Consider the following 54,736-nt stretch of genomic DNA (forward strand, 5'->3'; position numbering starts at 1 on the left):
CGCGACGCGGGGCTGCGGTCTCCTCCGGCTGTGGCCAGCACCCGGAGGAGCCCGCGCACGTAGGACTCCGCCAGTGTTCGGTCGGGACAGGAGGCGCCCGGGGCTGGGGGCGTGGCCAGCAGCGGGGAGGGCCGGGCCGCCGCGTGGGGGCGTGGCCACAGGCTTGGGGGCGGGGCTAGATCTCAGGGGCGGGGTCTCAGGTGTGCCGGACCGCCGCTTCCATTCGCCCTGGGCCGCGGGCGGGGGCTTGGGCCGTACCAGCTCCCGGCGGGGGAGGGCGGCCAGGAACAGCCTACCGTCGGAGGCCCAGACACCACAAGTTCCTCCAGACACTGGTCTTCCTTGGCGGCGGTCCGGCATTGAACAGTGTTTCCAAAGTCTCGGGGCCCTCGGCTGCGGCGAGCGGCGCCATCCGCCACCTCAGGCTCTTCTTCCCCTCCCTTGTCCCAGTGGTTCCCGCCAACGGGCGGGGCGGGGCGGGAGAGCCCCGGAAGCCGGCTCCGTGCACTTCCGGGTCGGGGAGCGCGCGGCGGCGGTGGCGGCGGCGGCGGCCTAGTCGAGGGTGTCGCTCGGGCGGCGGCGGTGAGCGCCCGGGCGCAGCCGGAGGGGCACGAGGTTCTCGGGTACGTGCGGGGCCCGCGGCGGTCCCGGGGTCCCTGCCGCGACCCGGCCGCGTGGGCCGTCCTCGAACGCCGCGCGCTTTGTCTGAGGCCTGCCCCGCGGTGCGAGGCCTGCGCCGCGCTGGCCCCGGGCGGGCGGCGGGGAGCTCGGCGCGGGCGGGCGGGCGCGGGGCAGGGAGGCCTCGCGCCGAGCCTGGGCGGCTCCTCGGCCTGCGGGCGGGTTTCCGGGTGGCCCGCCTCAGGTCTCCAGTCGCGGGGAGCGCACCCCGCCCCGTCCGGCGCACCCCCTCCTCCCCCCCGCCAACTCCGCGTTATCGCTCTCCCCTCTGAGCGAGGTGTGACCCTTTGCCAACTCGTTTCCAGCTCCCGGTCGTCACTGCTTTCGTCGGCAGCCCGAGTGGTTCGCGGGATGATTTCCTGTTAACTCTCGTAGTCTTCACAACAAACCCCGGGAGTAGGGGTCGTCCTTCCTCTTCTACAAGTGAGCCGAGCTGAGCCCCGGAGAGGTTAAGTAACTTGCCAACCGGGCGCACAGCTGCTGAGCGCGCAGCCAGAGCGCCGAGTTAACGCAGCCCGGGACTCTGGGGCGGTGCTGTCTTTAGTGGCGCTCATGTTACCCCGTTGTCAGTTCAGGAGACTGCATACCGTTCTGGCGTCTGCCTGGCGCGCCGCCTTCTAGCCAGTGGTCATACGGGTAGAACGTGAGGCTCAGGTGAGGTTTGACTTGGCACTTAGCACACCCTCCTTGTCCCAGGACCACCGGCAGGCTTCGTGTTTATGGGAGAACGTGGAGTCCGAATAACAGTAGCTGCCGTCTTCCAGTGCATTCTCTGCACCCGGCCAAGTGGCAAGGCTCTGACGGGGCAAGCTTGGCTTTAGTCCTCTCTGCAGCCCCCCAGCACGGACCCTCCGTGGCCATCTCAGCCCTGCAAAGACCTCAGGGGGCTCTAGCTTTTTCACTTCCGTTGCAGTCTGCAGTTCCCAGGTCTCCTGTCCTCTGTGGCAGACGGCGAATGGAGAATGACAGCCCTGGCCCGGTGTGCACTGTTGGACCTGGCAGCCTTGCCCAGGGCCTGGCGACGGGCACTCTTGCTTCCGGTCTTGGCATAGGTGCCAGTTACCACCGAAGCTCTTGCTGCCTTAGTGACGGTTGGAATTGTAGGTGCTTTGGGTTCCTGCATTTGAAAAGAGAGAGAGATATTTTTTCTGGCTCAATTATTCCCCCTGGATGCCCTGAGTCTAGAGTTTGAGCAGGGGAACCCCAGAGCACCACCAGCACTGCCGAGGGCGGCCAGCAGCCGGGAGGGGGCCGTGGGCCTTCCTGCCAGACAGCTTCCCGGCCTGTTATCTGGAACACAGGGGCAGAGGTAGGGACGGTGCATCTGGGCAGGTATGTCTGGGCTGGGGCTGCTGGTGGGCCATTAGGTCCTAAGCTGGGGTCCCCATGAACGAAGAGTTCTGATTGCAGTTCTGACAGGGAAAGGGCTGTAGGGATCTCTAGTTGTGGTCTCTGCCTTGGTATTTGCACAGGTGTTTGCTCTGGAACGTAATTTCAGAGGCCACCTGGGTTTTTTTTCCCCCAGTGTCCTAACTGTCGCGTGACGGAACAGGAAGGGACTATGTTCAGCCTCCTAATCGACCCTTTCCCTGCCCAGCAGTGGTGGAGGAGTACAAGGCCATGGGACTGAACCCCACAGGGACAGGGACTCAGGGATTCGACCCCATTCCTGGGCTGGCATTTCTGGCAAGTCCCCGGGTACCAAACCCCATTATGGCCTTGTTGACCTCTTCAGGCAGCCCTCGGAGGCAGGCCTCGCCACTGCCTGTTCTAGGTGGACCTGGGTCGCAGCGCACCAGAGAAGCTAGGGGTTGTTTTTCCTTTTGAGCTGGTGCTTGTGTGACACGTCATCAGGGTAAGGATTTGCACCCGGAAAACTGCCCTCAGGTGTGCTGTGTTGTGTCTTCGGTGGCCTCAGGGGTTACATTTTCTGGTGTCTAAGGGTTCACTGGAAGGTCTATGTGCGATGGTACAGGCGACCCTTGAACAACACAGGGATTGGGGTACCCATCCCCATGCAGTCCAACTGCCACATACAACTTTTGACTCTGAAAACTTTATTGCCAATAGTCTGCTGCTGACTGGAAGCCTTACCGATGACAGAAACCACTGGGTGACACGTGTTTTGTGTATGTCGCAGGTCATGTTCTTATAAAGTAAGTTAGAGAAAAAAACGCTGCCAAGGAAATCCTGAGGAAGGAGAGCACATTTGTAGTATGGTACTGATCCAAAACAGTGTCACGTGTAAATGGCCCGGTGTACTTCAAACCCGCGTGGTCTGAGGGTGAGCTGTATTTACCCCTCTTGTGGGGCAAGAAAGTGTGCTGCACACAGCAGGGGCGGGGTAGGTACTGGAGCAGCTGTCCCAGGATGACTCTGTGGAATCCACGTGTGGGAACGCTCATGACAGTGGCCAGAGCGTTCTAGGCCCTCTTCCCTGAGCCCTGAAGCCATTGTGCCCACAGAAGTGTCATTCTCCTGGAAGGTCTGTGGCATGTCGTGCCCCATAGTCTGTGTGCCTCTAGCAGGAGTCACGGCCGGGACTTGCAGGACAGGCTGGGTCCCTGCTGTGTTGCTGAGTCACCAAGCACCGAGGGTGCAGACCAGACCCTTTGTTGGGTGGGACTGTGGCCATTTTCTTTCCGTTTTTTTTTTCTTTTAATTTTTTTCTTAACGTTTATTTGTTTTTGAGAGACCGAGACAGCAACAGAGCACAAGCAGAGGAGGGGCAGAGAGAGAGGGAGACACAGAATCCGAAGCAGGCTCCAGGCTTCGAGCTGTCGGCACACAGCCGGACGCGGGGCTCGAACTCACAAACCCTGAGATCATGACCTGAGCCGAAGTCGGACACTCAACCGACTGAGTATGGCTCATTTTCTTAACCTTAGAGCACTAAGTACGAGAAAGGTGGTAGCTTTAGGGGGTTAATAACTCCACAAAACCATCTCTTAGTGCATTATTTTCAGGTGGAAGCAATATAAGGCAGTTGACAGTTTCATCACGTCAACATGCCCTCACTGTTTTAGGAAATGTCATCCTAGAATCTGGGGCTTTGTTTGAAAAAATTTTTTTTGAGTTTATTTATTTTTGAGAGAGAGAGAGCATGAACAGAGGAGGAGCAGAGGGAGAGGGAGACACAGAATCCTAAGCAGGCTGCAGGCTGTCAGCACAGAGCCCGACACAGGTCTTGAACTCACAAACCACGAGATCACGACCTGAGCCAAAGTCGAATGCTTAACCGATTGAGCCACCCAGGCGCCCCTAGGATCTGGGGCTTTGTTAGGGAAGCTAGGTAGGCACTCTGGAATCTGAACCTGACCTTAGCCCCACCAGGAGATTGTTCTCTGGGAGCATCTGTACAAAGGTGGTGGTGATAGCCCCTCTCCTGGGTGCCATGGTGCGTGTGAAGCTCTTGGCGGGTGGCCCATGGCCCATGGGAGAGAAGCCTGCACGTGGGATCCGCAAACGAGAACCTTGCCTGGCGCTCGGGCATGCTGGCCTAACCCAGCTTCCTGCTTTGCCCCTCTGCCTTCTGGTCTTTTGTGCGACCCCTTTCCTCTGACCGTGGAGAGTGGCCTTGGCCCAAAGCACACTGTGCACGGAGAGGGTTTTCTTCATTACGTCTTAGTTAAGTGTGTCCTCCAAGAGTTATCTGGGAAACGAGGTGAGCGTGTTGTTGAGAAAGGAGCCCTTATCTGGGCTCCAAAGTTGGAGGCCTGGTGAAGGAGGCGGATTGTGTCTTCTGCGTTTGCAAGGTCGTTTGTCTACGTCTTCTGTGTCATCTTTGCAGTGGTCTTGCAGAGTAGGCAGGGCAGGTGTCCCCACTTGGAGATCAAGAGCCCGAGAGCAAGTGGCCATGGTGGCTGAGTGGTGGAGCCCGACCTCCGCACTCCGTGCTGCTCTTGGGCGGTTGCGTCTCGCCAGTGCCCTGTGGATGCTCTCGGGGTGAGGTCAGAGCAGCCCCGGCTGACCCGCAGCCTCCCAGCGGTGGTCTGGTGAGCCGAGGTTGGGCTGGCCAGCTGTGGCTGAGAGTGACATGGCAGGGGATGCAGGGAGGGGGTTTTGTTAGTCACCTAGGCCCTTCTGGCACCTCCCACCCCCCTGCATCAAAAACCCCGCTTTGCCTCAGCTTGTGATAAGCCATTTCATTCGTGCCCGGTGTCAGGATTCTTCAGGAGTGTTAAGGTGTCGTGGGTGCCTGACTGAAGAAAAATGTTGCCAGACTGAGCTAAATTAGGTCCGTTATAAATTGAGATTTGACTTTGAACATCACTCTGTAGATGGGAATCGTTACCTTTTTTTATACGTATGCACAGCTTTGTGGTTAGAATTGCTTTGTTTTTTGGTTTGAGAGAACCTTAAGCAGAACCTTCATGCCGGTCGTCCCACCACCCTGGGATCATGACCCGAGCAGAAATTGAAATCAAGGGTGGGACGCCCAGCCCACTGAGCCCCACCATGCACCCCTAGAGTTGTTGTGTTTGTTCTATATCTCACGGCTTGGCCTCGTGTCTTACAGATGAACACGTGTCACTGGAGTGACTGTTGGGCTTGCAGATGGGGGGAGTGTGGCATCCTGGGACAGTTAGGAATTACCTGACTCTGGTTAATTTCAGAGCCAAACGCCAATGTCTAGCGATGGATGACGACAGCCTGGACGAGCTTGTGGACCGAAGCCCAGGGCCAGATGGACGCTCGCGACTCAACCCTGCTGTCCTGGCCAGCAGCACTGGTGAGCAGGTCCCCCGCTTCTCCCACGGAGGTGGGCCAGCGGGTGTTGGAGCTGGCCTTGGTGGCTTGCACGTCTCCAGGTTGTTGGCTCTGGGAAAAGCTGGAGTTCCCTTTGGAGGGTTGTTTACTTGTGTTAATTTCAACTCTCAGTCTTTGTTAAAAAGTTACTCTGTGCTTTTAAGTTGGTTAGTGATACATTTTATTTGTGTCGGGGACAGATGCTAGTGGGGAAGAATGTGCTTTCCCTGCATCTGTCCCCTTCCAGCCCACCTTCCCCAGCCTCACCTGGGCAGCTACGCTTTGGTTGGTGCCTGGAGCGCCTCTGTGCAGCTCTGAGCCAGCCCTGGCCTTTTGCTGCCTTGATTGTGTGACACTTCCCCTGGGCTTGTGTCTTCATCTCTTTCGCCTTAGAAGACAGCGGTGACGGCAGCAGTGGCAGCTCTGAGGAGGACACGGGCAGTGAGCGCAGCTACAGCACCGATGGAGAGGACGATGGAGAGGACGAGGAGGGCGGTCTGGAGGACCAATCCGGTGAGAGCGCTGGCGTCCGAATGGCTTCCTGGTATTTCCTCTTGTGGGGGCAGGGACAGCAGTTCACCCAGCGTTGTTACTGGAGCCCGCTGAGGGCCGTAGAAATTACGAAGAGGCTCCTCGGCCGCTCGTCGGGCCTGGCAGTCCCCTAAGGCGAGCCCTCGCTTTGGTTGTCATCCTCTGTGTCAAGAGTTCAGTTTGACGACACAGCCTCACAGGCCTCTTCCCCGGTGACGGCAGGAGACTCAAATGTCTAAGAGGGCGGAGCATCACGAAGTGGGGTCTTTCCAGGACGAGCACACGGGGTGCACTTGGTGGCCCCAGCTCCCACACCCGCAGGTACAGGGCAGGGTTAGCTTAGCTGAGGTTCGCTGTGGCCCGGGGCCACCTGGCCAGGACTCTCAACAGGTCAGTGGTGTCGTCTATGGTTTGTTCTCGTTCTGACCAGAGCCCGAGAGAGCTGGCAAACACAGGAGATGACTTCATTGAGGAATTCACGGCGCGGGTTTCCTGGTTGGCATTTGTGCCCTTCAGCTGCTGCGCAGGGAACGTTGCTTCAGGCGACTCTGGTTAGGCTGACAGCGCCTCCTTCACTGTCCCTTCTAGCTGCCCTGGCTGTGCATGGCCTGCAAGGGCCCCAGGCCAGACTACCCTGTCCAAGACCAGCTGTGATCACCTTCCTCTGAGGGAGGGCACGTGTGGCCCTCTGCTGACAGGGTGCTGGACTTTGGAAGTTTGACTCATGGCTGCTTTCCTTCTGGCATAGTCATTAAGTCAGGAGAGGCATGGTCTTAAAGCAAATACCATGATCTGTGTATTTGACTCTGGCTCCCGTGGTTATCAGTGTTAGAATGTTCCAGAAAGGGAACCTTTCATGTTTGCGACAGTGCTCATGAGGGACCAGGACTGAAGTGGCATGAGCCAGGGTGAGTTTGCAACTTTGTGTGTGTTGGTGACCTATTCTTCCAGAGTTAGGTTTTTTTTTTTTTAAATGTTTGTTTATTTTTGAGACAGAGACAGAGCATGAACGGGGGAGGGTCAGAGAGACAGGGAGACACAGACTGTGAAGCAGGCTCCAGGCTCTGAGCTGTCAGCCCAGAGCCTGACGCGGGGCTCGAACTCACAAACCATGAGATCATGACCTGAGCTGAAGTCGGATGCTTAACCGACTGAGCCACCCAGGCGCCCCCCAGAGTTAGATTTTTTAATAAGTTTTATTTATTTCTGAAGAGAGCAGAGCGCTAGTGGGGGAGGGGCAGAGAGAGGGCAGAGCCCAGACGCAGGACTCAAACACACAAACTGGGAGAGAGATCATGACCTGAGCTGAAATCAAGAGTGATACACTCAATCGACTGGGCCACCCAGGCGCCCCAGAGTTAGGTGTTGAATCCTGGACACAGGGATGTGAGATCCTGCCCGAGTTTGCAGGTCACGACTACTGCTCTTCTGCATATCCCCCAAGATTGAGTTGGGGCGTCGGTCTCAGGCACAGACAGTCGGCGCTGGCAGGGCTGAAGCCAGAAGACATCCTCCCTCGAGCAAAGGTCTGAGGGCCTGTTGGATGCCAGAGAATCTGGGCAGGGCCCGAGGGAACGCAGGAGCCAGCTCGGCTGGGGTCCCTGCTGCTCCTGAGCTCACCACTTAGCAGCAGACACAGTGGCACAAAGCAGCAGTTCTAATAAGGGTAATACGTGTCAAGAGTGGGTGTGCAGGGGTGTCGTGGGAAGGGCGCTCTACGGCCCTGAAGAAGCAAGAGACTTCCAGAGAGACCCCGTCTAAGCTGTGATCTGAAGGACAGGAGAGAAGGAGATGCGGGACCAGAGCCTGCAGGTGGCGAGGAGCCCCAGGAAGGGAGGCCGCGGGGCCCTGGGCGTGGCTGGCGGGCCTGGAAGCGTAATCGTGTGCCCTTCGGTCTTTGAAGCGAAAGAGGTGCCGTGTGGGAAGTGTGGTCAGACCTTGAGAAGGGAGTTTCCTACAAGGGCACTTCCTGCACCCCTTTAGGCCCGGCCCTTCCCGGGGGTGCTTTTTTACTTGTTGCTTTTCTTGCTCTAGTGTTTGTTCCTGAAAACCGCTTGACTGCTGTCTGCTGAGTTTCCAATTTAAGTATTATCTGCTTAAGTCTTACCATAAAACCTGAGGACTTAGGGCTCTGATCTTTGTGCGTGTGGCCTCGCCCCCGCTCCGCAGGCTGCGCGCTCACGAGCGCCGCAGGGAGCTGTCGTGGACGAGGGAGTGTGAGTCGCGGTGGCCGGCTCCGGGCACGGCCCCGGGCCACTCCAGTCTCCTCCAGCGGGGACCATGCCCTTCTCCGGGACCCTGTGTTCCTCAGCACTCGGGTTTTCAGGCCCACTGCCCACTGCCAAGCCAGGCTGGCACCCTCATCTGCACTGTCCTCGGTTTGCCCCCCTCCACCCCCCCCACCCCCCCGCCTGGTGGGGAGCACCTCCAGCAGCCCCTTAGAAAGGGTGGGCAGAGGTAGATGAGTCGGGGCCTCACGCATCTGCACGAGTGTCCACCCTCATCAGTGCTGGTCAGTGTCCCTCAGAGACTTCGGAGGCATTGCTCTGTGAGCCGAGGTGCTGCACAAGGCCCAGGTGGCCCTCAGGTGGACAGTTCTTTGCCTTTCGGAATTCAGTAGGAAGAGCCTGGTCACCTGGCTTCAACCTGCTTCTGCTTCCTTGGCCCTTTCCAGCAAAGCAGGAAAGCGGAGCAAAGTCCCATGTTCACGCAGCTTTCTGCCTGGCCTTTTCCAAAATTTTGTACATGCCAATTTCATTAGTTTCTTTTCTTTTTTTTCCTTGACGTGTGACGAATCGTCACCAACCTGGCAGCTCAGGACAGGGCGTTCACTGTCTCCGTGTGTGCGGGGCCAGCTGTCCGGGTGTGGGTTGCTGGTCCTTCGCGCAGGTCTCACCAGCTGACATCAAGGGGTCACAGGGCCACGATTCCCATCTGAGGCTCAGGGTCCTCCGCCAGGGTCACTGCTTGTTGGCAGGATCCGGATCCTTGCGGGGGTAGGGCTGAGGTCCTGACTGCTGGCCGGCTGCCGGCCGGAGACTGTCCTCACCGCCTAGAGGCCTCCCTTCGTCCGCATGGCACGTCATGTCAGCCGCGGGAGCACATCCCCCGGCTTCTTTCTCTGCAACCATCTGGGGAGCACGGCTGTTAGAGGAGTCACCTGATTAGTTTGAGCCCCCAGGGATTGTTCCCTCTGCCATGCAGAGGGAATTGAGTCACTTGCTGTGTCCACACTTCAGTGGATTGGATGGGGAGGAGTGCTGGGGCTCGTGAGGACCCTGCCTGCCACACCTCTGGTGCAAGGTCTCATTCGGGTCTCATTTTAGTGGAATTTGGGAGGGAGAGAAAACTAAATGCACGTGTCAACTGCTGTGCTGAACTCAAAGTGTCTCCTTTTCTCCTGGTCAAGTCTCAGCCTTAGAACTTCTCAGAAACTGATCAGAACTGTTGCGGCCAAATTGCCTAGTTAGGAATCTATGTTCCCTACATCCCCCAAAGAAAGGAAAACGAGAGACCTATAAGGGAGGTGTCACTCGGAGACAGATGGCTTGTTAACATCGTGTTTTGAGAAGGGTTTTGGGGTCATGTGGCGCCGTCTGGAGGCTGCTGTGCCGAGCAGGGCCACCGCAGGGAACCCAGTTGTCAGACGGGGGTGGCCCCTGGGACCTGCCCTGATCGTGAGGGTTCTGATTCTGCCTCCAGGTGGGGGCTAGAGGAGCTGGTATGGCCACTCAGCCAGTGTCACATCCCCTTAGCTTGGACACAGCTTCAGGGTGAGGTGCTCAGGGATGGTTACCCTGGGCAGGGCTGCAGGAAAGGGATCTGTCCCTTGAGTGTGGGGTTTGGAAACACACTTTCCTGAGTGCAGTTGTGGGCTGCTTGCTTCCAGTGTCCCAGCTCACAAAGTTGTGCTCCTTCCTTCTCAAGGTTCTGAAGATTCTGAAGAAGAAGGAAGAGAAGAAGGAGGCTTGGAAACGTCAGTGGCAGTGGAGGATACTCAGGGGACGTTGGAAGCCAATGGCGCATTTAATTCTGATGACGATTCCGAGAGCTGCCCAATTTGTCTCAACGCTTTCCGGGACCAGGCCCTGGGGACACCGGAGAACTGTGCCCATTATTTCTGCCTGGACTGTATTGTGGAATGGTCCAAGGTGAGCGAGGCTCTGAGGTTCTTCCTTCAGGATGGCCTCTCTCCGTTGACTTTTTGTTTTTATTAAGTTTATTTATGGGAGAGGAGCAGAGAGGGGGGGAGAGTGAGAGAGCCCCAGGCAGGCTCTGTGCTGTTCGCACAGCCCACGAGCTATGAGATCGTGATCTGAGCCGACATCGAGAGTCAGGCTCAACCGACCGAGCCACCCGGGCACCCCCCTCTCTCCACTTGCAAGTGGCCCTGTCAGTTGCTAGCCTTTTGCTGGCGCTTCTCTCTGCTCTCCAGTAGAAATTGGGGCCACAGGGTTGGGTCCTAGACCGGTCTTTGCTTTGTTGGTGTGCTTTTGGGGTTGCTGATAAAGCTCACTGTGGGGCATCGGATGAGGAGGATTATTTATGGGTTGGTATCCCTGGGGGACCTGTCCGCAGAAGTCCTGGATGACCTGGGCGCAGTGTGTGGCCAGCAGAGTCAGCCTAGTATGCTGTAGTCTCACGAGGTGGGGTCATCTCAAAGAGGCAGAGAAAGCAAGCGATTCAGTTTGGCAGTGAGTCATAACCGGCAGTGAAGGGAGCCATCCTTGAAACAGTTGAAGGGAATTTACCAGAAAGACACGGTGTATTTCATGATGAGTTTTAGAAGCGGGAGCCCCCTTGTATTAAACTTCCTATCGTGAGACATTTCAGAGAAGTAGCGCGGTACAGGAGGAGCGGTGTGTGCCCCCCACCCCCATCTTCAAGAACTGTTAAGTCTGCTTGCCATGTTTTGTCTCACCCTCTCCCCCCTCCCCTGTAAGTTCACCAACGTGGACGCAGCGTGAGCGTGGCAGATCTCCATGCCACCACCTCGCTCAGCGAGATTAACAGAAGCACCATAGCCTCTAACCCCAGCCCTGCTCCCCGTTTTCCCGGAGAGCTCAGAGCATCTCCAGTGGGAGTTTGTGTGACCCGTCCGCATGGCCACGCGGCTGCTGGCTCCCTGTGACGTCTGTCGATCGAGGGCTTCCCTGTCCTGATGCCACTAGTTCCTGCTCTGTGGTGCTGGATCCATAGCACACGTCAGATCAAGGTTTAGGTTTTTGTGGCAGGCAGAGCCTTGGAAATGGAGGAACACCACCAGGTGGTGGTTACCTCCTAGTTGACGTTGTACTGGAATAGCGCGAGGAGAAAACAAAGGTGTAGGTATCACGTAGGAGAAATTATTATTTGCAAGTAGTGAGTTATCGACACAGATATCTTACCAAGGAGCTGCTGTAACGTGGAGTTCAGCAAGATTGCCAGACACAAGATTAATACAGATGAAAAGTTACAGTATACGTAGAAATAAGTCCGGAAAAGACACGTGAGACCTTTAGAGAGGTTTTCTAAAGCCTTTGAGACTGACTGAAGAAAGCACTTTCTGGAAGGGAAATCCCACCTCAGAGAGATGGCAGTCATGTACAAGTTCATTGCCACCCTAACCAGAGCATCAGGGCCTAGCAGGGCCGTGAGATTCGTAGAGGAGAGAAAGCAAATGCCAAGAATTGGCAGTCCTTTTGAAAAAGGCAGTCGCGTGCCGGCTCTTAGGATCTGTACAACTCCGGTGAGTATACCGGGTTGGTCCGGGAATGGAGACCAGGCCCGGGAGCGTGGCGGGGACTCGTAGGGACAACCACACACGGCAGACAGCAGGTAGCGTCTCACACTGCGGGGAGCGGGGCTCTCCAGGCATGTGGGAGAGATGGAGAGGAAGGGCACACACACACACACACACACACACACACACACACACACACACACACACACACACACCCCCCCCCCCCCCCGGATTGAAAGTTAGCAAGTGGTGCTCTGAAGCCTTCGTGGGAAAATGCGGGAACTGTCGGGACAGGGAAGGAGGCTTAGCGCAGTGTAGATCAGAGACCCGGGAGGATGGGAGCCCCTGGACCTCCCAGAGTGGAGGTGGTGTAACGTGTCCAGCCATGTGGCTCGTGCACCATTGCCCTGTGAGCTGGCGAGAGGATGGGAGTCCGTCTGCGCAGACCCTGCTCGGGTGGGTGGGCGGCTTGTCTTTACCCACCGCGTGGGACACGGCACGGGAACCGGCGACCACCGGCGACCGTTTGGACACACCTGCTGGTGAAGAGTGGGCGTGTGCAGCTGGAGTCCCGGTCCTGAGGGCAGGCATCTGGAGCCCCAGGGGACGGAGCAGGGGTGGGTGGGAGGGGCTGGAGGGCTTGGGTGCTGACCACACAGATGTCAGTTTGTCCGGTTTCGAGTGCATGTTGTTGGGTATGCTCTGTACGATAGAGGTATTTTAAAACAAACTTCTACGTGTCCAAACCGTATTAGTAAAGAAGAAACATCTGTCACCTTTGATGGGCAGCCGGCCACACTATGTGAAGAAATACCAGCATTTACTAAGAAACAGATGTTGAGCAACCTCGTGCACGCGGAGAACCGCGGCCCAGGGGGTAGGGGACGCAGAAATGGCCAGTATCCTGGCTGGCCTGGCTGGAGGCCAGCCCAGGAAGGCCCCCATCCCGCTTTGTGCCTAGCATTTAGCACGTGCGTGCCATGCGTGCGCGTGTGTGCGCATACGTGCGTGCATGTTATGTGTGCGCTCATGGCTAGCCTGCCTTCCCTCCTCCCCAGCAGGAGAGCAGCCCTGCACGGTGGGGGTTTGTCTTTTGGCTTCGCTGCTGTGCTCCCAGCCACTCGGCACGGGGCACGTGGACCGTAGAAAGTAGATTTTCAGTGTGAGATGAAGTTCTTACTTCTAAGGGAATGTTTTATTTCGAATGTGGTATTAGTCGTGAAAACGATCCTATAGGATCCCGATGCAATTTTTATTTCTTACAGAATGCCAATTCCTGTCCAGTTGATCGAACCATATTTAAATGTATCTGTATTCGAGCTCGGTTTGGCGGTAAAATCTTGAAGAAGGTAAGTGCAGATGCGGTGCTAGAGGGCCCCTCCCCACACCTTATCATCATGTTGGTCCCTGTCTAATGGGAGAACGTGCGCTCACAAGCTGATTTGCTTTCCTGAAGTGAGTAAATACTGGTTAAGTGCTTTTGAGAAACCCGCGGAAGCGTCTGGAGCGTGAGCAGCGGCCAGAGGGGTGTGCTGTCTGGTCGACGGGCCCGCGTGCTGTGGGCGGTGCAGCTGGCGTGTCCCTCGCACTTCCTCTCCCCCACTCCCACAAGCCTTCTCTACAGCTCACAGCTTCTCTTCGGCCACGACAGCCACGGGGGAGGCCAGGCCCGGGCGAGGACGCCTGCCGTCTCGGGACCACGCGTCTGCTGGTGCTGGGCCGGGGCGGGGCCGTGTGCCAGGGGGGCTGGGACAGGAAGTGGTTCTCCTTTGTTCTTTTGCTCGTCTGCTCGTGAGAGACTTGAAGGGCCTGTCAGTGTCTTCTGTTGCTGAGGAGAAACGTTACAGAGACTCGAGGACACGCCTTCGACGTGTGTCGTGCAGCTAGCCGTAGACCTGCCGTTTTATTTACACGGCGCACAAAGCCGTAGATGCGCGGGGACTTGGCTCTTTGTGTGCAGATTTCTCGTGGGCACAGTGCTGGGCTGGAGGCGGCGGCTCTGCTTCTGCTCGTTCGGGTCCCCGTCACCTGTCCCAGACGCTGCCCTCCTTCCCTGGAACCGGGGCCTCCGTTTCCGTGTAGCTGGTCCTCACCTACCTGGAGCATCTGCCACTCAAGCGCATGTCCCCGAGCCCTTCCTGTGTGTGCAGGGAGCTGGGGGGTGGGGAGTCCAGGGGGCACACCGGCTAGTGCAGTTGGGGAAGATGGGAGAGTGACTCCACGTCCAGTGCAGACGGTGCCGGAGGCTGGGGAGGCCCCCGAGTCCCATCCTGGCCCCGGAGTAAAGGGCGGGCGAGCGAGCGGTGGGGTGTGTGACCTGGGGGGCTGAGGCGGACGGACGGAGAGAAGTGCGGAGGCCGGGTCGTTCTGGGGCGCGGGGGGACGGGCAGGGGAAGGAAGCGTCTGAGCACCTGGTGCGTCTCAGGCCCTAGATCACGGAGTCTTGGTGGTCGCGCCTCCTCGCCTGCCCGTAGAGGGCTGTTCTCCGTGCGCAGCTGTGACCGCCGCTGCCACGGTTCTCGAGAGAATGCGGGCCTCCGGCTCTTATTCTCTTCCCTCTTCACGGCTCCAGCGCCGCTGCCCTGGGGGTCCCCACCTGCTTGGTCTGGGGACCTTTCCATGGGTCGTCCTCTGTTTTCCGTTGGGTTCGCTGTTTCTCTCGGCTAACTGCCTGCACGTGGTTGCCGTGCGCACTTTGCCCCAGAGCCTCCGGGCCCGCGGAGCCTGCGTGCGTGTCGAGAGGCGGCTCAGTGTGCTCTGCACCGGCCCAGCAGCCGCGCCTCGGATTTGGGCTCCGCTTGTCGCTGACCGGCGGGGCTTCTCTGTTTCAGGTTCCGGTGGAAAACGCCAGAGCCGGCCGGGATGAGGAGGAAGACCCCACCTTTTGTGAAGTGTGTGGCAGGAGCGACCGGGAGGACCGGCTGCTTCTCTGCGACGGCTGCGACGCGGGGTGAGCACGGCGGCTTCCGAGGCAGACGAGGCCTTCGTGCCCCGGTCCCTGCCGAGCCCAGCCTCTGAGACTGGAGTGTTAAGTTAACGTGTTAGAGGGAAGTCCTGCAGGGCTGCTTCTGTGCTTCGTACCCACAGATCTTCTCTGTGATGCTCAGGGGGGCCACGCCCCCCGGTATTCAGAACGCTGAACCCCAGGCCGCTGGTGGGTAACCAGCAGGTCTCCCAGGCTCTTTTGTTCCCACCATTTATATCCTCTACCCGTTCCCCCAAGATACTCTGAGGGGACTCACAAGATATTCTGAGGGGACTCGTGACGCATCGAGACTGCGAAAAGGTGAGGGGCACGTGAGAGATTGGGGCTGGGGGCCCAGAGAAGGGCTTGTGCAGGACCCCTGCTTTCTGTGAGGGCAGGTGACCCTGTGTCCAGCGGGCCCTGGCTCCTGGGAGCCTTTCTTGGGCCTCCTTCCAGCACAGGAGGCATTGCTGGGTGTCTAAGGAATTTTTCTGCCACCAGGCTCTGGTGAGAGGGCTACAGAAACTTCTCCTTTGGGGCACGAGTGGCAGAGAATCCCGTGAGGCTGGCAGGTTTGGAGCTTTCTCTTGGGTAACAGGTAGTCCCTCTGAGGCCTGGACTGAGAAGCAGCAGGAGGTAGGAAGTGTCACGCCCTGGTGGCCCAGAGCTGGCTCTGGAGGCTCAGAGTTTATTCCCTTTGACTGCTGACCGGAGCCCACCTCCCGGGTGCCTTCCTCCCCAGACAGATGCCATGTGCTGTGCGTTTTGTCTTCCTGAGGCACCTCCCAGGGGCCTCCCTCTCCAGTCCCACCTCCTAGGCTCAGATACGCGCTGTCTGGTCTCCCTTCTTGCAAGGCTCTTGCCCGTGCGGGTGCTGGATCGGTGCTCCAGTGTGGGGTCTCCGGGAGTCGCCTTGTCTGACAGCCCCCGCTCACTGGTGGCTGTGAGTCTGGCGGACAGGAGGGTGCTGCCTTGGGTGACAGAGCCAGCGCCCTGCTCTTGCTGTCCCTGTGCTAATTTACTGATGGGACCGAGTGCAAGCAGGAAGCTGAAGAAATGTGGTTTCGTAGGGACCTGGGGCCAAGAGGGTAGCTTAGCCCTCAGAACTCTGCTCACGCCTAAAACAGATCCTTTCCCGGTGTGTTCGTGGCCATTCTGGGCATGTGAAGGAAGGGCCTGGGACAGCTGGATGCCACAGGAGAGGCCATTCGAGGTGGGAAGAAGGCCTGCCTGTGGCCCTTGTCACTGGCCCTGCCTCTGCAGCCCACGGCCCCCCAGCCGAGTGCTAAACTTGGGTGTCTTCTGCTGGCCTTGCGGACAGCACTCAGTACAAAAGGTGCTGGTAGAGCTAAACGTTACAGCTGTTTGAGTGCAGGTCTTACGTGTCCAAACGTCCTCAGACCGTTAATATTTGCAGTCTGCTCAATTTGTTTTTTTAATGTTTTTTTATTTTTGAGAGAGAGAGAGAGAGAGACAGAGAGAGAGAGAGCGCGCGCGCGCGCGCGCGGGAGAGGGACAGAGAGGGAGAGACAGAATCCGAAGCAGGCTCCAGGCTCTGAGCTGTCAGCACAGAGCCCGACGTGGAGCTCGAACCCATGAGCCGAGAGATCTTGACCTGAGCCCAAGTCAGACGCTTCGGTGACTGAGCCCCACAGGCACCCCTGCAGTCTGCTCAGTTTTTGTTAACGGTTGTTTTTTAACTTAAAAATCAAGTCTGAAATTACTCTACTATTCTTCTGAAAATAGAGTCATAAGGTTTTCTGTAGATAACAGGAATATGCCACATCCTTTCATTGTTACAGGAAGTAAGATAAAGAGCATCTCTGATTTTTTTAAACTTCTCTGTTTAACATAGAGGGGCAGTCACTAGGGAGACAGTTGACATCACCGCATCAGGTAGCCACAGCTGTCCTTGCTGGGTAGGCGGTCCATTCTCGGTGGCTGTGACTGCTGGGCAGAGCAGCATGCCTGGCACGGGAGCTATGCCCCCATCCTCATGGGCATCTTGTGGCCCTCACTGGGTGTGAGTCTACCCCGTGGGGTGACTGTGCTGGACGTAGGCTGGCCGGGTTGGGCACCCGTCACACGCACCAGTGGCCTCTGCTTGAGGCCCTGGAGCTTGTGTGAGGAGAACGTAGGGTGGCCCACGTTGGATCCTTGGAATGCTTTGTGAGATTTTGTTCCCGAGACCACGTAGGAGAAGATCTTCTGAGGCTGGAATCTACTTGGGGTTTTGGGGTGCTCCCTAGGACTTGACGCTGGGCTGAGTTACACTCCAGGAGGAGCCCCCTCACCCCCATCCCTGCGGTCCTCATGTGAGGTCCTGGCGAGGGGTTCATGGAGTGAGGGCTTCCACCTGGAATTCTGTGTCCCTGGCTGCTCGTGTGCCAGCACCGTGGGCAGTACGTGGTCTGTGAGCAGAGTTGAGTCTGCCCTCGTGTCTTCAGGGCAGGGTGTCCGCATGGGGTTTTGCCTGGCTCAGGGCTGTGTGGGGTCTTGGGATGAAGTTTGGAGCAGGCTGGCGCAGGTGGCCCATGCCAGCGGTGACTCTTCCCAAACTGCTTTCCATGAAGACTGGATTGAAGCACCTGGAAAACCACGGTTAGGCTACATTTCCGTTTGCTTTCAGCAGACAGAACCTTTCTTTTTCCCTGAGCTTCTCAGACTGGAGTATGAAGTGTAAGGTGTCAACATTTGAAACTCTCGGGGCTGCTGAGTGACAGCCGGGTTGGGGGAGGGCAAGCTGACGTCTGCCAACCAGAGATGAGCCTCCAGCCACAGTCAGGCGCCAGATCCCTGCCATGGTCAGCGGCAGAGCCCCCACAGGACGCAGTGGCCCGGGTCAGGTGGCCACTTTCTTAGCTCGGTCCGTCCACGTAGTGTGCCTCCCCTGCAGGGTTCAGGGGCTGTCAGGGCCCCTTTTGGTGAGCAGAGATCCCCAGCATGCCCCCGGGAAGGACTGCGGGAGTATCACCAGCCTGCTGTCTCCCATCTGAGCGCACCTCTGGGTGGGCTCCAGATGCCTCAGGGTCAGGCTCTGGGGAGATGACCCAGGCTGCCAGCAGCACCTTCTTGCTGTGTGCTTGTGGTGTCCCCTCTGCTGGGGAGAGGGAGCTCTGGGTCGCTCCCTTTCCTAAGGACCTGGGTCCACGGTGACCACCCTCATGACCTCATTTAATTCCCCCCTTCCCCAGAGGCCCCATCTCCAAATACGGTCACACTGAGTGTTTGCTTTCAGGGGACGCAGTCCAGTCTATCGCAGGGTGCACAGCGGCCTTGGGGCACATTTGGATGACCGTTGTGTGGCTCACTCGGTTACGGCAGGGAGACTGACACTTGTCTGCCACCCTTGTGTTCCGGTAGGTACCACATGGAATGTTTGGACCCTCCTCTCCAAGAGGTACCAGTGGACGAGTGGTTCTGTCCCGAATGTGCTGCCCCTGGAGCTGCTCCCACCGCTGGTGAGGTTTCCTTCTCAGGCAGGGCGTGCTGAGGGGGGCGGGGGGCTTCTCGTCTTGTGGGAGAACTTGCGGGGCTCTCCAGCAGGGCAGCCCAGGCTCCAGGGGGATGCCCCCTGCCTCCCACTCAGTCCCCCTGCCAGGATGGGGGCGTGGCAGCCCCACATCAGTCCAGGGTTTTCTTTCTTCCCAGAAGCAGGTCCCGTGAGTGAGGAGGAGGTCTCCCTGATCTTGGCTGACGTGGTGCCCACCACCAGCCGGCTTCGGCCTCACGTGGGGAGGACCCGTGCCATTGCCAGGACACGACAGAGCGAGAGGGTCCGAGCGACCGTGAACCGGAATCGGATCTCCACCGCCAGGAGAATCCAGGTGGGTGCGCACGACGCTGTGGCTGCGAGGCTGCTCCTGGTTCAGCCCCTCTGGGGGCCGCCCGCCCCGTCCTGGTGCACCTTGGCTGCCCAAATGCTCTGGCTGGTGGGCACAGCGGAGGGGTGCGGACGGCAGGGTGGGGCCTGCGAGGGCGGCGGCGTGCACCTGCGGGCGTGTCCTGGCTGCCGTGCGGGGAACCGAGCCCGGCAGGCCCGAGGGGGCAGGAGCAGAGAGCTGGTCTCTTCCAGTCCACAGTCCTGCAGGGAGGGCCCCACGCCGACCCTTCCAGCCTCCCTCCGGGTGTGCGCCCCGTCCTGTAGCAACACCAACCGGGGGCAGCAGTGCCTGTCACAGGTCGGCGTGCTCGCCCGGGGGGGCGTCAGCCGATGGGGAGGGGCGGAGGACTTTGTGGGGGCTGGTGCCCCACGCCGTCACCCGCTCCTGTGTCCACCCGGTGCCCTGCTCTGGCTGCTCTTTCCTCTCTGTCCCTCGATCTCCTCTCTCTGGTCCCCAGACTATGCCGGCTGGCTCTGCACCGGCACGGCGTGCTGACTCGTTGGCACTGGCTGTGCCGTTGGCTCCTTGCGGCCTTCCTGGCCCTCATTCTTTATTCTCACCCTGAGCTTGCTTCTCGGGAGCACCCCCCCACCCCTCCACCCCCGGCCCCGTAGTGCCCACGGGAAGCTCTTGGTGGCCGTCTGGCTTTTGCGGTTAGCCTGGCGGGGGTGTGTGCAGGGTCGACCCTCGGGGGCTCCCCGGCAGGAACGCCCAGAGTCCTCACGGGGCACGGCGGGTGGTATGAGCAGCCTGAGGGCAGTCGCCTTGCTGACGGCACCCTCCTTCCCGTGTAGCATGTCCCACGGTACCTCGTGTCTTCTCTGCTGGATGAGACCGTTGAGGCTGTCGCCGCCGGTCTGAGCACTGCCGTGTACCGGCGCCCCGTGGCGCCCCGAGCCCCCGCAAAACGCAGGAGGAGAGCAGGTAAGCCCGGGTGTGCTGGCTCGGTGAGGGCCGCACGCTCGCCCCGCAGGGCCTTCCCCCGGAGTCCCTCCTGCCGCCGTCACCTGGGTTTTCAGGTAGCAGAAGTGGCACACGGACGTCTTGGGGGCCAGCTGGGTCTGGTCCGCGTCATCCTTGCGAACACCCACTGTGGGCGGTGAGGTCCCCGCGGCCATGCTCTCTGCGTGCGTGTCGGGGCCACTTGGCCTTCGTGTCGTTGGTCAGGAAGCTTCTGGAGAATTTGGCAGAATTGCCTTTTCTTTTCCCTAAATGCCACAGTAGATCAGGAAGACCCCGGTTCTGGACTTTGCTGTGTGGGAGCAATTAACAATGATTAATTCATTGCTTTCTTGCCACGTGTCTCCAAGCTGTGCGTTCTTCAGCTAGCACTGTGCTCCCAGGGGCCCTTTTCCTTCTCCATCACGTGTGACCAGTGCGGCCTCACGGACACCTGTCTTATTCACGTCTTACGATCCGAGGTCTTTAAAGTCCGCTTCATCGAGATAAGAGTGTGGTGTGTCCGCTCCGTGTGGTTCCAGGTTTGACAGACGTAACGTCCAGCTGGCTTGGCCCTGCCCGTCCCAGCCCCGCCAGCCAGGTCCCAGCCCCGCCAGCCGGGTCCCGTCCCGGGCGGGTTCCGTCCCAGCCGGTTCCCGTCCCAGCCCCGCCCTCCGGGTCCCGTCCCAGGCGGGTCCCGTCCCAGCCGGTTCCCAAGTCCCAGGCGGGTCCCGTCCCAGCCCCGCCAGGCAGCCCTGCTGTCCTCCTCAGCGCTGGGTGTCAGTTTGGTGTGTTTTCAGACTTCACGTAATGAGACCTTTGTGAGGTGCTGAGTGTGCTCCAGCTTAGCGTGTGTGGTTATGGGTGCCAGTGGCTGGCAGTGGCTGGCTGGCTGGCTTCTGCTTGTTGTTGAGGGAGCGCCCCCCCCCCCCCCCCCCAGTCTGCCCCCCCACACACGGAAAGGCCGCCCTTTGTCCCCTTTGCTGTCGAGGGTTGACTTTGTGTTGTGATCACGGCCGTGGAGGACAAAGGCGCGAAGTCCTGCCCGTTCTCGTACCCGTCTCCTGTGGGCAGGGTTTCATTTCGGGTCAGCACAGGACCCGGCTGCTGGCTCATTGGGTAGATGTGCGTCCCAGGTCGCGTAGCACTTCGTACCCCTGTCGGCAGTCTGTGAACCAGAGTGCTGCGCGTCCTCGCCCACGCAGGGACCGGGCGGCGTGTGTCCTCACCATGCCAGTGAGCTTTCCTGTGACTCGGTATGTGTTGGACGTGCCCTGTGTCCCCCGCCGTCAGGGCGGAGACCCGGTGCTGTCCCAGCTTCCTGCTTGGGGCTGTGCTGGAGTGGCCACCTGTGTCCGCGTGCCTCGTGTGGCCTCTCCCCTTTCTCGGGGATGCTCTCTCCTGTCCGCCGGAGCAGGACTCACAATAGCAAACTGAGCTCCATGCGAGTTCTCTGCCAGGGGTCGGTCATCGCTCCCGGCTGTTGGAGCTGGGCAATCCACACCACGGTCATACCGTTCCTGAGGTTTTCCTCGTGTCTCCCGTCTGTGTCTCCTTGTGTTAGAAACTCGACCCCTCGGGGCCAGCACCGTGCCTGCTCGCTGATTCTCCATTAGACAGTGGCCTCAGGGTCACGGCTGGGTCGTGCCGGCGCTGAGCAGGCAGGACTGACTGCAGGGGTTTTCCTCTGTCCCTCACGTGCACACCACCAAGCCCCTGGTGTGCACTCTACCTGTGTGCGGGCAGCTGCATAGATCTGTGCTTGGTTGTGCCTTTTTGCTGGTTTGGTTTTCTTTTGTTGGCTTTGCTAGTGAGTTTTTTAATGCTTTTTATAGACTTTTGCCAAAGTGGTGGAAACATTGGGACGAACGAGTGGAGTCCCCACGGAGCCAGCCTGGCCTGGCCTCCCTCTCCCTCACTCACCTGCTCCCTCCCAGGAGCCCTGGAAGCACGGCCTTTGTGTCTTTTGTTTTCCTTCCTTCCTTCCTTCCTTCCTTCCTTCCTTCCTTCTTTTTTCTTTTCTTTTCTTTTCTTTTCTTTTCTTTTCTTTCTCCTTTGGTTTTTAAAAAAAAAAGTTTTTTTAATGTTTATTTGCTCTTGAGACAGTGCGAGCAGGGTAGGGACAGAGAGGAGGTCACAAAATCCGAAGCAGGTTCCAGTCTCTGAGTTGTCAGCACAGAGCCTGACGTGGGGCTTGAACTCACGAACCGTGAGATCATGACATGAGCCGAAGTCGGACGCTTAATTGACCGAGCCACCCAGGCGCCCCGTCTTTTTTTTTTTTTTTTTTTAATTTTTTTTTTCAACGTTTTTTATTTTATTTTTGGGACAGAGAGAGACAGAGCATGAACTGGGGAGGGGCAGAGAGAGAGGGAGACACAGAATCGGAAACAGGCTCCAGGCTCCGAGCCATCAGCCCAGAGCCTGACGCGGGGCTCGAACTCACGGACCGCGAGATCGTGACCTGGCTGAAGTCGGACGCTTAACCGACTGCGCCACCCAGGCGCCCCATCCGTCTTTTTTTTAAGTTAAGCACAGTATCACTGTTGCACCTGAGAAGGGGAACAGTAATTCCTTAACCCCATGAGTCTGTTAGTATTGAAGGTTCTAATTGTATCGTAAGTGAGGTAGAATTTTTAAAAATAGTATATTTGAATCCAGAGCCAAACAAGATCCACGTTGCACCAGCAGCTGTGCCTGGTAAGTGTCCCTGTGTCGTCTTGACAGTGGGGGCACCGGGTTGCCCGTACGCGCTGCTCCCCGGCGGGCAGAGACCGCAGGCCGCTGGTGGAGCTGTGCGTCCTTAGCTCTTTGCTTTTGTGTTTGCCAGCTGCCCGGGGAGGGGGCGGGGTGGTGGGCAGCAGTGACTGCTGGGCTCCCTGGCTGCGGTCTCCGCGCTCCACGCTCAGCTCAGACCCGCGCTCGCACCGAGGAAGGTGCAGAGAGCCTTTGCTCCTGGCACTGGCTGCTTCCCACTCCTGCGGTTTTTGTGGGCAAAGCACTTAAGGCGTTGGCTTGTTTCCTTTCTTGACCAGTTCTCAGAACCACCGCGTGGCTAGTAGCCTCCTCAGCAGCGATCACGATCGCTTAGGATTTTTAGCCCCATCGTGAACTTAGGGAGCTAGATACACTTGATGTGTTTCAATAGCGTACGTCACGAGGGCCGATCCCTCTGTCTCCTTAGAATCCCCTCCTTCCAGGCTGAGGTCCCTGCGGTTTTCCAGGGGGTGTTGGAGTGTCCTAGAATTAGGGTCCCCCGAGCCCGTGGTGGCACCCGTGAGGAGACGGACCCACCTGAAGCCTGGGTGTTCGTGCACTTTAATCTCTGGGATGTGTTACTGGAAATACGTGGCGGTTTTTAAGTCTGTTGGGAGGAGTCCTCTGGTCAGATCAAGCAGACACAGATCTTTTGTTTCATTTTACTAACTTGGTCGTCAGGGGGTTTTTTGTTTGTTGTTTTCCCCCCATTTAATTTTGTTTCATAACGATGTAAAATATTTACTGGTGACAAAAGTCAGATTTACGGATCAGAGCGAACTCCAGAGTCACACTCTGTCCTTGCTGTGCGCTGCGTTCCCTCTCTTGCTCCTTTGTGAGGAAGCACTGTTTTTTCGTGATTTCTCCATTTAAAAACCTGAAGCCACTACGTATAGTTGTCTGTGCCGGGTCCTGGCAGTGCACGGCACGTCCGTGGAGGGGGACACGTGGGGTGGGGTGGGGTGGGGGCCTGAGGGTGCACAGTAAAGCACAGACTCTCAATGTCCTCTTTGTAGGGAGACGGAAGAAGGTGTCAGGAAGAAGGAAGACCCAGTCCAGGTCGTCTGTGAAGAGCAGGGGCTCCGGGACGAGGTCTAAGAAACGCCAGGGTCGTGCCAAGAAGAGAAAAGGGAAGAGGTCAAAGGTAGCCCCTCGGATAGCGGGGTGGGACTCAGACGAAGCCTCCTTTCTTGTTTACTTAGAGAGTCGCTGATAAACATGAGCCTTTTCTGCAGCAGAGAGTAAAGGTGGGGCTGGGACAGGAGTTTTGCCAGGACCCTTTGGAGCTGGGCATCTGGAGGGAGGGGTCGTGTGCAACTCCGGGCACCCCAGAGGTGGGCCCTGTGGGGTGCGAAGGGGCAGACAGGCCAGAGGGTGGGGAGTGGACGCCGTCCCAGGCTGTTCCTTACCCTCGTTCGCGTGTCTGCCACGGGCCTTCTGAGTGTGCGCGCGCCTCCCCTCAGAGCGGGTGAGCGCCCGCCTGTGCTGTGCGTCCTGCTCCATGGTGTCTGTCCTCGCCCCAGCTCCCGGGCTGGACGGTTAAAGCACACCAGTACATAAAACATAAAAAGCTCAGTTGCAGCCAAGCGTTTGCCGCGTCCGTGTGTGAACTCCTGCTCAGGGTCGTCGCCTTCGCCTGGTTAACACACACGCACGTGGTATACGCTCACATAGACGCTTCTGTTAGTTTTCGGCGGGGCATTCGAGCACCTGCTGTGGTGGTTCGTCCAGACGGAACTCCTGGAGGGACGGGAAGCCGAAGCTGCGGCCGCACGTGGGTGTTGGCACGCCCGCTTCCCGCCGTGCAGACGTCAGCCCTCTGGCTCACTGCCCTTCACGCCCCGAACAGAGCCCGACCGCGAGTGTCAGCGTCTCCCTGCCAGGGTGCCCCAGGGGCTGCTGCCCGCACGTGCTTGGGGTGGGAGCGCCCGCCCCCCCAGCCCTCGTCCTCGGGTGGATGGACATCACCGGACGGTGGTTTTGCGTTGCGGGGGTCGGGGCTGTCGGGATGTAGTCCTCAACTCTGGGGCAAAACCTCTGAAACGCTATTGTTCCCCCACTGGAAGCCGTCAGCTGTGGTTTAGCGCTTCCTCAGTCTGGTGTGTGTTGTGCAGACTAGTCCTTGCGCTGGTGTTTCTAGAGCCTCACTCACCCTTCCTGGTTTTTTTGTGACTTCGGTTCAGAATGAAGCCACAGCTCGGTCCCGCATTGCACGGACGCTTGGCCTCCGGGGTCCCGTCCGCGGGGCCTGCACCCCGTCAGTGCACAAGCCTGCGGACCCCTCTCTGGGGCTGATGCGTGCAGACATCGGGGTGGCCACTCTGTCGCTCTTCGGAGACCCCTATGAGCTGGACCCCTTTGACAGGTAACCGCAGGGAGGGGCTTCCCCCTCTTTTCGTGGACAGTGGGCCCCAGATCCCACGTTTGTCAAGAGAGGGTGACGGTTCCTGAGTCTCCCACCCTCGTCGGACCCCCCCCCCAGGTGGTGCCCAGAAGGGACACCGTAGGTCCTCAGCCACTAACAGGGAGAAAGGTGTTCTGCATGTCGGTCCCTGCTGCCCTGGGCCCGCCCAGAGGTGCATGCAGCTGCTGACCCGAAGCTGCTACGTGGGTCCCGTGTTCGGGTTTGGGGCACAGGTGCCGCCATGTGTGCGGTTGAGAAGGGGTCTCCTGGGCCTTCCGTGGGGGTCACCGCTCCTGTGGCCCGTGTGCTCTCTCCAGCAGCGAGGAGCAGTCTGCGGACCCTGCTTCCCCTTTGAGCGCCAAGAGGAGGGTTCTGTCCCAGTCGGCACTGCGCTCTCACCGGCCGGTGGCCAGGCCCGTGTCCGTGGGGCTCTCCAGGTGTGTGCCAACAGGGACGGTGGTCGGGGGAAGGGGGGGGCTGGCGCACCTCCTCTCCCGGGGCCCCTCCCTTGACCGTTTGTCGAGGACATGCCACCGTAAAGGGCACGAGGAGCAGGAGGAAGGCTGCAGGTGCTTGAGACTGCTTCTGCCCGCCCACCTCTGTCACAGGGCTGCTATCCAGGGCGGCCACCCCTGGCTGGGTGCTTTCCTTCTATTTCACTCCTGATTAAAAAAAAAAAAAACAAAAAACCAACAAAACTAGTAAATAGCCTGCCTGTTGGTAGCAGTTGGGGCCACAAGCACCAGAGGATTTCACCTCCAGGCAGCCTGCTTGCTTGGCTTTTGTCAGAGCTACTGGGGGCAGGGGTGTCTCATGCCCTCCCCACACCGAGGTCTGGCAGGGCTGGGACCTGGGGGGCGGCAGGGGGGCACGGGGAGGCAGCAACGGGTCTGTACCTGCAGGAGGAGCGTTCCCGCTGCGGCGCCTGAGCCAGAGGTGGACGAGGCCCCCGTCCCAGACCTAGTGGGGAGCATCCTGTCGGGCCAGAGCCTCCTGATGATGAACGGTGCAGACATCACCATCCACCGGGACGGCTCCCTCAGTGCCAAGAAGGCAGGTGAGGAGGCCTCTGCGTGACACCCAGCGGAGCCTGCGGGGGCGCCCTCTCTGCCTCGATGCTCGGGGCGGTTGAGAGGGGCATGTGAGCCACGGGTCCTGACGAGACCATTGAACTAAAACAGGTTTCTGTTCAAAACGTACCTAAAAGCAGTTTTCTACGCGAGGTCATGTTTCCATTAAGTCAACATCGCTTTCTGAACAGAGTTTGTAGGCTGAGAGTATAGATGATGGTGGGGTCTCCGGGCAGCCCACAGACCCTGCGTGGCTGGCATGTGGCTGGCATGTGTTCTCACAGAGCCCACGGAACCGGCTGTGCGGAGCCCTCCCCTGCACGTCCGGGCCCTGGAGGGTGTTTGGGGTTGGGGGTGCCCAGCCATGGGGGGCAGGGCAGCGCAGAGCCGGGCGGCCCCTCCCGGGCCCCCCTGTGTAACAGGCACAGGCGCTTCCAGCGGCCAGTGAGCACTGCTCGTGGGTGTGGCCGGGGGCCTCTCACCCCGTGCCCCCAGGAGCACAGGGCTCTAGCCCAAGGAGTGAGTAGGGATAGGAATTTAAAAGCCCAGCTTCTAAGAGAAAGTCATCTCGATCTGGACCAACAAAATGACCGCTTTTTAAAGGAGGCAGTGGAAACTGATGGCCACTCACTCTCGTGTCTTTCAGCACCCGTTTCCTTTCCGAGAAGCTCAGGCGCTCCACCCCGAGGGGGCAGAGGCCCCGGGGCCTGCCTGCTGCCCGGAGCACCACGCTCAGGCAGCGGGCTCCAGAGTGCGGGGCTGCGCTGCCACGGCGGTCCCACCCCCTCCTGCGTCCCCGCTCTCACCCCAGCGGCAGCCGTGAGACTGGACTCCTCTGTGACCCCTCCGTCAGGTCAGGCTCAGAACCTGTCAAACGTAAGCAGGCCTGGCTTAAAGCACAGTGACGCCCCTGGATGTGATGGCGACAGCAGGCACGCTCGGCCCCTTAGTTCTGTGTCCTCTAAGACCTCGGGCAGCTGCTCTCACTTGCCGCGTGCCAGTGCGCTGCAGGGACAGGCCGTGAAGCCAGCTCCCAGGAGGCCCAGCATCTCAGAGCTACCCAGGATACCGAAGGTCAGAAGGGAGGACGGTGGCGGCCGGCGGGCGGATGCGGCCCCCACCAGTGAGCAGCGTGTTGAGATCCCCAGCTCCTGCATCAGCCGGCTCACGGGCAGGGAGGGCCCCGGGCAGCCCAGCCACGGCGCCCGTGCAGAGGGCGAGCCCAGCAGCAGGGGCCCACAAGAGCCTGGCACACACTCAGGGGGTGGATCCCAGTCCCCCGCCACGCTGGGACCCTCAAAGGGGAAGGGTGTCAGCTCGACCTTCGAGAGCTTCAGGATCAATATTCCCGGGAACACGGCACATTCCGGCAGACTCTCTAACCCCGGCTTTTGTAACACGTTCCGGCCTGTCGACAATAAGGTGCAGAGGAAAGAGAACCCCGCTCCCCTCTTCTCCATCAGGAAGGCCAAGCAGCTCAAGAGCGAGATCTACGACCCCTTCGACCCCACAGGCTCTGACTCCGGTTCTGCCGGCAGCAGCCCCGAGCGCCTGGGCTCTGGCCTCCTGCCCTCTGAGATCACGCGCACCATCTCCATCGACAGCCCAAAGGCGCCGGCGCTGCAGACCGTGCGCTGTGTCACCTCCTACACGGTGGAAAAGGTCTTTGGGACGGAGCCTGAGTCCCCTCGCGGGTCCTCCACCAGCGTACTCGAGCTCCGGGGCGAGGGGGCTGCCGAGGGTTCCTCCGACCTGGAGCGCGAGGGCCAGGGCGCGGCCTCCAGGGCGCAGAGGCCATCCCCCCCAGAGCCGTGGGAGGACAGGGACCAGCTGCCCTGCAGTACCTTCTTTGGCTCCGAGGAGCGGACGGTGACCTGCGTGACCGATGTAGAGCCGGGGGCACCACCCAGCCCAGGCGCCCCGCAGACAACTACCCACAGGGTTGTGGAGCTGAGGCCCCCATCCTGCTCCCGCTCCACATCCAGCTCCCGTGGCAGGAAGAAGGCCAAGAGGAAGCGGGCTGAGGACAGGGAGCACAGGAGGACCCGCTCCGGCTCCCGCTCAGGCTCCCGCTCTGGGGAGAGGAGCTCACGGTCGGTGTCTCCACCGGTGGGTGAGGGGCACCCCAAGAGGCAGCAGCTCAAGGCCCGGGGCCGCAGGTCCTCCAGTGACCACTCCAGCAGCCGTGAGCGAGCCAAGCGGAAGAAGGTGAAGGATGAGGGCAGGAGGAGGAGGAGGGACTCTTGGGGACGCGGCCGGCGGCGGTCACGGTCCCGGTCCCGCTCAGGCAGCCCCGGCAGCTCCTCCCATGAACGCAGGGAGAGCAGGAGGAGGAAGCGGAGGCGGTCGGGGTCCAGGTCTCGGGGGAGGGAGTGCTCCCCCCCCAGCAGTCTGGAGAGGGGCCGGAGGCACCGGCACACAAGGGAGCGGAGCCCCCGGGAGAGGAGCCCTCGGGAGCGCCCCCGCGTCAGGTGGAGCTCCCGGGAGCGGAGGAAGCGCAAGTCCGGGTCTCCACGGTCGCCGAGCACGGAGCACAGGTCCCGGGAGCACCAACGGCCTCGTTCCCATGAGAAGCGGCCGAGGCCTCGCTCTCCAGAGAGGAAGTTGGTGCCCCCTCCCCAGGAGGAGCAGAAGCCCGACAGGGAGCAGCCGGCCAAGCCACTGGTCTCCGTGGGAGCAGATGCCTCTCCAGCAGGGGCCGAGGCCCACAAGGAGGCCCCGGATGTGCCCGCGGAATGTCCACCCGAGGACCTTGATTACGGAGACTCTGTCGAGGCCGGGCACGTCTTTGAGGAGTTTTCAAGTGATGCTTTCTTCCTGCAGCTTGATGACATGAGCTCTCCGCCCTCCCCAGAGAGCACAGATTCCTCCCCAGAGCGAGACTTCCCACCCAATCCAATGGTGCCCCCAGCCAGCCAGCAGCAGGACCCTGCCCTGGTGGCTGTCATCAGACGCGAGGTGGCACTGATCCACGATGACGAGGCTGCGCAGCCCCTGCCCCAGGCACAGGGCCCCCAAGAGAAACCCTTGCTCCAGCAGGATGCTGCTGGGGCTGCCACGGCGCCTGGCACCCTGGGAAGCCAGGCTGGGGTCGGGGTGCCTGCGGGGAAGGAGGAAGGCGCCTCTCAGACCCCCTTGCTGCGGGCCAAAGCCCTGGTGAAGAGAGTCACCTGGAACCTGCAGGAAGCGGAGAGTGGTGTCCCTGCCGAGGAGCGAGGCCTGCGTGAGTAGGGTGGCAGGGTGGCCAGGGCAGCGTGTGAGGATGGGGGTGGCCCGGAGTGGCCACCAGTATGTGGGGGCGGTCTTCTCTCCCTGGGTGGTACATGGACCTCTTTGGTCACTTCAGTAGCGTAGGCCATGGGGCAGGGAGATGGCTGCAGCCTGGCCCGTGGTCCTTGCTGCTGGGATGCTTTTCTGGAATTTCCCAGCCAGGAAGCAGCCTGTGGCCCAGGGGTAACCACAGAGCACCCACCTCCCGTGTTGGTCCTCAGGAACGCCGCTCCACAGGCCTCAGAAGCCGCGGGAGGGGGCCTGGGAAACGGAAGACGTGGGGCCCTCGGTGGTGTTCCAGCAGGCATCCTTCTCTGAGCCGCCTGCCCCTGGCTATGCACACGCAGAGTCTGGCTTCCCGGACGCCGAGCCCGCTCAGGTAGGTGCCTGGGCCGGAGGGGCGTGGTCGTGTGCCGGGCCACACAGGCTGTGCCGGGCTGGGGCTGAGGGACTTCCCCCTCTGCCGGGGATCTTCCTGCCGGGAGCCTGAGGTCTGTGCTGAGTGATCTGCATTTTTGCCCAGGTTTATACCCCCAACCTGCCCGCCGCCCCAGCTCTCCCTTTGAGTCTCCCGCCCTACGTGCCAGCCAGCCAGCCCACGGTCCAGTTCATCCTGCAGGGGAGCCTCCCGCTGGCGAGCGGTGGGGTTGCACAGAGCCCAGCCCCGGCGCCCACTGCCCCGACCACGGCTTCAGAGCCGGCCGGCCACGCCACTGTCGCTGGCAACTCCGAGGAGAGAGCAGCTGCTCCCAGGCCTGCCGCGGAGAAGGCCAAAACCGAGGAGGTGAGTGTCCGTCTTCCTTTCTCAGGGGCGGGCTCCTCTCCTCAAAGGGTGCCCCCAGGGCCAGGTGGTCACAGGTGTCCTTGTTCTCAGTACATGAAGAAGCTGCACACGCAAGAGCGGGCGGTGGAGGAGGTGAAGCTGGCCATCAAGCCCTTCTATCAGAAGAGGGAGGTGACAAAGGACGAGTATAAGGACATTCTCCGCAAGGCAGTGCAGAAGGTGGGTGCGGGCGGGCGGGCGCTGCGCCCTGGTCAGGTGTCCCCGGGGGCGGGTCTGTGCTGTCGCCCGCTGATGCGGGCTCTGGAAGGTGCTCCAGCCCGGGGTTGTGCAGCCAGGCCTGGGGTAATATTGGTGTGACCTGGCCACCAGGGGCCGGTTGTGTCCCGTCACCCTAGCTCGTAGGTGCTCAGGAAGAGTAGCCAGTGTGTGTGAGGGGACGGAACAGCATCCTTGTCACTCGTTAAATAGGCTGAGTGGCAGAGGGTAGTTGGCACACCGAGCTTGCAGCCGGGAGGAAGACAGGACCCCGGGAGGTGGGCAGTTCTCAGGCCCAGGGTGTCAGGTTCAGATCTGGAGCCCACTGGCTGCACCACTGGGGCTTGGAGATGGACCCTCAGCCGTCGTGGGAGGCAGGTGGGCAGGTAGTGCTCTGTCCCTTGTGATGTGGACTCTGGGAGGGCCCTTGATCACTATGGGGACATCTGAGTAAACTGTGCCTCCCCACCACCCCCTGCCCCCCAGATATGCCACAGCAAGAGCGGGGAGATCAACCCTGTGAAGGTGGCCAACCTGGTCAAGGCCTACGTGGACAAGTACAGGCACATGCGCAGACACAGGAGGGCTGAGGCCGGCGAGGAGGCACCCCCCCAGGGCACCGAGAGCTGAGCCGGGCACAGAGCAAGGGGGCACCAGTCCCCATCCCGGAGCCACTCTGTTGGGAGAGGCAGGAGCAGACAACTCTGGAGACAGCCATCACTCCTGTGTTCGGGGTTCCTGTGACCACACGTGGTCTGTGCCCCTGTCTTGCTCACGGTTCAAAACTGGACTTTTTTATATGTATATTATAGATACACACTGTTTCCATGGTGTTCTAATTTATCAAAAATGGATTATCTTTAGAAACTTCTTGATTGACTCAGTATTTGAAAGGTGAAGCCTTTGGGATCAGGAGGGGCCAGGGGAATGCAGGGGGGCTCCCCGACCCAGCTCACAGATGGCCTCATTTTATTTTCCATCCTATTAAGGGAAGGCCCTTCCCACGTTTTCTGTTTGATGTTCTGTAAATGACGCGGTTTGCTCCCTCCCATGGGGCAGAGCACGGTGTTGGTGGATCTGGAAGGCAGGAGAGCCCTGCACACGGCGCAGAGTCGGCCATTCACGCGTCCCCCTCCCCAGCACACCTGGCAGGAGCAAACACCTGCTGTCCCCAGAGCATTTTGTATTCTGAGTAGAGTTTGTTGGCTCTGAAGCGTGTGGCCTGTTTCTTCATTACGAAGACAGAAAAGGACGGGTGTGTGGGCGGGTGAGGGGTGGTCACCTCCCTTCCGGGGCATGCGCGGGGAGCCTCGAGGTCTGGGGGGCCCCTTCTTGAGTCCCGGCCCCACCCCTCAGCCCGCCCCGGCTCAGGACACCAGCGCCGGTTTCTTGGCTTGCTTTTATTGGACCGCAGAGGGCGCTGGCGCTTAGGCGGGCTGTTCCACCTCCATGAGGAAGTGCTCCAGGGCCTCGTAGAGGCTGTTGCAGCTGGACAGGCAGAGGCCGAGGCTGCTGCTGTCCAGGGAGGACACGCCTTCTCGCTGCACGTACTCCAGGTGCGCCCGGCACAGCCACGGCTCCAGCTGCAGGGAGGGGGTCGTCAGGCCAGACGGGCTGGGCTGCCTGCGGCCCTGCCCACGGGACCCCGTGCCTCACCTTCACCAGGACCAGGCTCTTCTCCTTGGGCCTCCCAGCCGACAGGTCCTGCCCAAAGCCCAGGTAGATGGTGTAGTGCGGGGAGCGCCGACGCCGGCGAGCCCGGAACTCTACCAGCTCTGTAGGGCAGGGCTGTGGTGAGCAGGGCGAGGGCAGGAGAGGGGCGGGGGAGGGCAGCGGCCCCCCGCCCCCGTCGGGTGCATCACTGACCTCGGAAGAAGGCGCTGAAGTCGAAGATGGGGGTGTCCTGGTTCCTTTGCAGCAGGCACGGGGGCGTGGAGGGGCTGGCGGAGCCCAGGGGCCCGCCCACCTCCCAGTAGACCTTGCATTTGCCCAGGCGCCGCGCCCACAGCCTGGGCCCCCGGAGCTCCAGCTGCAGGCCGGGGGCCACGTGCTGCAAGAGCTTCTCTGTGTAGTGAAGCTGCTTCTGGTCCGGGAGCTCGGCCGGGCTCGGGAAGGCCACGAGCTGGGGCTCTGCGGCCTCGGTGGCGGGGCTGGGGGACCCGTACAGAAACACGAAGCTCGGACGCCCCACGGTCTCCTGCAGCACTGTGCGGCCCTTGTACATGATGGTCACCTCCAGGGCCCCCGGGCCGGGCTCTGCCTGTGACCCGATCTGTGAGCGGCCGGGCCCGGCCACGACCTCACCTGCCGTCCGGATGCCAGGCGCCACCTCCCGTGGGGGCTGCCAGGGCTCCAGGGCTGGGGCCGGGCCTGCGTCTGGGGAGGAAGGCGGAAGCTGGCACCGGGTCCCCCAGCCCCTCCCTCTTTCACGCCCTGCGCCCGACTCCTCTCACCTGTCACCTGGGCCTGCTGCAGGGCCTGCAGCCTGGGGCTGGGGGCTGTCTCCACTGCCCTAGGCAGGTATGGCACCATGTTGGGGAGCGCTGGGCCTGAGGAGGGTGACCGAGGAAGCAGCTGTACTGGCCCAGCTGTGGCTGGCACTGTCTCTACTGGTTACCCGCCCCCCCTTCCCCTTTCTCCACAGTGACTCTGCGGTCCTGCCTGCTCCTCCCCCTGGCACGGGGCCCTGCAAGGCAGAGCACTCCCACTCAACCCAGCGTCTCACCAGGGGCCTCCGGGGGGATCGGGTCCAACCCCCATGCAGCTTCCAGCAGATGGTCCTCCAGGCAGCTCTGCTCCAGAGCCTGGAGCAAGAGGTCCCCAGCATTGCCAGTGGGGCCCGAAGGGGAGCTGGGGGCACAGGGCTCAGAGCTCAGCCCGGGCCCCTGCCTCTCAGCAGCAGCTCCTGCCGGGCATGGCCTAGGGAGCCCACCCTGCAGGAGAAGGGCCAGCGTAAGCATCTCCTGGCTCCATCGAGGAGTGGAGACCCCCCCACCTGGGAGCCGGGAGGGCAGAGCAACCTTACCATCAAGGGTCGGGCGTCTTCCGGGGCCTTCTCGTCCCCCTGGTTAGTGCCTGGGCCTTCTGAGGGAGAACTGGGATGAGACTCGGGAGTTGGGACACTGGGTGTGGATGCCCCCGCCCCGCCCCCCACTAGTGCCAGTGGGCCACATAAGCTTTCCCCGCCCTCCCCGACCGGGCTCCAGCCTCTTCCAGGCCAGTTTTGGAAACCACAGATCTGCCCAGTGCGAAGTCCCAACGCGTGCTGGCACCGTGGCTCCGCCCTGGACGACCTGCCTCCTGCGGGCTCCTCACCTCTCCACCCCAGCGCGGAGCTGAGCGCGTACACCTTATGCGGGTCGGTGGGGTCCCCCGAGTTGTCTTGCAGCATCACAAAGCGCTGGGTGCTGTGCAGCGCACAGCGGAAGTTGGTTTTCCAGCTGGCGCGGAGCGGGCCTTCGGAAGCCAGCTGGTGACTTCCGCCGTTGCTGGGCGGCCACCTGCCGCGGGCCACGGCCCAGGCCTGGGGTCAGGGGGAAGAAGGTGTGAGCTTGGGGGCGCGGGCCGGGGCCTGGGCCGGCCCTCCCTTCTGGCTGGAGCCCCACCTTGAAGATGCGCGCGTCGGCCTCGCCCAGGTCCTTCCGCGCGAAGTGCTTCCAAGGCACGCGAAAGCGCGTGCGGGCCGCGTCCAGCCACCGCAGGCCTTCGTAGCGGCCGCTGCCGACCTCCCCCAGAAGCCAGTCCGCGAACCGCGGGCGCGGGGGCCCCCTGCGGGCGGAGGACCGGCGGGGTCAGGGCGCGGCCGGCCGGGTGGCGTGGCCGCGCACCCTGGCGGTGGGACAGGCGCTCACCTTTCGGGAGCCGCGGCCATGACTCCCTCCGAAGCCCTGGGCGGAGGGGGCGGGGGGCGGTGCTGGGAGGGGTGGGCACGGGTGACGGGGGCTCCCCGCGTGTCACCGAAGATGTCGCAGGCGTGGCCCCGTTGTCAAGGTGTTGGGACCACAGACGCGGGGGGAGGGCTGATGGCCACGACGTCGCCAAGGCGTGGGATTCTTGCCGGCGGTGGCCGTGCTGTGACCACAAATGTGCGGGATCCGAGCGGCCGCACGCATGAAGTCACAGGTGTGGAGCCAGAGCCCAGACGCGGCGCGAGGGCTCTGGCGGGACCCTGCGGAGACACGACGGGACGGCCGCTCGCGGGGGGCGGGGAGGGGGGCGCGCCCGGGACGCCAGGAAAGCGAAACCGCCGGCGGCGGGAAAGCGAAACCACGGGCGGCGGGAAAGCGGGAAAGCGAAACCTAAACCTTCGTGGGGGGGGGGGGGGGGGGGCCTCCGCCGGCAGCGCCCCCACCTCTCAGTCCCGACCCGACTCCCCCGGCCGGACCCTCCCCGTCGCCGCGCCGCGCCGCGCCGCTCGCCCCACACGTACCTGGGCGCCGGGTCACCGGGGCGGGCGGGTTCGTCTTCCCGGGAGGCCGGGGACCAGCGCTTTTATGGAGGCGAGGCGGGGGCGGGCCGGGGGCGGGCCCGGCGGGGGGCGGGGGGAGGGGGCTGCAGGTGCAGCCGAGGAAGTCACGTGCTCTGGACGACGGTGCCCCAGGCCCCTCGCGCCAGCTCCTGGGTGCGGGCGGGCCGGCGGGCGGGGGTCGCGGAGGGGCGGCGGGAGGGGCCGGCCCTGCGGGGTCCAGTCACTCCTCTCCCTCAAGGCGCCTCCCGCACATGCCGCCGGCCGGGGGCCCCTGGCGACTAGCGGAGGGGCTGGGGGGAGGCGCTGGGGAACCTCACACGAAACCCGGCCCTTGTTTTCTCAAGGAAAAGTGGGCAAAGGGAGACGGCGTGGGGCATGTGGCAGCTGTACGGCTTGGAGTCTTGATGGGAATTGTTCAGACAAGAGCACTCGAGTGCCCTTGAGAAGACATTTGCAAAGAGATTCGTGATGACTTTTCATTAGGAAAAACACTGACGATCCAGAGACAGTGTGGTGGCCTTCAGAGAGGAAGTCCTGCCGGCGGTCCTCCCCTGGGGAGGCCAGTAGAGGGGGCCCTGTCCCTTACTCCGTGGCTCTGGTTCCCCTCGGCCTCTGATTGTAGCCGACCGGCCCCACCTGCCATGCTGGCCCACGGCCTGGGCCTGCTGCCCGCTCCCAGCTCCTGTCACCCCAGGCAAGCCTCTGCTCGGAGCCACAGGTCACAGCCCAGACGCCAGGGCCAAGTGCCTCAGAGCACGGTGCTTGCTTTCTGCACCAAACCTCACCGCAACACTGGCTGTGACCCCCTGGAAGGTCCCCAGGGACCTTGCTCTCCAAAATGAGTTCCTGAGGGCGGCTCCTCAGTTTCCCCAAGGCCAAGAATCTGCATGTCGTGTCGGGAGGGGGGATCCACAGCGCAGGGTGCCCCCCCTCCAGCGCGGTTAGACCAGGAGAGGAACTGGCCACCAGCTGGCACCGGCCCGGGAAGCCCCTTGGCTGGCAGGCACAGCAGGTGGTTTACGGGAAGCGGCCTCGCCCGGCAGGCAGGGGCCGGGGACGTCCCAGCAGCTGGGCCGCACCGTCACCTCCCACCGGCGGCAGCTCCAGGGGGACCCTGCGCGCCCCGGCCGCCCATCGACTTTGGCGCAGCCGAGCTTGGAAATCGTCGCTTTATTGTGCAGTGGGGGCGGGCGAGCAGCCCAGCCGACCTCAGGGTGGGCCAGCGAGGGGCGCAGGGAGCCCAGCTACACGTAGGTGGAGCTGGCGTCGTCGCGGGAACCCCCGCCCGGGCCCTCGGCCTCGGCGTCGGCCTCGTCACTGCTGTCCTCGCTGCCGGAGTCGGCAGCGCCGGCCGCGTCCGAGGCGGGCGTGTTGAGGACCACCACGTCGGCCTCGGCCCCGATGTCCTCGCCAAACCACACGGCCTTGTAGCCGCCCTCGGGCCGCCGCTCCTTGGTCAGGATGGACCTCACAGCCGCGGGGCCGCCCCCATCCCGGGCCACCTCGGGGGACTCGGAGGCAGGGTCCAGGGACTGGAGGCTGGGGGGCTCCGGGGGCGCAGGCTCCGGGGCCACAGCCGGGGTGGGGGCAGGTGAGGGGCTGGGAGCCGGTGCCCAGTTGGACTCTTGGGGAGCATGGAAGGCCTGGTTGTCAAAGCCCGAGAGCTGGGGGTGCTGGTGCTCCTGGGGAGGGGACAGGGGCAGCCAGGACATCAACCAGGACCCCAGGCCTGGGCTGGGCCCCAGCCCTGGTGCCCTCCCCAGAGACAAGGATCCAGGCTCTCGTCCTTCCTTTCTCTGCCTTTTTCGGCCTCCTCCCCGTTCCGTGGGCTACGGCGTCTGCACCCCGTGTCTCCTCGCCTCCCTCTCCTGCCCCTTTTCCGTCTTCCTCTGTCCCCCTCTCCATCTTTCTGTGGCTCGGTCCTCACCTGCACAGCCCTGTCTCCTTGTCTGTCTCTGTCCCTGTCTCTCTCTTCCCCTGTCCCTGTCCTGTCTGCTCCCCCAAGGCCCCCGGGGCCTCACCTGAGCTTTACCAGAGCAGCACTTGAACCGGTGGCCATAATGCTTATGGACGAGGATCAGGAGGGCGATCAGAGTCAGAACCAGCAGCGCGCCCAGCACCCCGCCCAGGGCCGCCATCTCCACGGTGGAGAAGCGCTGGTCCTCAGTGTGGCTGACACCTGGCTTGCTGTCCCCTGCCGTGCTGCCTCCTCCAGGCTCTGGCGTCCCTGCAGCACCGACAGCCACTTACCGTTGGCGCCGCCGGCACTTTCCAGCCTGCACCAGGCTCTGGACGCCTCGAGCACGAGCCGGGCTTGGCGTCCTCCCAGAGCTGCGGTTCTGGGGAGTGGGTGCTACTGACACCCCAACTAAGGGGCTGTGTGTTCCCAGGGGCCCTGGGGCGGGGGCAGGCTGCTGAAGGGAGGCAAGGGAGCTGGGGATCCGTGCCCACTGGCTCCAAGGGGAAGGCAGGGGCCTAGCACCCTAGGAAGGCGGTTGAAGGCAGTGCTGGGGCCTGGAATTGCGGGGCTCCTCGATCCCAAATCTGGCTTCTGCCCCACCCTCCACACACCTTCCCAGTTTACCTTGTTGGGGCCCCTGAACCCGTCTCTGCCCGGACCAGAGCAGACTCCCTTGCGGCCTACGGTCGGCGTGGTCCTGCCGGGCCAACCTGGGGTGGAGCCTCCCTGCTGTTATTCCCAGGACCACTCACAGTATGAGTCAGGGGGCATCCGGGTGACTCTAGGGCAACCGGGAGGTGCTACCTGAGGGCTGGGGGGCCCCGCTGGGCCCGGGGGACATCGGCTGAGAGGTTCTTGGCTTCAGCGTCTGTGTTGAGCCCCCGCTGGGTGAGGCTGGTGGGAGGGAGGTGCCAGTTCCCACACTGGGGGGCCTCCCAGGCGTGGATGAGGCAGGTGGCCTCAGAGTTGCGCCCGAGGGAGGGTGCGGGCCGGTGCTCCACCCAGAACGGGTCGTGGAGGACCCCTGAGAGGGCCCCGGGGGCCTGGGGGCTTCCGCAGTGGTGGTTCTGCTCGATGTTCCTCCAGCCTCTGGGGATGTGGGGGGCTCTGGGGGGCCTGGGGGACCTGGGGGCCAGGGGCAGGATGCGGGCTTGCCTCTGCCCCCAGCGTGCCTGCCTCAGGGAAGGCACCGCCCTGGCTGTGGCAGAAAGCCCCCCCTCCCGCCGCTGAGCCGTCACCTGGGTCCCCCGGAGGCTCACCTGTGGGGGTGGGCGCCTCCTCTTGTAGGACCTGTATTTCCACCACTGTGCTTGCCCCACTTGCGGTCACTGTGTTCGTGGCCTCAACCTGGGGCAGAGAGGGGGCTCGTCTCTCGTAGGCCCCGCCTTAATCCCTGCCCCTCGGAGACGTCCCCTCGCCCTTACCTCTGCATAGAAGACCCCCTCGTCTGCCAGCAGGGCAGCGGTCACCACGGTCTCGCCATCCATCCGGAAGTTGGTGTTATTGGTGATACGATAGGTGATGGCGGAGTCGAAGTCCTGGACACTGTCCCAGTGAGTCCTGGGCCCGGGCTGCCCCCACTGCCCCCCAGCCCACCCGCAGAGGGGCTGCCGCCGCCTACCGGGAACTCAGGGTCCCAGGCCCAGATCCTCAGAGGCTGGGAGGGGGAGGCCGCGTCCCTGACCGGGACGCCCGCGCCAGAGCCGAGAGCCACGGTGCCGCGGTACCGGCTCTCGGGGAACTGGAGCAGGCTCCCGTTGGCATTTCGGGCCTCGATCGTGACCCGGGTCACCGAGTAGCGGGCGTGGTCGGCCTGCTCGCCCTAGGGGTGGGGGAGGCCGCGGTGACCGGCAGGTTCTGGAGGGGTGGGCGCCGCAGCCTGGAGCTCGGGAGGGGCGCTCGGAGGCCTGGCCGGGGGCCCACCTTGACCAGCAGAGTGAAGGTCTTTGGGCTGCGGACGGCCCCGGTCATGGTGAGGTTGCCCGAGTCAGCGTCTATGGCAAACGTGCCGTCGTCTCGTTCTGTGAGGGTGGTGGCAGCGTCTGGCCTCTCGGTGCCTCTGGAGGCCTGAGGTCTAGAGTCCCAGCTGGCTCTGCCCACCCGGCAGGTGCCCCTGGGGCTTCCTCCGCCCGTGGTGGGGATGGGGTCCCGGACGTTGTGTGGGGACAGAAGCAGGGCTGTGGCGCACACTCACCACTCACGATGCTATAGAGGATGCTCTGGTTGATGCCCCGGTCCCCGTCCACGGCATAGATGGGCCCAGGACGCAGGGTGAGGGGGCCTTGCTGTGGGGACGGGGACAGGACGAGGCACCATGGGGCTGGTGTGCCGGCCCTAGCTCGCCCCCTCCCGCTCCCCTCAAGGGGGCAGCTGGTCGGCTCTCACGACTGCTGACCACACCCTCTGGGACCCGGCCAGTTCTGATCGGCTTGATCCGAACAGCTCGAGTTTGGAGAGGGAGCACAGGCGCGGGACAGGAAGAGGTCACACAGGGTCTGGGCTCGGGGATCCTCCGTACGGCGGGAGGCCCTGGAGCCCGGGTCCAGGCCCCGCTGCCCTCCGCTGCCTCCAGGTGACTCTCGGGGCCCAGAGGGGACAGTCAACCGGCCAGAGAGGCGGCTGCCCCCTGGAGCACCGCCGCCGTGGCCCCTCCAAGCCACCACCCTCTGGGTCCCCAGGGGCTGTCTGGCTCCGCCCCAGGACAGCTGAGCCTGCGCCCTCCCTCCAAGGTCAGAGAGGACGTTCACGTCTCCCCATCCCGGGTTGGGTGCGACTGGCTTTCGAAGGGATGTCCGCATAAAAACGACAACCAAACTTGGCACCCAGGCCACTCCCCCGATGCCCATTCTGCCCCTCCCTGCCCCCAGTACCAGCGTGTGCCCTGTGGGGACAGCCCCGTGGTACTCGGCTTGGATGCAGACGTGAGAGTCTGAATAGGCACAGGGCAGGAACCAGGGGGGCCGAAGGTCAGCAGGCTGCACCTCCAGGATCACGGTGGCCGTGGCCGTGTGGCTGGGTGCTGCGTTCTGCTCCTGTGTGTCCTGCAACAGCCGAACCCGGCCGGGTGAGGCCCGGGAGCCCCGGGCTGGGGGCGGCTCAGGTGGGGGCTTGAGTGCCCAGGCCTGCTTACCCGCACCAGCAGCTGGAAGGTCATGTTCTGACACTGGTAGAAGTCCAGGGACCGGTCCAGCCGCAGAGCGGGGAGGTTGGTGCCCACCAAGGAGAAGAAGTTACTGGCGCCCTGGGGAGGTGGGAGGGGGATGGGAATCAGCCTGAGACCCTGGGAGGACCCGGGGCGGGGCCGGGGCCGAAGGGAGGGTGTGGGGCTGGTGCGGAGGCGGGGGACACTGACCGGGGTCACCTCCTGGAGGGTATAGAACAAGATGTCACTCTTGTCGGGATCGTGGGCCTCCAGCTTGGTCTCAGGGACGACGATGGTGTTCACCTTAGTGTCCTGGGGGCACGGAGGGGGAGTGGTCCAGCTGTACCCCTGCCCCCCCCCATGGACTGATCTCTGAGGCCAAGCCATGGCCACTAGCTCTCTGCTGTCCGGCCCCTCACCCCTGGCTCCCCTCACTCACCTCAGAGACATTCTCAACCTTGGTCACGAAGGGGAACACGGGTGCATTGTCATTGATGTCCAACACAAACACAAACACCCTCAGCAGGGTCACCTAGGGGGACAGGGTGGCGGTCAGCTTCCTCCCTGCAGGTCCCCACCCCAGCGGAGGGCCGCTCTGATGGCCTGGGGTACGGTTCACAGGGACTGCGGACGGACAGCAGGAAGCGACTACTGAGCACAGGAGGTGGTGAGTACCCTCGAGAACAGTAACCGGGCACGGGTAGGCGGGGCAGGAGGGTGGCCAGCAAAATCCCAAATGAGAGCGATGGTGAAGCAGTCGAGTTGCCTCGAGAATAATTCTCAAAGGAAAAGGAAAACAGAAAGGAGAACACACAGGTTGAAAGAGGCTTAAGAGGGAGCGCGCGACTCTTGATCTCGGGGCCGCGAGTTCGAGCCCCACGTTGGGCAGAGAGACTACTTAAATAAATAAATAAACTTTAACAAGAAAGAAAGAGGGAGGGAGGGAAGAAGGGAGGAAAGAGTCCTGAGACACAGAGCAGCCAGTCTCATTAGGTGGCCACCCTGGGGTCTTGACTCAACAAACTGGGAAAGACCCCCACTGTGGGGAGAGGCGGACATCGGGGGTCTTGTGATGCTGAGAAGTTTCTACTTTTTCCAGGTGACAGCAATGTGACGGTCGTGTCTAAGAAGGGTCCTTGGCTTTCAGAGACTCGTCCTGAGATACTTGTGGGTGGTGTGCCATGATGTCTGTGGGGGACACCCACAGGCCTCGAGGACAGGGAGAGCGGACAGTGGTTCCTGTAAGCTGACAGGTGCACGGGGCTGGGGTTGCAGCTTAGAATAGACTGGTCAAGAGATGGTGAGAGAGGCAGGCAGGTGCACATCCGGGGAGAGGGCACAGGGCCAGCTGGAGCGGGGTCGGGGTCCATGCACCCAGCCTTGCCCACCGCACAACGCACTTGGCCTTGGCTCTAAGTGAGAAAGCAGCCGGGGGCGTCCAGGGCAGGGACGGGCCGCTTGCTTGATCAGATCGTCCTGCCACGATGAGACTGGACTGGGGTGGCCAAGGCCGAGAGGGGAGCGAGCAGACCAGTTGTCAGTTGGAAGTTTCTAGAAAGGAGATGCTGGTGGCCAAGGGTCTGGTCGGCTTAGAGTCCAGCTTGAGGCAGAGTGACCAGATTTGCTGCTAGATGTGAAGGGGGAGTGGGGGGGCGAGGGAACCAGCAGGGCGAGGCTCCTCCCGTGTTGGGGTGGGGGGTCTGGAGCCCAGGGCAGCGTCTGGGCTGGAGGAAGTGTGGGCGCCAAGCCGGGAGTGACTCTTGAAAACATGCCACAGGGTGAGGTCACCAGGGAGTGGCCCTGGACCAGGCAGAGTGCTCTGATGTCACAGGGTCAGGGTGGCAGCACAGGGTGGGATGGGGGGGACTCACCACGGTGTCACCTCTTCTGCACTCCAGCTGTGCCTGCAGCATCGTGTGTTCCTGGGGGGGCAGGGGGGGACAGACAGGTGTCAGAGATCACCTGCCCCGCTGATCGCAGCGCGCTGGCCCAGCTTCACAAGCGAGGAGACAGGCCGAGAGGGGCAGGCGCTCACCCGGGGGCCCCAGCATCAGTGCTAAGTCCAGAGGTCACTCAGCGCCCCCAAGGGCCCCACGCCCCCTGGGGTCTGTGCTCCACGAAGCCTTGAGGCCCAAGAGGGCTGGGTCATTGCCTGGCGGGCACAGAACCCTCAGGACCCCCGGGCAGACTGAGACCCAAAGACCCTGGAAAAGCCGTTCTCCGGGGAGGGGGGGGGAGTGTGGGTGCCCGCACAGGTCCTGTGGAGGGAGAGCCCCCCAGCTGCCCCCGCGGGGGTGCCCCGCCTAGGCCCGCCATCCACACCTCATAGTCAGGAGTCACATTGAGGAACAGCTGAGTCCCCTGGATCCGAAACGCCAAGGGGGTGGATGAGGGTCCGAGGGTCACCTGCTGGCCTTCAGGGACATAGATGTCAGCCAGGGGCTCGCTCTGATTCGTGTTCTCCGGGACTTCGAAGTAGGTGTTGCTCACAGAGCAGACTGGAGAGTGGGAGAGGAGGGGTCAGTGCCCTCCCGCCACCCACCTGCTGCCCAGCTCCACCGCCACCGCCCCGCAGGTACCCTGGGCCTGGGCCGTGGCCACGAGCAGCAGCAGCAGCAGGGCCCAAGCCCCCATCTCGGCGGCCGTCCACCGGCGGGACCCTCTGAGCCGCTGGTGCTGGTGCCTTCTCAGGCTGGGCGACCTTCGCCCCTGCCAGGCACCGCCCCACGTTATGATCCTTTACAAGCCACCGGCCTCCACCAAGGGGGCTCTCGCCGGCCGCCTGGCCAGGCCCGGCCCGTGGCCAGGAGGGGAGACCTGGTGGTTGCCCAGCTGGGCCACGTGTGGGGGCCCACGGGGGCTCAACTCACAGACGCCAAGGTGGGAGGCGGAAGTCGCTCAGAGAGCTGATCAGGGCACCGTGGGCCTGGCGGGGTGGGGTGGGGTGGCTGGGGGTATGCCTGGGGGGGGGGCAGAAGCTGGGGCAGGGCGTTAGAGCCTGGAGGAGTGGGGACTGGGGCGGGGCCTCAGCCCTGGCTCCTGTGTCTGCTGTGCCCACCCCCCGGGCCTGCTGTCCCTCTGCTGGACGCTTCTGCCCGAATCATCTGGGAGCCAGCTTCAGGGCCCAGGTGCTCCCGGCAGGACCACCCTCTTCCCACACCAACCACCTCGGTCTGGAAAGAAAAGGTTGTTTGTGTCCGGGGTTACCCCTGCCTGTCTTGGAAACAAGCCATTCTCCTCCAAGGGGGGCTGGGCAGGGCCACCGTGATGGCGATGGCAGCAGGCAGCTGGGGGCTCCTGGGGGGCAACCCAGCTCCCCATGGGCTCTGGAGCTTGACAAAGAGGGGGTCCTGGCAAGGCTCCCAGGCCCAGGCACCCGACTGCCCTACCCCCAAGGGCCCCCCCCAAGCTCTCAGCAGCTGGGGAGAGGCCACTGGATGGGAACAGCAGAGGGGCTGCCGTGACCGTGGCGGTCGTGGGCCTTCGGGTCTCTAGGCCTTTGCTCTGCTGCTGCTGCACTGGGGGCTCCTGGCGCCTCTGCCTGCACTGGGAGGGCCTCCATGGCTTCCAGCGACCCCAGCACCACTTGGGGTGTCATCACCGTCCCCATTCCACAGGCTCAGAGCGGTCAAGCCACTTGTCTGAGGCCACAGAGCTCGGACCAGGAGCCAAGACGTACGCTTGGGTCTCTCTCTGTCTCTCTGGAGTGGACTCCTGAACCCCTAGGTGACACTCCTGTCACTCTCCGTGCCCCCTCAGACTGCCTCCACCACCTGCCCGGCACACTGACCGCAGGGCCCCGGGGCCGGGGCTGGAAGACATCCTGGGCCCCCCACCCACCCAGGGCCCCTGAGTGTGCGGAGTAGATGACAGGGGTGCAGACTGTCTCTGGGGAGCTCGGTCAACGGGACAGGAGAGATAAGGCAGGTGAGGCGCCCTGCTGGCTTCCCAGGTTTAAAGGGCAGCTGGGTGTGGCTGCAGCCCCAGAACCTGTGGGCAGGGTCCTTCCGCCCTGCAGGGCTGCCTTGATGGCACAGAGACGGCGCACTGAGTGAGCTCATGGGGCCGGTGTCTGAATTCCTCCTTTATTGGTGACAGGTGCAACCCCTCCTCCTCCCGCTCCACCCCTCCCTGGCCTGGGCTCCAGGGTGCTCCCCTTGCAGACAGAGGGGAGGCTCCTTCTTCCTCAGGGCCTCATCCTTGACATCTCAGCAGGAGGCACCGCCGGCTGTGAAAATGCGGCCCCAGACCCGGGTCCAGGAGGCAGCTGGGGAGACCAGGCCTCATCCAGGGGGTCCCTCAGGGGCATCCTGTGGAGACAGCCAGGTTAGGGGCTGGACGCTGCCACCCATCTGGCCAGACTGTGCCTCCTCTGGTCACCAGCTCTTTTTCCTTCCCAGACTCCCCCCCCCCCTCCCCACCCCTGCCTGTCCAGTTCCTGCTGTGGATCTAGGGTGCCGCAGGGGACCAGGGGGAGGGGCTGGGGCAGAAGCTTGTGGGTGGATGGGGGGGTGACGGGCTGGTGGTGGCGGCTGGGGCCAGGACGGGGCTGGGGCGGGGAGGGGGGGGGGGCTGGTGGGGGCTGGTGGCGCTCACCAGGCCTGCAGGGCGGGCGAGTGGGGCCACTGCAGGCAGAAGCGGCCCTCAGACGACTTGGTCCAGCTCGTGCCGTTCTCTGTGTCCAGCTCGCTGCCCCCCACGCCAAGTCGGAATTAGTCCTGGAGCTGGGGGGGCGCCGCCCCCGCGCCCCTCCCTCGGCCCCGGCCCCTCACCTGCGCCCCCTCACCCCGCGGCCCCGGCCCCTCACCTGCGCTTCCCCACCAGGCCCTGCAGCAGTCGCTGCAGACGCGCGCTCTCCCGCAGGCGGCTGAGCTCGCTGGTGAACGTCCCATCCGAGTGGCGCGGGGCCCTGGGGAGGGACGGCGGGGCCACGGGCCAGGTCAGGGCCGGGCGGGGGCGGGGCGGGGTCCGAGGGGCGGGCGCGGGCGCGGGCTCACCTGGGGGGCGCGGGGCGCGCGGCGGAGCCCGGCAGCAGCAGCGGCGGCAGCAGCAGCAGCAGCAGCAGCAGGGGCCGCATGGCCGTGGTGGGCGCGCAGGGGGTGCTGAGCGCTGCCGCCGCCGCCCGGGCCCCGGCCGCCCCTTTATAGTGTCCGAAGCGGGGCGGGCCGGGGGCGCTCGGCACCGCCCCGGCTCCGCGCAGCCCGGCCGCGCCCCCATCGATCGCGCCGGAAGGTCAGGGCCGCCCCCCCAGCTGTCGCCCCGGCTGGCCCGCCCGCCCTCAGCGCCGCGTCGGCGCCCCTCGGCCGGCTGGGGATGTGGGGGGGAGGGGGGGCGGGCCTGCATGAGGAACGGCAGGAGCAAAGCCTCAGAGCCTCGCCCCGACGCGCTTCCGAGGCGCGGCGGGGGCCGGGCACCACCCTCGGGGCGCAGAGGGGCGCGGGGTGGGGGGCGGCACGAGGGCGGAGGCCGGGACCAGGGGGCGTCCACCCGAAGCGCGGACTCCGCTGGAGAGGCCCAGGCCGGCTGCAGGCCGAGCTGGGGTCGACCCCCCCCCCCCCCCCCCCCCCCCCCCGGGGCGCCCTGCATTTGAACTTTCGGAGGACAGACAGGAGGTGGAGGTGCGGAAAGGGGACACAAGAAAGACGGCAGCTGGGTGACTCCTGCTCCATCGTTTCGGGTTTAGGTCCGGTTCGGCTTCTAGAACCAGGACTGCTGACATCCGTGAACATAAATTAGGAGTCCAGTAAATGGACTTATAATAAACTAGTAGTTCTTGTGTTAGACTTTACATTTTTTTTTTTTTTAAGATTTTATTTTTAAGTAATCTCCACACCAAGGTGAGGCTCAAACTCAACCCTGAGGTCAAGAGTGGTGTGCCACCAAGGGAGCCGGCCAAGCTTCACATTCATTTAAAAATAGTTAGTAGAGGGGCGCCTGGGTGGCTCAGTCGGTTGGGCGTCCGACTTCGGCTCAGGTCACGATCTCGCGGTATGTGAGTTCGAGCCCCGCGTCGGGCTCTGTGCTGACTGCTCAGAGCCTGGAGCCTGTTTCAGATTCTGTGTCTCCCTCTCTCTCTGACCCTCCCCCGTTCATGCTCTGTCTCTCTCTGTCTCAAAAATAAATAAATGTTAAAAAAAAAAAAAATTAAAAATAGTTAGTAGAGGGGCGCCTGGGGGCTCAGTCCATTAAGCCACCGCCTTGGCTCAGGTCATGATCTCAAGGTCCATGAGTTCCAGCCCCACGTCTGGTTCCGTGCCGACAGCTCAGAGCCTGGAGCCTGCTTCGGATTCTGTGTTTCCCTCTCTCTCGGCCCCTCCCCTGCTCACACTCTCTCTCTCTCTCTCTCAAAAATAAACATTAAAAAATTTAAGAAAAATAATTAGTAGACTTTTTAAAAGAGCAGTTCGAGGGTTACAGAAAAACTGATCAGAAAGTATGGAGCAGACCCAGGCCCGGCCTCCCTGCCCCCAACATCCTGCGGGACAACCGCAGCGTCCCGGTCCAAACATTAGCTCTGATGGCCTGTCACATAATTTACTTTAGCGCTCATCCCAGTGTGTAAACGAGGGTTTTCGCAGATGCACGGTGAGTGCATCCAAGTCTGGACTGTCCTGGCTTCAGTGCCCCTAATTCCTTGTGCCCCAGCTGCTCGTCCTTCAGTCCCCAGTCCCTGAACTTTGCGCCGACCCCACTGTCATATTCCCTGGTGTGGACGCACCACAGCTAACCCACCCACCTACCACAGGACACCTTGGTCGCTCCCAAGGGTTGGCAGTTATGAACAAAGCTGTGATAAACAACCGTGGGCAGGCTTGTGTGTGGACGTCAATTTCCAGCTCTTTGGGATAAATACAAAGCGCGTGATTGTTGGATGGGATGGTCAGTTTTGTAAGAAACTGCCAGACTTTCCCAACGCACCGATCCGCGCTCCTCCCGGCCCCGAACGAGACGCACATCCTTGGTGCCGGCGTTTGGGTTTTGGGCCATTGTAACAGGTATGTAGTGATAGCTGCTTTCTTTACACGTGTTTTTAAGCAGCTGCTGTGGCTTATTCCTGCACGAAGTCGGCAGATTAAAATGCCCTGTGCTTTCACACCGTTCACAGGTCAGTCACGTCCACGGGAACACGCCCACTCCCGACACGTGTCAGTCAGACTTCTCAGCACCTCAAACACTCAAGCCCCCGGGGAATAGCTTCATAAGAAAAATGTGCCCGTTTATCAAAAGTACACTAAAATTGAAGTTTACAAAATCTACAGCAAAATTAACGTGCAGTAAAAAAATGAATTTTGGCACAAGTACTGGCCCATGTAACCACCACCACAGTCGGGACACAACACCTGCTCTCCGTCACCCCAAAGGCTTCCCTCCCGCTGCACCTCTGGGGTCACATCCTCGGCCCTGAGCGCCTCTGGTCACAGCTTCACGAAGTCACAAGCAGTCACTGGCTCAGAGGGACAGACGGAGGGTGCGGCCAGGGAGAGGCTGCGTCTGTGCTGCTCCTGTCACAGGATATTTGTTTCTACCGCCTTCTCTGCCGCCCAGGGTTTCTCCAGGGACGGCCCCTCCCTGTGCCCTCCCACACCTGCTGTGCGGCGGTTTGTCCCGCGTGGGTGGAGACTCGCCACCGAGACACCCCTGCCTATGCCACTGCGCCCGGAATCAGGAAGGAGGAGGCCTAAGAAACGTGGCGCTGCCTCAAGCTTCACTTCCCATTCTGTGCTCTACTTTGAAACAACATGGGATACAGGCCACGACTGCAAAATGCCACCTTTTTAAAAAGATTTTAAAAAGGTTTTTTTAATTTTTATCTTACATTGATTTATTTTTTGAGAGACATAGAGTGACAGAGCACAAGTTGGGAGGGGCAGAGAGACAAGGAGACACAGAATCCGAAGCAGGATCCAGGCTCCGAGCTGTCAGCACAGAGCCCGACGCGGGGCTGGAACCCACGAACCGTGAGATCATGACCTGAGCCAAAGTCGGACGCTCAACCGACTGAGCCACCCAGGCACCCCAGGATTTTTAAAAGTTTTAAGTCATCTCCATCCCCAACGTGGGGGCTCAAGCTCACAACCCCAAGATCAAGTGTTGCACCAGCCAGGTGCCCTGCAAAGTGCCACTCCCAACCCACAGGTTTCAGGGAGCACCCCCCCCTCCACCCCGGGTCCCCAGCATTTCACTCTCAGCTGCGTCCTTGTTACAAACGCACAGAGATGTCGCTTACATGAACAGCCATTCAAAGCCCCGGATCGGACATCACTCTGTGCAGAGATCCTCATAGTGGCCAAGTTCAGGGTCCAGGATTCGCAGGAAGAGGAAGCTTCATTTTCCCGGGGTGAGTGTAGGAGGCAGTGCGTTCCAAGCTGGAAACGTAGCTCAGTGTGACACCGTTTCATGCCCTGAATAAGCAAAGAGCAGAAAGCAAGCTCGACTCCTTTTTTGGGGGTTTTGTTTTAACCAAGATTTAAATGTCAATTTCAAGTTAATTGTATCTACCCTTGGTTCTCAGGGGCGTTGCAGGAAAGCACTGAAGAGAATCCTCTCTCAAAGCTACACTCCTCTACTCTTCCCTGCCTTCCCTCGGCCACACAACTGCACCGTGGAACCTGACTCAGGTGCCGGCTTCATACTTTCAGGCTATCAGCCTGGCGCTCGCAGCAATATCACGTAACCTTATTTTAGTCTTAATGAACATACCCTCTTAAGGACTAGGGGAAAAACAACTTGCTTTTATTATTACAGAGAATTAAAACCACACAAAAGTAGAATAGTATAATGAACTCTTCTGCACCATTGCTCAGCGTCGATCATTTATGACCAATCTTACCTGCCCCTACTTTCTCTGTTCTCAGGTGAATTTTGGAGCCGAATTTGTATCATTCTCAGAAATCGCATCGTTCATCTATAAGGATTTCAGTATATATCTCAAAAAGATAATGACTGCGGTCTGCTCTCCCCACAGATCACCCAGGAAACCTGCTGGTCAGACAGAGCTGGGTTATCGAGCGCCTGGCAAGGACGGACAGTAGCTGACAGTCTTAGTAATGATTTTAAAGGAGGTATGAAAGTGAAGTGGTTATGGGGATTCAGGATAAGGCTCAATTGCTTTAAAACGGGTCTTTCAAAGCAGGGATCTGGTGGGGACCACAAAAGGGTCGTGAATGGTTTAGGGTTGGTGAACACAGGGAGGCAACAGTCCTAATATCAACGAGGTGGAACTTAGAGTATTTTGTTACATTTTTGTCTCCTGTGCAAGGTAAGACATCTCCCATATATCACCTCCCAAAGCTTCGTTATTTCAAGTCCCAGACGAGACCTGGAATTTATGTTGTGTGTGACGTGAGGTAGTAATTTCATTTTCGTCTGGATGGCTGTCCAGTTGCCCAGCGTCAGTTATCACAAAGGCCATCCTTTCTCCACTGCCCTTCGATGCGTTTTATTTGTAAGTCACCCGTCTGCATATGCTCAGGTCTACTTCTGGGCTCTCTGCCAGGTGCCAGCGGCCAAATCTCACTCCTGCGGCGTCTCAGGTGCGATGCCTTAATTATTCACCATCTGAATCACAGTAACCGTTTAAGTCTTACTGTCTAATACATCAAATGCTGTCCCTGTTTTGCTTCAAGGATGTCTGAGCTATTGTGACCGTCTGTATTTCCATTTAAACTTCAGGGCAACTTGTCAGGTTCTACAAGAAGATACTGCCAGGGGGTTGATCAGAACTGCATCACACTTAGATCAACTTTAGGAGGGCATCAAACTGTGGTTTTGGGTCACATCTCCTCAATTACTAATAATGTTGAGCATCATTTCATGTGCTTCTTGGCCATTTATGTACCTTCCTTGGAGAAATGTCCGTTAAGTCCTTTGCTGATTTTAAAATTGGGTTGTCATTTTGCTACTGAGTTCTAAGAGTTCTTTATATATTCTGGATACTAGGCTCATCAGCTATGTGATTTGTGGATATTTTCTCCCATTCTGAGTTTCCTTTTCATTCTCTTGACAGTGTCCTTTGATGCACAAAAGATGTTAAGTTTAGGGGCACCTGGGTGGCTCAGTCGGTTGGGCATCCGACTTTGGCTCAGGTCATGATCTCACAGTTCATGAGTTCGAGCCCCGTGTCAGGCTCTGTGCGGACAGCTCAGAGCCTGGAGCCTGCTTCGGATTCTGTGTCTCCCTGTCTCTCTGCCTCATTTCCACTCATGCTCTGTCTCTGTCTTAAAAATAAATAAAACAGGGGCACCTGGGTGGCGCAGTCGGTTGAGCGTCCGACTTCAGCCAGGTCACGATCTCGCGGTCCGTGAGTTCGAGCCCCGCGTCGGGCTCTGGGCTGATGGCTCGGAGCCTGGAGCCTGTTTCCGATTCTGTGTCTCCCTCTCTCTCTGCCCCTCCCCGGTTCATGCTCTCTCTCTGTCCCAAAAATAAAAATAAAAAAAACGTTGAAAAAAAAAAAATTAAAAAAAAAAAAAAATAAATAAATAAAACATTAAAAAAAAAGATGTTAAGTTTATGAAATCCAATTGTCTACTTGTTTGCTTTGTGCTTTTGCTGTTAGGATTAAGAAACCATTGCCAGGGGCGCCTGGGTGGCTCAGTCGGTTGAGCGTCCGACTTCAGCTCAGGTCACGATCTCATGGTTCGTGAGTTCGAGCCCCGCGTCAGGCTCTGGGCTGATGGCTCGGAGCCTGGAGCCTGCTTCCGATTCTGTGTCTCCCTCTCTCTCTGCCCCTCCCCCATTCATGCTCTGTCTCTCTCTGTCTCAAAAATAAATAAACATTAAAAAAAATTAAAAAAAAAAAAACCATTGCCAAATTCAAAGTCATGAAGATTTTCCCCTATATTTGCTTCTAACAGTTCTATAGTTTTAGATCATATATTTAAATCTTTGATCCATTTTGAGTTATTTTGTGTGTGTGGTGTGAGGTAGGGGTTCAACTCCACTGTTTTGCATGTGGGCGGCCAGTTGTCCCAACACCATGTGGAAGAAACTCTTCTTCCCCCAGTGAACAATCTTACACTCTTGTTGGAAACAAATTGATTATAAATGTGGGGGTCTACATCTCAATTCTCAACCCTATTCCATTGATCTATAAGAAATCAAAACCGTACTGGTTTGATTCCTGTAGCTTTGTAGTAAATTTTGAAATCAGGAGCAGTTGAGTCCTACAACTTTGCTTTTCTTTCTCAAGATTGTCTTGGTTATTTGTGGTTCCTTACATACAATTGCATATGAATTTAGGAGTGACTTTTCCATTTCTGTAAAAAGGGGGCCCTTGGGGTTTTGATAGGGAGCATATCAAATCCGTATGTTGGTTTGGAGAGAAAGGCCATCTTAACGACATGGAGTCTACCAAGCCACGCGCATTGGATTTACTCATTCTTGTCTTTAATCTCCACCCCCCACCACACACACACACACACACCGGCAATGTTTTGTAGCTTTCAGTGAACACATCTTTCACCTTCGTGGTTAAATTTCTAAGTATTTTCTTCTTTTTGATGCTGTTGCAAGTGAATTATTTTCTTCATTTCATTTTTGGTTTGTTGCTAGTGTATAAAAGTATAACTGTTTTTTATACGTCGATATCATATCCCACAATTTTGCTGGATTTATTTATTAGTTGTAACAGGCTGAGGCTGAGGGTGAGGGTGAGGGTTTTGTTTTGTTAGATTTTCTATACATTAGATCATGTCATCGGCACAGAGAAATCGTTTACTTTTTCCTTTCCAATCTTGGATACCTTTTCTTTCTTTTTCTTGCCTAATTGTTCGGGTAGAACTTCCAGAACATGATACAGAGAAGCAGAAGTGGGTGTCCTTGTCTTATTCTTGATCCTAGGGGAAACGCTTTCCATCTCTCACTATTGAGTCCGATGTTCGTTGTGGGTTTTTCAAAGATGTCCTTTATCATTTCGGGAGGTTTCTTTCTATTCGTAGTTTATGGAGTCTTTTTATCATAAAAGGGCATTGGGTTTCATCAAATGCTTTTTCTACATCAGTTAGGATTACTAAATGGATTTCCACCCTCCGTTCTATTAATGTAATATATTACATTGAGTTTTGTCTGTTGAATCACCCTTGCATTCCTGGAGCAAATCCCCGCTTGGTCATAGTGCATAATCCTTTAAAAAATGCTGCTAGATTTGGTTTGCTCATATTTTGTGGAAGAGTTTTGTATACATATATTTATAAGGGTTGTTTATCTGGAGTTTTCTTTCTTGTGATGTCATTGCTTAGTCCTGAGAGTTCTTTATATATGTTGTATAGAAACCACTTGCTGAAAATAGGATTTGCTGATATTTTCTTACATTCTATGAGTGGAAATTTCAAATGTTAATGAAGTCCAGCTTATTTTTGCTTTAATTTGTAGACCATGCTTTTGGTGTCATGTCTAAAAACTCTTTGCAAGGGGTGTCTGGCTGGTTCAGTCAGAAGAGCATGTGATTCTTGATCTTGGGGTTGTGAGTTTGAGCCCCATGTTAGGTGTAGAAATTACTTAAATGAATAAATAAATAAAAACTTGAAAAAAAATGCTTTGCCAAATCCCTGGTCACAAATATTTTCCCCCATATTTCCAAAATTTTTATAGCCTTACATTTTACATTTACATCGATGATTCATTCCGAGTTGGTTTTTATGTAGTGTTAGCATTAGATCAAGGGGTTGGGGGGGGTGCATGCGAACATCCAATTGTCTCAGTGCCCCTTACTGAAAAGACTGTCATTTGTGCACATGATATATCTCCCAATTTATTTAGGTTTTCTTTTATTTATTTTACCAATATTTTGTAGTTTTCAGCATACGGATCCTGTACATGTTTTTAGATTTAAACATATTTCGTGTATTTTTATAGCTGTTGTAAATGGTAATGTGTTTTTACTTTTTTTAATTTTTAAAATGTTTATCGTGAGAGAGAAAGAGAGAGAATCCTGAGCGGGCTCGCACCGCCAGTGCAGAGCACGCTTCGGGTCTCATCTCACGAACCTCGAGTTCATGACCTGAGCCCAAATCAAGAGTGGGACACTTAACTGGAGCCACCGAGGCCCTCCACGTGTTTTTACTTTTTAATTTTGGCTTCCAATTGTTTACTGCTGGTATACCAAGATATAATTGATCCTTGCGTGTTGACTTTGTATCCTGCTATCCGGTTAAACTGACTTATTAGTTCCAAGAGCTTTTGTAGATTCCCTGGGGGTTTGCTTAGACAGTTGTGTCATCTGTACACAGGGACATCCTTTCCAATCTGGATGTCTTTTATTTACATTTTTATTGCCTGACTGCACTAGCTAGAGTGGCAGCACAATATTGAACAAAAGGTGAGAGTTGGGCGCCTGGTTGGCTCAGTTAAGTGTCAGAACCTTGATTTCAGCTCAGGTCATGATCTCATCATCATGAGATCGAGCCCCGTGTGGGGTTCTGTGCTGACAGCACAGAGCCTGCTTGGGATTCTCCCCCTCTCTCTCACTGCCCCTCTCCCCGCATCAAAATAAATGAGTAAACATTTTTAAAAAGGTGGGAGTGGACATTCTTGCTTCTGAGTTTAGCTGGAAGGCACTCAGCCTTGCACCACAAAGTGTCATGCTGGCTATACGGTTTGAAGGTGCCTTTGTTGGGTTGAGGGAGTTCCTTCTATTTCCAGATCACGAAGCACTTTTATCGTGAATGCAGGTTGAATTTTGTCAAATGTCTTTTCTGCATCAGTCAATATGATCATGTGGTTTTTCTTCTTTGGATTGCTAACTGGTATTTTACATTAACTTGAGTCTGTCCTTTTCAAATTAAGTAGCTAATGCTATGAATTTTCCTCTGAGCATAGTTTTGGCTCTATCCTATAAACTTTGATGATGTATCTTCATTTTCCTTAGTTCCGAATATTTTATAATTTCTCATTTGACCCACGGATTACTTAGAATTGTGTTAATTCCAAGATTTTGGGGGATTTCCCTGTTATCTTTCTGTTGATTTCTAGTTTAATTCCTTTGTGGTCAGAGAACATACATTTTATGATTCTCATTCTTTAAAAAATGTCTTAAGCTTCTTTTTTCGATGCAGAATGTGGTCTATCTTGGTGAAGTTCCCCGTGTACTTGAAGAGAATACGTATTTCTCTGCCGTTGGATGGACTGTTCCATACTGTCAAATATGTCTGCTTGGTTGGTGGTTGTTCAGATTCTTCCATAGCTTTGCTGATATTCTGTCTGCTTGTTCTATTAATTAGGAAGAGATTCTTAAACTTTTGAACAACTCTTGCGAGCCGAATAAACATTATCGTGAATGTCTTAAGCGTCCCATAAAACTCTGTGGCGAATGATTACAAAACTGGCCCCGAGACCTGCTCAAGTGTCACCATCAGGGTGGCGGCTCCAGCTTCTGTCCTATCCTAGAGGGTCATAGACCTACTCCTCAGTCCCGGGAGGATGGAGTGGCCTCTCAGGACCCATCCAGCCTTCGAGGTGGCACATCACAGCTTCACTGGCCAGAGGCTCTGGACAGAATTAGGACCTCCTCCTCTCAGGCTGCGCTGCCCAGCTCCGTACATTTTATTGAGCCTCACCAAAGTTGGTCTGCAAACCTGGGGTCACAGACTTTTTGTGAAGTTTGTTATTTATGGCTAATTTTTTTTTAAAGGAGGCTTCACACCCAGTGCAGAGCCCAACGTGAGGCCTGAACTTATGACTCTGTGAGATCAAGACCTGAGTGGAGGTTAAAAGTCAATGCTTAACCACCTGGGTCGCCAAGGCGCCCCTATGGCTAGTCTTTGTGGATGTATGGTTCTATGAGTTTTGAAAGATGTATTTGGACACCTGGCTGGTTCAGTCCAAGGAGCATGCAACTCTTAATCTCGGGGTCGTGGGTTCAAGCCCCATATTAGGTGTAGAGATTACTAGAGAAAAAAAAACCTAAGCTTTAGGGGTACCTGGATGGCTCAATCAGTTAAGTGTCTGACTCTTGATCTCAGCTCAGGTCTTGATCTCAGGGTCATGAGTTTGGGCCCCATGTTGGGCTCCATGCCGGGCATGAGCTTGCTTTAAAAGAAGAAGAAGAAGAAGAAGAAGAAGAAGAAGAAGGAAAAAGAAAAAAAAAAGGCTTTAAAAATAAATAAATAAGTATTTGCTTTGTAGGCACCACCGAGTCCCATCACCTCCCAAACTTTCACTCT

At 59.4% G+C, this 54,736-nt stretch overlaps 4 protein-coding genes and 1 long non-coding RNA gene across 15 annotated transcripts; 2 read left to right on the plus strand and 3 right to left on the minus strand.

Annotated features, from left to right (window-relative positions):
* The first annotated feature begins 489 nt into the window (after window positions 1–489).
* On the plus strand, window positions 490–31,221 carry PHRF1 (PHD and ring finger domains 1). 9 transcript variants are annotated; one of them, XM_060607606.3, is made up of 19 exons: window positions 491–623; window positions 984–1,126; window positions 5,295–5,410; window positions 5,821–5,940; window positions 9,886–10,109; window positions 12,946–13,029; window positions 14,512–14,630; window positions 18,009–18,106; window positions 18,297–18,472; window positions 19,324–19,453; window positions 23,242–23,369; window positions 24,409–24,590; window positions 24,947–25,066; window positions 25,532–25,686; window positions 26,346–28,922; window positions 29,191–29,348; window positions 29,493–29,753; window positions 29,844–29,972; window positions 30,495–31,221. In XM_060607606.3, exons 3-19 carry the CDS (start codon window positions 5,317–5,319, stop codon window positions 30,636–30,638), a joined length of 4,899 nt encoding a protein of 1,632 aa, XP_060463589.3. In that variant the 5' UTR covers window positions 491–623; window positions 984–1,126; window positions 5,295–5,316; the 3' UTR covers window positions 30,639–31,221. The 9 variants fall into 9 exon arrangements, with proteins under 9 accessions (XP_060463588.3, XP_060463589.3, XP_060463587.3 ...); XM_060607604.3 differs by having other exon boundaries at window positions 984–1,101; XM_060607608.3 differs by having other exon boundaries at window positions 984–1,101; window positions 24,950–25,066.
* Window positions 31,222–31,391: 170 nt separating this feature from the next.
* On the minus strand, window positions 31,392–34,549 carry IRF7 (interferon regulatory factor 7). 2 transcript variants are annotated; one of them, XM_060607615.2, is made up of 10 exons: window positions 34,438–34,549; window positions 33,860–34,176; window positions 33,614–33,776; window positions 33,324–33,531; window positions 33,034–33,089; window positions 32,734–32,941; window positions 32,462–32,557; window positions 31,875–32,384; window positions 31,665–31,783; window positions 31,392–31,591 (listed from the first exon to the last, which is right to left on the minus strand). In XM_060607615.2, exons 2-10 carry the CDS (start codon window positions 33,877–33,879, stop codon window positions 31,436–31,438), a joined length of 1,536 nt encoding a protein of 511 aa, XP_060463598.1. In that variant the 5' UTR covers window positions 33,880–34,176; window positions 34,438–34,549; the 3' UTR covers window positions 31,392–31,435. The 2 variants fall into 2 exon arrangements, with proteins under 2 accessions (XP_060463598.1, XP_060463597.1); XM_060607614.2 differs by having other exon boundaries at window positions 33,034–33,092.
* A 967-nt stretch (window positions 34,550–35,516) lies between these two features.
* CDHR5 (cadherin related family member 5) lies at window positions 35,517–42,297 on the minus strand. Of its 2 annotated transcripts, XM_060607602.3 has the most exons (15): window positions 42,158–42,297; window positions 41,901–42,076; window positions 41,450–41,500; window positions 40,018–40,110; window positions 39,789–39,890; window positions 39,567–39,677; window positions 39,307–39,477; window positions 38,631–38,721; window positions 38,360–38,457; window positions 38,058–38,258; window positions 37,861–37,974; window positions 37,696–37,783; window positions 37,241–37,552; window positions 36,498–36,703; window positions 35,517–36,158 (listed from the first exon to the last, which is right to left on the minus strand). In XM_060607602.3, the coding sequence occupies exons 1-15, from the start codon at window positions 42,210–42,212 to the stop codon at window positions 35,721–35,723; spliced, it is 2,307 nt and encodes a 768-aa protein (XP_060463585.1). In that variant the 5' UTR covers window positions 42,213–42,297; the 3' UTR covers window positions 35,517–35,720. The 2 variants fall into 2 exon arrangements, with proteins under 2 accessions (XP_060463585.1, XP_060463586.1); XM_060607603.3 differs by lacking the exon at window positions 37,241–37,552.
* A 1,233-nt stretch (window positions 42,298–43,530) lies between these two features.
* On the minus strand, window positions 43,531–44,852 carry SCT (secretin). The gene is made up of 4 exons (XM_060608040.3): window positions 44,576–44,852; window positions 44,386–44,487; window positions 44,175–44,267; window positions 43,531–43,888 (listed from the first exon to the last, which is right to left on the minus strand). The coding sequence occupies exons 1-4, from the start codon at window positions 44,653–44,655 to the stop codon at window positions 43,765–43,767; spliced, it is 399 nt and encodes a 132-aa protein (XP_060464023.1). The 5' UTR covers window positions 44,656–44,852; the 3' UTR covers window positions 43,531–43,764.
* Window positions 44,853–46,635: 1,783 nt separating this feature from the next.
* Window positions 46,636–49,483, plus strand: LOC132677719 (uncharacterized). The gene is made up of 3 exons (XR_009609374.3): window positions 46,636–48,196; window positions 48,544–49,111; window positions 49,251–49,483. It is a non-coding gene; the product is annotated as an uncharacterized LOC132677719 (long non-coding RNA).
* Window positions 49,484–54,736: the final 5,253 nt, after the last annotated feature.

This window comes from Panthera onca, chromosome D1 (genome assembly GCF_046562875.1).
Source record: "Panthera onca isolate mPanOnc1 chromosome D1, mPanOnc1 haplotype 2, whole genome shotgun sequence".
Taxonomy (NCBI): Eukaryota; Metazoa; Chordata; class Mammalia; order Carnivora; family Felidae; genus Panthera; species Panthera onca.

Excerpts from the sequence above, each read along its gene's own strand:
- PHRF1 (XM_060607605.3), top strand. The coding sequence starts at position 5,317 with ATGGATGACGACAGCCTGGACGAGCTTGTGGACCGAAGCCCAGGGCCA. Across the intron at positions 23,370-24,408 it reads GAAAAGGGAAGAGGTCAAAG|AATGAAGCCACAGCTCGGTC; the intron begins GTAGCCCCTCGG and ends ACTTCGGTTCAG. Across the intron at positions 29,349-29,492 it reads CGGACGCCGAGCCCGCTCAG|GTTTATACCCCCAACCTGCC; the intron begins GTAGGTGCCTGG and ends ATTTTTGCCCAG.
- IRF7 (XM_060607614.2), bottom strand. The coding sequence starts at position 33,879 with ATGGCCGCGGCTCCCGAAAG. Across the intron at positions 32,385-32,461 it reads GCAGCAGGCCCAGGTGACAG|ACGCAGGCCCGGCCCCAGCC; the intron begins GTGAGAGGAGTC and ends CTTCCTCCCCAG. Across the intron at positions 31,784-31,874 it reads CTTCAGCGCCTTCTTCCGAG|AGCTGGTAGAGTTCCGGGCT; the intron begins GTCAGTGATGCA and ends CCTGCCCTACAG.
- CDHR5 (XM_060607602.3), bottom strand. The coding sequence starts at position 42,212 with ATGGGGGCTTGGGCCCTGCTGCTGCTGCTGCTCGTGGCCACGGCCCAG. Across the intron at positions 38,458-38,630 it reads CCTCTATAGCATCGTGAGTG|AACGAGACGACGGCACGTTT; the intron begins GTGAGTGTGCGC and ends CCACCCTCACAG. Across the intron at positions 38,259-38,359 it reads CCTTCACTCTGCTGGTCAAG|GGCGAGCAGGCCGACCACGC; the intron begins GTGGGCCCCCGG and ends CCCCACCCCTAG.
- SCT (XM_060608040.3), bottom strand. The coding sequence starts at position 44,655 with ATGCGGCCCCTGCTGCTGCTGCTGCTGCTGCTGCCGCCGCTGCTGCTG. Across the intron at positions 44,488-44,575 it reads GCGCGCCCCGCGCCCCCCAG|GGCCCCGCGCCACTCGGATG; the intron begins GTGAGCCCGCGC and ends GTCCCTCCCCAG. Across the intron at positions 43,889-44,174 it reads TCGCCCGCCCTGCAGGCCTG|GATGCCCCTGAGGGACCCCC; the intron begins GTGAGCGCCACC and ends CTGTCTCCACAG.